Consider the following 71150-nt stretch of genomic DNA (forward strand, 5'->3'; position numbering starts at 1 on the left):
GCCTCCTGCACGCCAGGCAAGGTGCTCAAGCTCCAAGTGACGTCCTCCTCCCAAAGTATTTTATGATGAATAATCAGCTTTTTAACTAATTAACCAGTATTAAGTAGAACATTAAAACTGAATACATTTGCTTAATATCAACATCTCCGGGGAGGGGGACATTTTGTTTTGTTTTTCTGTCTTTTATCAGAGCTAAATACACACACAAAAAGAAGCAAGGGTGCCCAACTCACAGTTCCTCCATTTAAAACGTGTTCTCACTGATTAAAACTTTATGGATTAATCAACTAATTTTTTCCTTGATTACTCAATTTCCCAGTTCTTCCATCAATCACTTCTTCCTGCTAAAAGATTTTATTTAGGCTCAAATCCTGACGGGTGCCTTTGAATTTTCCACATGGTGCCTTCAGTGCAGGGAGGCAGAAAGCCCACCGGTGAAGCAAAGGGGCTGACTACATGTTACATTTCCTGTCTCCCACGTCCCCCAAAGCCCTGCAGCAACTACAAAGAAGGGCTTCCTTAAGAAAAAAGGGGCTGCTTAAGAGAGAAAATAGCCCATGAACAATTAATTACAGGAGACTTGAAACATTTTTAAGAAAAACCTATAAAATGCTATTGCAGTACAAAATAGAAGCAGAGGGGGAGGGACGGTGGCTCAGTGGTAGAGCATCTGCTTGGGAAGCAGAAGGTCCCAGGTTCAATCCCCGGCATCTCCAACTAAAAAGGGTCCAGGCAAATAGGTGTGAAAAACCTCAGCTTGAGTCCCTGGAGAGCCGCTGCCAGTCTGAGAAGACAATACTGACTTTGATGGACCAAGGGTCTGATTCAGTATAAGGCAGCTTCATATGTTCATATGTTCAGAGCAAGTGAAAGACTGTATGATTAAATGAATGAAAACAATTGGAGAGAATTATGAGCCAGTTGGAAAACTTATGGACTAAAGAAAATAAATTTACTGAATCTCAAATAATATATGAGAATCTGTATTAAATGTTTTTCAGATTGTACATTACACACAAATAGACTTCTAAAACTAATAAGGGTTATAACGGGAAGTGTTAGAAATGTCAGATCTCAGATGCAACATTTTATCATATGTGGTGGACATGTAAGAAAGCAAGACAATATTGTATAAAGATTAATGAAGAAATGCAAAAGATATTTAAATTCAAGTTCACATTTGGTCTTAAAAACATGTTATTAAACATTTTACCAAGTAATATTACACATATACACAATTAACTATTCAAATATATGGTAACAGCAGCAAGGTTGATATTTCTGACTAAACAGAAGGCAGAACAATATGCAAAACTGATGGAATGGAAGAATAAATTAACTGAGTATGCAACAATGGCAGAACCAACATCATATTTACATAATAAACGGATTTCAGAATTCCAAGAAAAAATGGAATGTATTTTTCAATTATATAGCCAAAAATTAGGACCAAATTGTTATAAAGCAGAGAATGATTAAGAGACAGAGGCAAGAGATACGTTTGTAATAATGAAATGTTAGAAATGAAGCGAGAAGAAACGATAGACTAAAAAGCAATTTTTTTTTATATATCTATCTATATAAAACATATACAAACCAGTAAGCTCTGCTTGACAATTGTAATAAATAAGTGTAGCACTGTAGTCTGCGTAAGAATTAGATGTAACAGACAATCACAGATGTTCATGTTTACACTGATGTCTAAGTTATATGTATAACTGCCTGTTATATGTATAATTGTAGTAGTGCATTCTGTATTTTTTGTGTTTGTAAAATTATAAAATTTATTTAAAAAAAAAGAAAGAAAAAGAATCCAAGTAGGTTCAAAATGGCACCAATCTCCCTCTCCCAAAGAGTTTTCTCTCACAAAAACCTGCACTGGGTGGGAGTTATTTTGCCAGTTTTCGCATGAGAAAACTGCTCAGAGGGGAGGCATGAGACCACCTCCCATGGCACTACTCTGAGTCCATCTGGGTCTCCTTTTTAAAAAAGAAGCTGTTTCCAGCAGTTCCCTGTGTGGAAAACAAGTGTAAACAAGAGAAGAAACTTTACCTGTAGTTTACCTGTTCATGTGCAGTCTTCAACGCAAGGGCAGGTTTGAGTTCAGGAGTGCTCTTTACAAAGTGCTTCCCCTGGGGATGGCATGAAGCTCGATTTCTGCACTTCCAGCAGCAGCTGGAAACTACCTTTAAAAACCCCATGTGACACTTCAACCCTTCCTGTTTTGTATCAATACAAGAAATGCCTGTCTGTCAGGGACTCTCCAGGGCTTGAACCCACAGCCTGGGGCTACCCGGAACAGGGTGTACTAAAACCTCTAAACGGCACTGAAGGCAACATTGCTTGCCAGCTCTAGCCTGGAAAATTCCTGGAGATTTGGAGGCAGTGCCTGTGGAAGGGAGACAGGGTAGCCAGGGCAACTGGGTGTGTGTGATGGGGAACTCACTGTCAGCAAAGCAAGGCCTAGCCCAGTGTCACGCCAACATCACTTCCAGCACATGTCAGAAATGACATCACTGTGTCAACAGCAACATGGGATGCTCTCATATTTGGGCAAAAGCTCTAGGGTAGAAACTGTTTTTCACCACAGAGTTATTGCCCAAAACCAGAGTGCCCCATGTTGCCATCACTCCCACTGTGCACTGGAAGTGGTGTTGCTGCACGGCCACACCAGGCAAGGCCAAGGGAGGGGGGTCCCCCTCCTCTGGCAGCAGGGGAGACATTTGTGGGCAGATTTCACCCAGAATCTATGGTATACCTCTGAAGTTGCTGCTCCAGGGAGACTGATCTCGTACTCTGGAGACCAGCTGTGATTGCAGGAGGATTCAATTTGACACCCACCTGGAGGGTGGCAACTGTGGAAACAGAGATGTGTGCTTGGCAGGCAGTGGGAAGCCTCTGGATTGACCAGGCTTAGCAAAGAGAGGGGCGGGCTGGCCTGGAAGTCTTGTTCTGGTACAAAAAAAAAAAGGACAGAAGTTCCTGCACTTTCAGCGCTCCAACCGAATGAATGAGAACAAGCACATTGATCACATCAAACTGGCTCAGCAGAAGACACAAGAGCGCCCTCTTGCAGTGATGATGAATCAGACCCTTGGTCTTTCAAGGTCCATACTGCCTTCTCAGACTAACTGTTTTCCTGGGACTCAGGCAAAGGAAAGTCTTTCAATCACCTACTTTTCACTGGAGATGCTGGGAACTGAACTGTGCTCCGCACAGATTTGCACTGTCAGGTCCTACAGAAAGGTAAGCCACTCATGCGCAGCAGGCAGATAAGGTCTCATTCAGTTTTAAGTATGCACAAACGATCTGCATGCAAGTTGGGAATGTGAGTATGAGGATGTTAGGCAGATGCCTTTTTTTTTCTTCATCAGGTGCAAAAGTCAGCATCCTACGAATCTCATTTTGGGACATCAAGTTTCAAAGCTTATCAGTTTGAAAAGAAGACCAGAAATGTAAGGCTGAAGCAAATGAAATCTCAGAAGCCAGAAGGGCAGGAGCAGACTTAAAGCAGCCAGAATAGACTCAGAACTATCAGGATAAGTAATACGAAATAACCAGGCAGATTTAGGTCTTATTTAGTTAACTCAGATTACAACATTCAATTTATTTGCCATAGAATTTAGGTTACACGGCTACCTTTTTAAAAAGCTTTTTGTTATTTAAACATAGAATACAAACAGTCCTGGAAATAATTCAGGTCAAGCTGTAATCACAACTTACCCACATCTTTCTTCCTTTTTAGTGATGCGAAGCACTGCAAAAAATATAAATAGGCAATTTAAACAGTTTACAAAATTAAGCATAAATCTTTAACACCAACAACCATTTTATGTTCCATTTTACATTTTTGGAGCCATTAATACACTTATACTTCTATAGGTTGGTTCTATACTCCTTGTACATAGTAACAACACACAAACAGGAAATAATCTTTTTTCAAGAATCACAGCACACAGCATCTTGTAAATACCAGCTCCAGAAAGATGTGCGTGAAAGGCATTGAAATAATCAAGAACGGTCCCCACCCCTTCTCACATAGCTAGTATACAAAGTTGCCTTCTAATACTTGGTGCGCCGGCAAAGCCAAACATGAAGCTGCCTTATACTGAATCTCTCTCTCTCCCCCATCCCCTTTTACTGAATCTCAGCCCTGGTCCATCCACGTCAGTCTTGTCTGCTCCGAGAGGCAGCAGCTCTCCAGGGTCTCAGGCAGAAAAGACACCCATCCCCTATTACTTGGTCCTTTCAACTGGAGATGCCAGGAACTGAACCAAGAACCTTCTGCACACAAAGCACGGGCTCTTCCACTGACCACATGGATTGAAAACTCCATGCCTTAGAGGTCCACCAAAGGAGACAATGGCTGGGCAGAGCAGTGAGCCTCAGGCAGACTGGGCAGTAGGGTTGCCAAGTCCAATTCATGAAATATCTGGGGACTTTGGGGGTGGAGCCAGGAGACATTAGGGGTGGAGCCAAGATCAAAGCTGTGACAAGCATAATTGAACTCCAAAGGGAGTTCTGGCCATCACATTTAAAGGGACTGCACACCTTTTAGATGCCTTCCTTCCATAGGAAATAATGAAGGATAGGGGCACCTTCTTTTGGGGCTCATAGAATTGGACCACCTGGTCCAATCTTTTTGAAACTTGGGGGTATTTTGGGGAGAGGCACTAAATGCTATACTGAAAATTTGGTGCCTCTACCCCAAAAAACAGCCCCCCCAGATACCCGTGGATCATGATTTTCTATGGGAATAAATCTCCATAGGGAATAACAGAGTTCCCAGCAGACATTTCCCTCCCCCCCCCCCCCCGCTTTCTGATGACCCTAAAGCGGGGGGAGGGCCTCCAAACCGGGGGATCCCCTGACCCCACCTGGGGATTGGCAACCCTACTGGGCAGTTTTGAAATGTTTAAAGAGATGTGGGAAGAAGTCCAGGTCTTGCTGCAGACATGTGCCCAGCCCAGGCCAGACAACTGAAACCCTGCTGGCTATTAATTCAATATAAGGAAGTCTGTGTACTACAATAAAAAGCAAACACTGATGTCCCTATTACGTTGTATTAAATGGAGTGTAACTTGCCACTTTGTGGCTTGATAACTAACAAAATTTGACCCGCTTCATTTGACCCACTTTGACTCTCACAAGCACTTTGCCCCATTCAGCAATAGGTGGATAGTTAGGGATATAAAATTTCTAGAAATTCTGAAGGGGGGGCATTCTGCCGGGGGGGGGGGGAGACCTATCGGAGGAAACTGAAATATATTCAATGCTCATGTTATCAAGCCTAAACTTATGTTAGTGCTTTATGAACATAAAATTAACCACTCATGGCAGCTCCATGGAGAGTCTCTGGATAAAAATAAAAGGAGTAAGAAATAACAGTGATATTATGGTGGGGGTCTGCTATAGACTGCCAAGCCAGACAGAAGACTTGGATGAGATACTCCTACAACAGACTGCAAAATTCTCAAAGAGAAGGGACACAGTGATCATGGGAGATTTCAACTCTGCTAAAAATGAAAAAACAAATACATTTTTGACTTGTCTTGCTGACAACTTCCTTTTCCAGAAAGTGGAGAGGGAAACAAGGGGATCTGCTATCTTGGACTTAATTCTCACAAAAAATGAAGAACTGGTTGATGAGATGGAAATAGTGGCCACCCTGGGCAGTATTGACCATGTAATTTTGGAATTTACAGTCTTAGGGAAGGGGAATGCTGCCATTCCAGCAGCTCTAAGTGGAGGAGTGGGGAATCAAACCCGGTTCCCCAGATAAGAGTCTGCACACTTAACCACTACCCCAAACATTTGCAAGTTCTTTTAGTTCCCTTGGATGCAGTTCATCTGGCCCTGAGGACTTAGTTTCATTGAAAGAAACTAGGTGTTTATATACTACTCCTATGCCGATCCTAGGTTGGAACTCCATACCCTCATTATATGTTCTGTTTTTGCCCTGTTGAGCACCGCTTCCTTCTGGAGATGGAGGCTGGGAATAGCCTTCACCTTTCAAGAGTTCCCTTTTGAACTGCTATGTGCTATGGGTGGAGCCCACACTTTTCTGCTCTGCTTAATTATGTCAGTAATTCATAGTTTCACTTCTGGCACCGCCTCCACAAGAAAAAGGTCTGCACTTGTAACGTATCATGCCTTTATAGCTGAAGTCTATTTGAGTGTTACTTGGCAAAACCTCACACTAGGTCTGCTTAAGGAACAATAACACTTAGATTCCATATGATACTAACCTTATTATGTCAACTTGTTTTCAGTTACTAACACTCACAAGGTTTCTTGATGGAATACTTAGCAGTTTGTGTGATGTGGAATGCAGAGGTGCAGGTAGAAAGAGGCCGCAGGGAGACAAGTCTAATCTAGTCTCCCTGAGCAACACTGAGAGGCCCCAGCGGAAAAGCAGACTTGGCCTTGATTACTGGGGCCTGAGAAAGAACTGTATATTATTCCAAGAGATTTTCAAAAGACTTTTGACAGGCATAGGAAAGTGAATAGCCATTGTCCCTTTCTCTATAACAACTTTCAATTGTACTTCAGTCTGGCAAGACCTGGACTAGTGGACCTTTGCCATGTAATGTTTGCTTTAAGTATCATCATTAAAACATCTTTTGATCCCACTCAAGAAAACCTTACACTTTTTACCTCAGAGCCACCCCCATGCACTGAGGGCTCTCCCATTCCACCCTATACAAGGAAGCCATCCTGTTCTCTGGGACCAACTAAGACTTTGGTGGCAGAAAAAATAAGGAAGACAGAACACAGATCACCCCAGAACACTACAGATAAGAGCCTTTACAGAGGTGCATAAAGGAGTCATGCAATGAACTACAGCACATTTGAAGACTTTTAGTGTGCAGTGTGAAGCACTACAGGGGAGGAGGGCGGCTAGGGCCCACTCTTAACTCATACAGAGGCCCAAGAAGCCTGGCCAGCACTCAGGTTCACCCAGGCAATATGCCCGGGGGGGGGGGGGGGGGAGTCCTGTGTCAGGAGCTCTGACTGCTTTTTAACTCCCCTGGTGTGCACAGGAGTCTGATCCAGCACAAGGCGAGGAGAGGGCAGCCTCTGCTCCTGGCCAATCCCTCCAACTCAAAATGGCCAGGGGAGCTGCCTCTTACCCAAGCACGTCTGCCTGAGCACCATGCAGGTTAGTCAGCCTTTGTGCAGAAACAAGCTTTGGGCCAGGAGTTCCTGACCTTGTGAGCCTGTGACCACCTTTGGAATTCCAACACAACACGATGATGAGGGCAGCTACAAAATGGCTACCACAGGAGACAGAGCAGTCACACTGTGGCTCCCATAATTTCTCGTTCAGTCACGCGGTGGAGATCCTTGTGCTGTGGTGGCAGCTGCTGCAAAAGCAACTTTAAAAAAAAATCTTGCACAGCCCATCAAATCTCCAGCAGCCAATCAGAAACCCTGCTGGGCAAAAGCTCCATCTGACCCCACCCACTTTCTTAAAAGCACATGGCAGGTGCCAGGAAAGGTGTTGGCAGGTGCCATGGTGCCCACAGGCACCGCATTAGGTACCTCTGCTCTGCCTGAGCAACACACCCGACTAGCTCAACAGCTAGATCGGCTCTGCTGGTTTTTTCTTGCTGGCTTTCCATTTTACTCCTCCAAAAAACCAAACAAACCAATAAACAAAACCAGAGCTGACTCTCACAAAGCAAATCAGAAGAGGGACCTGCAGTTCAGCAAAGTCTCTGAATCATGGTTCCAGAGCCCTTCAAGGAACACTTTAAGTTACTCGGTAACATTCTCTCTCTCTGCTACCCCCCCCCCCCCCCAATCTCCTTTCGTTCTCCAGACAGCCGTCTCTCTGCCGATACAGAAGGCCCCAGGGCAGGGCTGTCTTCTCAGATCCCAGGGAGCTGGGCTGAGGCCTCTGCCACAAAGAGCGGCCTTTGTCCAGCATTCGCTACCTAAATGTTGCCACGGCAGGGAAAACAGAAAGCCAACACATTTAACTCTCCTGCAGGGGCTAGAAGAGAGCTGAATGGGAGGAGAAGGAAAAAACTGCAGAGGTGTACGAGATGCCAGAAGAAAGCTTGGAAGGTGCAGGGGGGGGGGGGGGATGCCCACGGAGAATTCCTGCCATGCCACACAGCTGCAATGCTAGGCACACTTGCTCATGCTGACAGCAAAGGGATGTATGCACGCACTGACCCAGGCTGAAATCTTCCACTAAGCTAAGAGATCTGTGCCTGAATGCAATGTAGGAGGCTGCCCCCAAGTCTCCAGAGGCCTTGGAGGAGAAGTTTAGGAATGTCATCTTCTCAAGAATTTCGCTTTCCCACAGGCCATGAGGGACCCGCCTTCCTGTCCTGCACTCACGGGCTTAAGAACACAACACAGGAAGAGACGCTGAACCACTAACTGCTCATTTAAAACTGGAACAGCAGAACTGTCTTCATGAGCAAGAGAGACTCCAGAACTCAGGCCAGATTTGGGGGCATGAGCCAAGAGAAACATCTAGCAAACTTCAAAATCTTCAACCTCAAAAGGACCTCAGAAGAGCCCTGCTGGGTCAGACCAGTGAGGGTCCATCTAGTCCAGCCTCCTGTCTCACACAGTGGCCAGCCAGTTCCTCTGGAGGGCCAACAACAGGGCAGAGAGGCCGAGGCCTTCCCCTGAGTAGAACCTCAGAAGAGCCCGGCTGGATCAGACCAGGGAGGGTCCATCTAGTCCAGCCTCCTGCCTCACACAGCAGCCAACCAGTTCCTTTGGAGGGCCAACAACAGGGCAGAGAGGCTGAGTCCATCTAATCCAGAATCCTGTCTCACACAATGGCCAGCCAGTTCCTCTGGAGGGCCAAAAACAGGCAGAGAGGCCAAGGCCTTCCCCTGAGAAGAACCTGGGTCAGACCAGAGAGGGTCCATCTAGTCCAGTCTCCTGTCTCACGCTGGAGCCAACCAGTTCCTGTGGACAGTCAACAACAGGGCAGAGAGGCCTTCCCCTGAGAAGAACCTCAGAAGAGCCCCGCTGGGTCAGACCAGGGAGGGTCCATCTAGTCCAGCCTCCTGTCTCACACAGCAGCCAACCAGTTCCTTTGGAGGGCCAACAACAGGGCAGAGAGGCTGAGTCCATCTAATCCAGAATCCTGTCTCACACAATGGCCAGCCAGTTCCTCTGGAGGGCCAAAAACAGGCAGAGAAGCCAAGGCCTTCCCCTGAGAAGAACCTGGGTCAGACCAGAGAGGGTCCATCTAGTCCAGTCTCCTGTCTCACGCTGGAGCCAACCAGTTCCTGTGGACAGTCAACAACAGGGCAGAGAGGCCTTCCCCTGAGAAGAGCCCTGCTGGGTCAGACCAGGGAGGGTCCATCTAGTCCAGCCTCCTGTCTCACACAGTGGCCAGCCAGTTCCTCTGGAGGGCCAACAACAGGCAGAGAGGCCAAGGCCTTCCCCTGATGTTGCCTCCCGGCTCTGGGATTGAGGTTGTGCCTCTCACACGGAGGTTCCCCTCAGTTACCATGGCCAGTAGCCAATCATATCTATCAATTGATGTCTATTCTCCATGAATCTGTCTAATCCCCTTTTAAGGCTGTTTATTCCTGTGACTCCTGCTACATCTGCTGGTAGCAAATTCCACATTTGAATCAGTCTCTGTGTAAAGTAGTATTTCCTTTTGTCTGTCCTAAACCTACTGCTGCTCAGCTTCATTAGATGCAGCAGTGCTGAGTTCTAATATTTTAGGAGAGCAAGACAAAGTTCTCTTTGTCAGTTCTCTGCATCCCATGCTTAATTTCAAAAACCTCTATTCTGCCCACTTTAGTTGTCTCTTTTCTAAACTGCAAAGCCCTGGAGTCTTCAGCCTTTCCGCACAGGGAAGGGGCTCCAACTCCCAACTCCTGGTCGCCCCCCTCTGTGCTTTTTCCTCTAGACGTTCTGCATAAATCCAGCCACAAAAGGTGGAGGGGAGGGGGTGTGACTGTGGAATTTCTCCAGGTCCAACTCAAGAGTATAGGAGTGCAAGAGTATTAGCAGCTGCCCCAATGCTGACAATCTGTGGGGCCCCAAGATGGCCCAGGTCTCCTCTCCCCACCAGCACCTATTGGATTCGGGGGGGGGGGAGGGGGTCACGTAGGGAGGAACACCACGCTGTGCATCCCAAGGAGCACACAAGGTTGTGGGGCCTGATGAAGCCTCACCCCACCTGATCTGAAGCACCCGCAGCCACGGGGCAGGCCTTTGCCCCCACTGGCGGGGTTCTCTTGGAGCGGGCATGGTGGAAAAGACCAGGGGAGCCAGGCAGGGAGGAACAGGGGTCAGGCCTCGGCTGCTGGGGATGCTCAGAGGGACCAGGCTGCCCTGGGAGATGCCCAAGGCTCTCACTAACAGGTGCCCAAGCTCTGGGGCAGACTGGCAGCTGCTGAAGAGAGACAGCAAATGGCCTCCTTCCTAAGGAAGCGGGCAGGGGCTCAGGTCTCGCTCGGCATGCAGAAGGGCCCAGGTTCAATCCCGGGCAGCTGCCTGAGGAGAGGCCAAGAGGGACCCAAGAAGTGACTCCGAAGGGCCCAGCTAGAGACAGGGCCGAACTGCTGCCGGGCGGGGGAGCGCCACAAAGCAGAAGGGATTCCCAGGCCCGGCCGAGAAAGCAGAAGGCGGAAATCCCAACGCGGAGCCCCCAAGCAGGCAGCCCGCGGCGTCTCCGCTCCAGCTCGCCGCACCTCGAGGCTCACCGCGGGCAGCAGCTGGTCCCCCCCCCCCTGCCCTGCCCTGCCCTGCCCGGGCTCACCTTCTCGGCCCGCCTGCAGCAAGCCCCCAAGCACGCCCGCCAGCCCATGGCGCCTGCCCCACTGGCCGGCCGCAGCGGCGCCTCCCGCCCTCCCTCCTCCCCGGCCAGCGCCAGCGATTCAAAGGGCGCGCCGGCAGCGGGCCGGCCGGGAGGAGGCGGGCAGAGCCTAGCCCAGCGCAGCGCCCGCCCCGGTGGCGGCCGGCTGCCTGCAGCTGGGCCCTGCCCCTCTCCTGGGAGTGGCCCCGCGGCGGCCCTGCGGGGAGAGGCCCCGCCTGCCTGAGCCCCTGCCCCGCCCCGCCACCCCCCGTGCCCCCCCTTCTCTGCTAGGGGGGAGGGGGACTAGAAAACGCCCCCGGCGAGCCCTGCTGTGGGCACCCCCCACGCCCTGCAGGCAAAGCAAGCGAGTGCCTTTTTTTTTTTAGCAGGATCGCACAGGAACAGTGGCGGCTGGCTTAGGGGCAGGGGGTGTGGCCTAATAGGCAAATGAGTTCCTGGTGGGCTTTTCCTACAAAAATGTCCTATGTGAAACAATGGTGATGTCAGGAGGTGTGGCCTAATAGGCAAATAAGCTCCTGCTGGTTTTTTTTTTCAATTCTTAAAAGCCCTGTCAGAAGAAGGAGGTGGGGCTCCTTTGTGCCCCTCCCCCGTGACAACTGCTGGGAACGCAGGGAGGCTTCCTGAGCACCTGTGGATTTCAGGTGACCCTCCTTTGCAGCCCTGTTCCCATTTGGGTGGGAGGGCACCAAGGAAGTCGGGGGGGGGGGGCAGGGAAACCAGCTCTCAGTGTCCTTTGCCTGTAGACCCACCACAGTCAGCACATTTCATCTCTTCCAATTTTCCAGGCCTTCCCATTCGAGCCACTCCCAGAGTCAGGGGGTGATTCTGGACACCTCCCTCTCCATGGAGGCCCAGATCACAGCGGCTGCTGGGTCTGCCTTTTTCCATCTACGGCAGATCAGGCACCTATCCCCCCAAGACCTGGCTGCAGTGATCCATGCAATGGTGACTTCCAGGCTGGACTACTGAAACTCGCTCTACACTGGCCTACCCCTGAAACTGATCCAGAAACTGCAGCGGGTGCAGAATGTGGCAGCTCACCTGCTGACTGCGTCACCTGTACAGGTGAGCATACGGCCGGCACTCCGTGACCTGCACTGGCTGCCTATGGAGTACCGGATCTGTTTCAAGGTGTTAGTTTTGACTTTTAAGGCCTTGCGCAGCCTGGGTCAACATACCTATGGGACCATCTCCTCCCATAGATGCCCCGGAGGTCGCTTTGCTCGGCCTCCCAAGATCTTCTGATAGTCCCCGGCCCAAGAGATGCCCGTCTGGCCTCTCCCAGGGCCTGGACTTTCTCGGTCCTGGCCCCGACCTCGTGGGATCAGCTCCCTATGAGATCCGGGCCCTCCCTGGCCTGCTGGCCTTTCGTAGGGCCTGCAAAGCGGAGCTGCTCCGCCAGGTCTTTGGATGAGGCAGCGGGCATCTATCCTTCCATCGGTTGGCCTCCCCCCCACTGCTCTGCTGCACTACTGTACTGTGATGCTGTATTGCGGTACTGTTTTGTGCTATGCCACCTTGCTGTCAGGTCATCTTGCTGCACTTTGATGACTGTTGTAATTGCTTTTATTGTGACTTCATTTCTATTTGCTGTACTCCGCTCTGAGCCCCCAATGGGGGAATGGGCAGAATATGAACAAACATTTATTTATTTATTTATTTAGGATTTATATCCCGCCCTTCCCACAAACATATAATAATAATAATTTTAATTATATTTTTGTCAGCATCGGGAATAATCTTTACCCTGTTCTAGGCAGTGTCCCTCCAGGAGCTGATGAAGCATAAAGCACAGTCCCAAATACATCACCCTGAAGGCACAAACCAGGGCGGATGGGGGGGGGGCTTTCTTTTGCCAGAGAGGGCACAGTGGGGAAGGCAGACTCTCTGCCACCACCAGTCAGTGTGGAGGAGGAGGAGGAGATTGGGTTTGCCAGAGTCTCAGAGCAGCTTCCCATCTCCTTCCCTTCACCTCCCCACAACAGACCCCCTGTGAGGCAGCTGGGGCTGAGAGAGCTCTCAGAGAACTGTGACTGACTCAAGGTCACCTAGCTGGCAGTGTGTGGAGAAGGGTTCTCCAGTGCACTTAACCACTACAGCAAACTGGCGGGCCCCTGCCTGGGCATGCTGCATACAGGAAAGGAGAAGGCAGGAAGCTTTCTGTCCCAGGGAGCAAAAGGAACGCATAAAGGGCCCTCGTTTTGAAAGAATTTCTGCAGGGAGAAAGAGACTTGGCCTGCAGTTTCAGCCACAGAGCAAAAATGAGCCAAACCACCGAGTGTGCTCTTGGCTCCTCTTTGGCCATTTCTCAGCATTCCTCCGACTCGGCCAGACCCACAAGACGGGGGGAGGCATCATCCCAGCAGGTTTCAGTAGGGAGATGGTGCCCCAAAAAATGGCGTCCTGCCTCTCTCCCTTAGAAAGCTGTTCATTGGTCCTTCTTGCCTGCTGTGCCCATGGCAATGCCTCCGCAAGACTCTGAGGCAGAGGGTGGTCCTCCCCAGCATCCTTGGCACGTGCAGCATGGCCTCCCCCCCCCCCCTCGATGCTTGTGGGTTTAAAAGAAAGAAATGCCTTGTGGGAGGGGAGGAGGAAAGCTCTTTGGAATCTGTAAAGGCTACCTGCCCTTCCACATGGTATTGCTTTTATTATACCAGTAATATTTCAAGAACTGTACTTGTCATAAGAATTTATAATCAACATTCTCTTATCTGCAAAGCAGTCCATAGAATCCAGGCATCCAAACACCTGAAAGCAAACCAGATATTTTGCAACAACTGAAGTCTCTGAACTACCTTCCAGGGCATTCCCACATAACCCAGTCTGGGTCAGCGTGGACAGGTCCGTGGAGCCAAGCAAGAGGGAGAGCCCTCAGAGCATATGCGTGGCTCACCCACCCCCATCTTCATCTGCCCACCCCTCACTCCCAGCCGGAATATGTATGCTGCATGTGCAGCACCATGAGCAAGTCCCAGGATAGAGCCCGGGGGCCAATTGCCATGTTTGCTGTCTCAAGGACTCCTTAGGAAGTCGCGTCACCTCTCAGCCACAGAATGGAAAGCCAACTGGAGGCACTACCAGGGAGCAAACAGGACACTAAATACTTGGATCCTCTTTAGAAAAGAGTGTGCTAAGAAGCATCATGCTGGTCTCTCACTGGATGTGAAAATGGGGCAAAGTGAAGCTTTTGTCAGAGACGCCAGAAAGGGCCTAATGAAGACTAAAGATCTCCACAAGGGACAGGTTGACAGCAGTTAAGTGGGGAGATGGGGGGTGGAGTGAGATTTCAAGTTCTTCTCCTCCAGCTCATGATTCCGTGCAGCTTCCCAGCTGGTCAAAGACATGCCTCACCCTGCAGCTTATTCTCTGGGTAAATTACTTGAGATGGCAGAATGTCTCTTCACTTTATTTTGAGGCTTTTATCCGTACGAGTCCCCCCCGCCCCCCATGTCACTATGCCCATTGGCATGCTGAGTGCCCTGTTCCCACGGAGCTGAATAAGTTACTGGTCAACAGAAGCTCCTTTAACATATGCTCCCCAGGCAGCTGATGTCCGATATTGTCCGTGGGCGAGCCAGCCACAGCAAGGGCCTTGTCTCTCACAGAAGGGAGGTTCTCTCTGCTGCCCTATCACGAGTTTGTCTTTTTTGTGCTCACAATAGCTTTTCTCTCAACTCTGTATTTATAACAAGAAATATCTACTGTCCAATGGTCCATTGGGGAGGATTTTACAGCCAGTGACTTTGTTAAAAGTAAGGGGTAGGACTGTGGGAGATGCTTCCCTTTTTCTGCTGCTCAAAGCTCTTGACTTCAAGGAGCTTCCCCCCCCCCCCCCCCCCATCGTCCCAGCATTTAGACTGCAACCAAGGCTCGTATTTCCATCTACTTCATGTCAAGATCAAGTGCTTGGGCATTTCCCCCAGCTATGCCATTCCCTGATCCATTCACTCAGATGATGTTTCAGTTTTGGTTGGACGTGGAAGACAGTTTGTACTTCATGTCTGTCATTAGGAAAGGTCTTTTAACTTGGGAACATTGCCTCTTCTTTCTGGCCTAGTCTTTAGTTCTAGGAGCTGATATGTATTTGTAGCATGCCTGGCCCCTCACTTTTATGCACATGCAATTTGTACATGCAGCAAATTGTCCTTGATTTGCAGGCACCTGGTTGTTTTCTTTCCTTTGGGAAGGGCCTTGGCCCCGCCTCCCCTTGGCTCCATTGTTGAAAAGCAGCAAGGGCCAGACAGGTCACACAGAGTGTTATGCCATTAAAGGTTTGGGATGGTAGGTCACACAGAGGTAGGGTTGCCAGGTCCTACCTGCCTGCCAGCAGAGGAATCCTAGCACTGCTCCAGGAGTCTTCTGGTGCATGGCAAAGTGCGCATGGCGCAATTGTCAAGCATGGTAGAATTCCATTGATAGATTGTTTTAGGGTCCTCCATAAAGCTGGCCTGTGAAATGTCATGGAGGACCAAGGTCTGTTAACTCTGTTATTCTTTCCCCCTCCCCCTTCTTACTTTATTGCTTGCAAAGTAGTAGTAGAGAGAAACGAAACTAACTTGAGAAAGAGTAATCAGTATCTTCCCATACATTCCTCTTAGGGAGTGTGACACATCAAGAGATTCATGCAGGTGAAAGCCTTGATTGACTCGGGGTGCACGAGGGACATAATCACCCCTAAACTGGTGGATGCGTTGGGGCTTCCCATGACGGCTTTGCCGCATGCCACCCAGTTTGAGCAAATGGATAGGTCAGTAATGAGGGGGGAGCCATGCGTGTTAGAGACTCAATTAGTACTGGTGGGCATTAAAAACCACTGGAACCAGGAGGCTCTTGTAATAGCCCCCTCCTCCTCTTACGATGTAGTTTTGGGAGTAGGATGGCTGGGCAAGCACAAGCCAGATATTCGCTGGGGAGACCAGACGATAGAATTCAATGATACGAGGTGACAAGCCCATCATTGGAATAAAGAGTGGGCCCCAATCTGCCGCCCCGAAATGAGAAGGTCTGCTTGACAATGGAGGAAGTCCAGATGATCCCTAAGGCTTATTGAGACTTAAGGGGGGTGTTCAGTGAACAGGGAGCCGATGAACTTCCACCCTATAGGGACACGGACTGTGCCATTGAACTGATCCCGGGGCAAACCCTGCCTAAGGCCAAGCTGTACTCAATGGGGTGGGCTGAAAAAGTGGAACCGAGGAAGTTCCTAGATAAGAACCTGAAGAGAGGCTTTATACGACCCGCCACGGCCCCCCATGCAGCCCCCGTCCTCTTTAGGAAAAAGAAGGATGGCTCGCTTAGACTTTGTACTGATTTTCGCGGGATCAATGGGATTTCCACTTCCAATGCATATCCGATACCCCTCATCAAGGACTTACACAGTACTGCGTCAGAGGGGAAGATCTTTACTAAGCTGGACTTGAGAGATGCGTACCTTAGGTGCGTATCAAAGAGGGGGATGAGTGGAAAATGGTGTTCAATACACCAATGGGACAATTTGAGTACCTAGTGATGCCTTTTGGGTTACAAGGAGCGCTGGGAGTGTTTATGAACTTTATCAATGAAGTGCTGAGAGAATATTTGTTTAAGGGGGTGGTGGTGTACCTGGATGACATAATTATCTATTCCCAAGACCTCCAATCACATGTGAAGCTAGTGAGGGAGGTCCTCAGCACACTGCTAAAGCATAAGTTGTATGCTAAGTTGTCTAAATGTGAGTTCCACAAAACCAAACTCGACTATTTGAGTTTCAGGGTATCCGGGCAGGGATTGGCTATGGACCCGAGTAAGGTTCAAGTGGTATTAGATTGGGCTCCCCCAAGGACACATAGACAGCTAAAATCGTTCCTCGGGTTCGCCAATTTTTACCGTACCTTAATACCGGGGTTCGCTCAAATAATGTTGCCCTTTACTGAGTTACTGAAAACAAAGGGGAAGGGTCCAGACTCCAAAAAAATGGGAGCAAAGCTAAATTGGACGCCGAAATGTCAAGAAGTGTTCAATAAGCTCAAAAGGCTGTTCACAAGCGAGCCAGTCTTAAGCCACCCCAATGAATTAAAGCCTTTCATTGTGCAATGTGACGCTTCCGACGTCGCTGTCGGAGCCATCCTCATGCAAAGGGACGAGGAGGGGAGGCTGAAGCCGTGTGCTTATATTTCTAAGAAATTTTCCCAGGAGCAGAGAAATTGGTCGGTGTGGGATAAAGAGGCTTTTGCCGTGACCTATGCTTTAAAAACATGGAGGTCCTGGCTGGAAGGCGCCAAACTGCCCTTTGAAATTTGGACCAATCACAAAAATTTGGAGGCGCTCACCGGCTGCCGTAAATTCACTGAAAAACAAATTAGATGGGCAGGGTTTTTCTCTAAATTCAATTTTGTGTTGAAGCACATCTCGGGGACAAAAAATTTCTTGGCAGACTCCCTTTCGTGCCTCCCGCAGCACAATAGCCAGAAAGAGGAGGTAGTGGACTCCCTGATCTCCCCCTCTCAAGTAGCTGCCATGGCAACCACACGGTCCAAAGCAAGGCAGAATCTGCAGACGGAGAAGTGGGGGGGGGGGGACGACTAGCCGCCGAGACTGAAAAGGAAGGGGAAGACTGCCCAGGTGATGTACAAAAGGGAGAGGATGGGTTCTGGTATAAAGATGGCAAACTCTATGTCCCTAAGAGCCTCTGCTCAGAGGTCCTACAATTTTGCCATTCCAACAAATTAGCCAGGCATTTTGGGTATGTGAAGACACTGCATCTAATTAACAGGCAGTTCTGGTGGCCATCTATGAAAAAGGACGTTTCTGAGTTCGTGGCTTCCTGCCCCATTTGCTTAATGGCTAAGAGAAGAGGGGAAAAGCCCTCTGGGTTGTTGAAGTCTCTAGAAACAGCCATACGCCCTTGGTCTGTAGTGTCAATGGATTTTATGGTCAAACTACCAGTCTCGCAAGGGAAGACCGTAATAGTAGTAGTGGACACCTTTTCCAAACAGGCGCATTTCATTACTTGTGCACAATTGCCATCCACTAAGAGGCTAGCTTATCTGTTTTTCCACCATATTGTGAAACTCCACTCATTCCCTCATTAGTGACAGAGGCCCACAGTTCGTTGCCAACTTCTGGCGGGAGTTTTGCAAACTGATGGGTATAGAATGGGTTGAGCTCAGCATACCATCCACAGACGGATGGACAAACGGAACGGGCGAATGTACTTTTAGAACAGTATTTACGGTGTTATGTGAACCACCAACAATCTAATTGGGTGGACCTCTTGCCATTTGCCGAATATGGTTACAACAACAGTGTGCATAGCTCAACCAAAGCTTCCACGTTTCAGATTGTGAATGGATACGAAGGCAAGCCTGTCCCCTTGTTGCCGGGGGGAGAGGGAGCCCGGGACCCCACCTCTTTCGAGCAATGGTCGGGTAAATTGGAGGGCAGCTGGAAGGGGCTCCAAGAGAATCTACAACTGGCCAAGGAAGCTTATAAAAAACAATATGATAAATCCCATGTGCCCATGTGGGATTTCAAAGTGGGTGATTCCGCTGAATCAGCCAAGAAGCTGGCTTATAGGTTTCTGGGTCCATTCAAAATCAAAAGGGTAATCAATAAAGTGACAGTAGAATTGGAGTTACCCAAGATGTTTAGTAAAATACACCCTGTCTTTCATTGCAGTCTCTTGCGAAGAGACCCGGCTGGTACTCCTTGGCACCCTCGACCACCAGCTCCACAACCTATCCAGATTGGGAATCAGAGTCATCATGAAGTAGAAATTTTAGATGCTAAAGTGAAACGTGGAGTGTTGTATTATCTGATTAAGTGGAAGCATTTCCCTACTAGCCAATATGAATGGGTAGCAGAACAAGCACCAGGAGGTGTGCTGTAGTGAGGAACAAGCCAAGGGCCAGACCCACGGAGGCCTCCTCTGTGTGTCCCGGCTGGCCATTGCTGTTCTCTCGACAATGGAAACAAGGGGAGGCTGGGCAAGGGCTTCCCCAGAGGCAGCAAACAAAAGACCCCCAGCAGCAGTTCCACACAAGAGGGCCTTGCAAATCAGCAGGTGGACTTCTGTAGACCTCCCCGAGTGTGTGCTGTAGATACAGCCTCGATGCTGTTCATCACAGGGGTGGCCAAACTTGCTTAGCATGAGAGCCACATAGAATAAATGTCATGCCTGAGAGTCGCAAGAAAGAAGGAAGGAGAGCTGGAAAGAAAGCAACTTTAACTTTAAATGCATTCTCCAAGCTACTGGTTTTAAAGAGAGCAATGCCTTCTCCAGGCCAGCCACTGGGGCAGTGGGGGCTTCCAGAGTCACACAAGATGTATGAAAGAGCCACGTGTGGTTCCCAAGCTGCAGTCTGGCCACCCCTGTGCCAGATGACAGCCTGAAGCCAGGGCCCCTCGTGCAGCAGCGCCCGTGGGAACCAGGCAGCCCAGAAACACCTGGACTGACAATTCCAAAGTGGTTTTAGGAAGTGGGGCCTTTTGCCCAGCGAGGCTTCAGATCGGCCAATGGAGATTTGGGCCGCTGTGCAGATTTTTAAAAAAATGTTGCTTTGGCAGCAGCTGCCACCTCAGCACAAATATTTTCAATGTGTGGTTAAGAGCCATTTTGAGACTGGCTGTCCCTTCTGTGGCAGCCATTTTGCAGCTGTGCCCAACACACTGGGTCAGAATTTCAAAAGTGCCTACAGGATCCGAAAGGTTGCAGGCCCCGACCTAAAATACCGTAACTCATAAGTAACGCTTGTCTTTACAGCTCACTTTGTTTCTTTATTCAGCTGCAGTCTTTCCAAGACCTGTTCAGAACTGCACAGCCCTGATGGAGCCCTCTCACATTCAGAAGAACTGCATTGCTTTCAGCAGGGTTTTTGGGAGCAGGAACACAGCTCTGGCTGGCTTGGCATCACACACAAATGAGTCCCTGCTGGGCTTTTTCTACAAAAAGCCCTGGTTTCAGCATCTTCCGGAGGCCTTTCTCTCTGCCTAGAACAGGAGTCCCCAATCTTCTTGCCTGTGGGTGGCCATATTAGTGCCGAATACCCAAAGAAGGCCACATCTTAAATCTAAAAAGTAACAAAATTATTAACCCACCTGTTTAGATTAAAAGTAAACATTCAAAGGTCAATAAAGAAATGCTAACAAATTCAATCTATTTTGGAATAATATTTTAACTGTAATCCTTTTATCTAGCTACACATGCTTCCCTAGTCAGTGTGATTTTGGGGCAGTGATTTTTCTATTTATACCCCACCCTGTCCCACAAGCGATATGTCCAAGTCAAGGTTCGTGACAGACACCTGGAAAATGTCTTGTAAATGTTCATCTGTAAGTCTTGACCTGCCCTTGGATTTCAGTTTTCATCTTGGCAAAGGTTTGTCCGCAGACGTCTGTGGTACCACACTGATCACGCCTGCAGCAAATGTCTTTAGGTCGATGAATGTCTCAAACAGACCAAAAGAGACCATTTTCTTTACAAATGACTCTGAGATGATCACTGGCTTGCAAGTCAGCTAGCTCCATCTGGGAAAAAGTTGCTTGCCTCTTCTGGTGCTACTTCAAATGGAATCTGAGACATTCTTATTTCCTTTCCATGCTTCTGAGGATCAGTGAATCTTTTTTGGACTTCCACCTGCAATAGGATCAGTGCTTCAACATGTCTTCCAACACTGAATTGTAAATTCCCATCCTTCTAAAATTATAGTCCATTGCACCATGAGAAGTTTGAAAAGTTACCTTCCCTCTTGCGGCAGCCGTTCTGCAACAGTGCTCACCACTCTCTCTCCAAACTCCCCAGTTGCCTGCAGGCTCAATGCAGACTGGGAACCTCATGTCAACAGTGTCAGACAAAGACTCAGGAGACCCAAGTTAAAGCACTGCTGTGCTGTGGAGCTCACTGGGCCACCTTGTGCTGGCGACTACCCCCCCCCCCCCACACACACACACCTCAGCCACCTGATAGGGCTGTGATGAGGATTTAGCAGAGGAGGGAGGAAACCACGTCTGGTGCTCCTGAGGGGCAGGATAAAAACATGAGACATCAACAGACCAACCACCCAATTCTTTTCTGGCCTAGAATCTGAACTCAGGTTCCAGGCACTCAGCTGTAAGAGCACAGTTCAGATGCTCAGTAAGTCTGAGACCCGTTTGTACCAGCACTGGACATCACCATCACTTCAGTGCCTGGCAGCTTCTAGAGTCCCGGTGGCTGGATCCAGTAAGGGCAAGAGCACCGTGGGGCTTCAGGCAACCAAACAGAAGGGTCTCTCAGGTGCTCATTGCATCTTTTTTTCCACAGACTGCAGCAGACACAACACCTAGGGGCCTTCAGGAAACAGCAGCAAACTTTTGATTATTTCAGCTTTATCCCCCTTGATGGCAACACAGCTGGCAAGAGCTTCAAGAAACAGATTAAACAGAAAAGAAAAAACACATTTCCATCATATCCTGGGATAATTTAAGGGGGGAATTACAATTCTTTACTTGATTCTGGGTTACAATAGCTTATGGTGCAACAGACTACATAAGGAAGCCAAAAGACTCTGGACTTTAACTCTTAGCAGAGCAAAGGGTTTTTGGTCATGCAAAGTATTTAAGGACCTTCATTTGACTCCACAACCACCTCAGAAGGGAGAACGGAAGACTACTGGGCCATCAGGTGCTCCCCCAAATGTACCCCAGAACCCAAATGGCAGGCCTCACACTTATTTGTATCAACATTATTTCCCTTCAACATGATCGAAAGAGGAGTCCTAGCAAGGATTATCTCCAAAAGATCTCCCCAAACTGTTTACAAGGCTTTTTTGCAAAGGGCACTGAGCCCTCCGGCACAGCCTGGAACAGAAAATACACCCAGAACATTTCTGTCTGTGTTAGACAGAATAAGTAGTTCATTTGAGAACAAAAGTGCAAATGAGGATTTGCCATCTTTTAAGATTACACACACAAAATGGGCAGTCTAATTTTTCAGGCTCCTGTGGGTGAGTCTTGCTTCGGTGACTCCTGGTGACCAATAAATATTCCTTTAAAGCAACTCAGAGTAAAAGAGATGATGACATCACAGGCTCAGGTTCTCCAGAGTGGCTTCAAGTGCAGACCACATTTAAATGCCGCCCCCCCCCCCCCAAAGCCCTCCTGTGACTTGTAGAAAGAAATGGAATGGTTGTTATGACCTCTGCTCAACAGAACAGATCCCTTCCCTTTGGAGCTGCAAGCAAGACTGGAGGCAAAGTCTGCTGCCCACTGAATCCCACAAGGCTCAGATAACACAGTATAGCCTTGCTGGGTTGGACTGCAGAGGCCTCCACTGCAGCAGTTCAAGATTATCTAGGAACTCGGGGTACAAGATCCTGGCTACCCCCTCCCACGCTGTCTCAACCAATGCATGAATTCTCCCACACAGGTATCCCTATTTTCAAACTTGGCACAAACTGAAAATCAGTCTTCCTTTTGTCCCATTATGCAGTCAGTGTACCTTGCAGTGTGCAGTATTTAAACACAAAACCCCAAGACATACATAACCTACAACAGGCCCTCATCAAAAAGAGCGCAAGTCAATTCACTGTGCATTTGGACCTGCATGTTTCTTGAAGAATAAGCGTCTTCCTTCCTCATCTATGTCACACTCTGATACTTTGCTGGCACCAGCAAGTTACAAGCAGAACCCATTTGGGAGAGAAGTGCAACTTCCCAAACATTAGCCAGAGAGATGAATAAAAGCGTGATTAATTAATGTTTAAATAATTTATATATCCTTCCTTGGTTGATAAAAACCATACATCTGCAGTTTCTTCCAGCAGTTACAGAGGTCATCTTCCACTTAACAGAGCCCAAAAGACACAGACCTGAACAAATGCATTTATGTCAGAAAGACCAGCTCATTGGTGTGAAGCCCCCACTCAGTTGCATCTTCGGTCCAAGAAGCCAACAGCTTTGATAAAGACGGAGACTCTATTCCCCCCAAAGCTCTTGGGGTTTCCAGTGTGAGATTCCTATGCCCTTGAGCAAGGCCTCCTGACAGACAGGGGTCTCCCCCAGCAAAGCCTCCAGCTGGCTGCAGATCTGCACCCGATATAAACATTCCAACACCTTCCCTTCCCCAAGACAAAATGCTACGTTAATGTGATCGAGGCACTTGGCAAATGTTCCCATGCGCTTGCAGGAGTTGAAACATTAAATGCATGAAGTCCAGGCTGTGTTCTTGACTTTCTGAAGCAAACTCTCCCGGTGTGGCTGAGCATCAAGTAAAACCAAACATTTTTGGCGAAGAACTAAAAAATGGGTGAAATAACAAGCGATGTCTTCTAACCAACTCCAGACAATTTTCTCTGCTTTGCATGAAAATTCTTTGCTTTGCATTGAAATGTTCTTACTTAAAAAGTTGTAAGACAGTGTTTTACGGAATGCAAAAATTCAAAGGTGATCTGAAATTCCAGGAAGCCGATAAACTTGGCATTGAAGGTCATCCTTGATCAACATTCTTCATTGGCCCAATGAAACTGTTCCCAAGCTGCAGCACACTTCAAGTAGGGTAGGCCTGCCCCCTGGTGGGCATTTGCTATAGCAGGAGGACAAAACAAATGTCGTGTAGAGAGATGTCAGCATCACTCAAGAATCTGCTTCATGGAAGAACAAGGAATATGCGAGTGATCATTCACTGGCCTCCTGGGCTTTATGCCGTAACTTGTCTGCTATTCCACAACACCTATTATATATATCACTTAGGACCACCTGAGGACAGACCCAACCACCAAGTGCAGCAGTCACAAAACCACTTTCCTAGTTCTGCAGTCTTTGCTCCTGAGCCCTCCCTAGGGTGCAAAGGTGAGGATCATCCAGCTGATGACGAAATAGAACAGGAAGATGGGGTACACGACAAGGGCCTTCCGATTTGGGGGCTGGCTGTCGGCCAAGAAGGCTGTGGAGGCTGGAAGGAAAGAAACAAGACAGAACACAAGCTCTCAGAAGATGCAGCAGTAGAACTGATTCCCCACACAAAAGTGGAATCAAAACAAAGGCCTCTGTGGCATTCAGGTGACTATTGCCCCCAAATGATGACCCTGCTCCTGGGAAACACAGTAACCCCCCACCCCCAAAGACAGCAGAGAAACGTTGACTGCAAGAGCTCATCCATTATCATACATAAAAGGTAAAGGTAGTCCCCTGTGCAAGCACCAGTCGTTTCCAACTCTGGGGTGACGTTGCTTTCACAACGTTTTCATGGCAGACTTTTTACAGGGTGGTTTGCCATTGCCTTCCCCAGTCAGCTACACTTTCCCCCCAGAAAGCTGGGGACTGCAATAATCTACCCAAATCTACAAGGCAAAGTCGGTGTCTTAAAGGTGTTGCTGGGCTCAAAAATTTGTTCTACAATAATCTGCTTTTAATGTAAAGATATTTAAATAAATAAAAGCAGAGGGCATGTACAAATCTAAAAATATTAAACTAAAATCAAGAAAATGTATCTTCTTGTAAAGGGAAAAAAACCTTCTTCCTAGTGCTTTGGTCACAATTATACATAAGGACCGTTCCCACTCAGCAAAAGGAAAGGGATTGTTCAGTTTGTAACAGGAAGTCTCTGACACTTCCGAGGGAAAAGCCCACAAAATGCTCTTCCTCCGAAGGCAGCACCACCAGCAGCCCCCTCCTCTATGCCAATGGTGGGGTCACCGAGAGGAGGGGCGAACTGGATCTAATGAACCAAGAGAAATCTTTCCACGCAGAGGCCACCATGCTGAGGTGTCAGGAACGTCACTTCCAAGTGGGAAAAGGGCACCAACTGCTGGCCAACCGTGTTGCAACAGGCAAAGCAATGAGATCAGAAATCCAGCCTCATCCTCCCCTGGATAATGAGAGGAGAGACTCCCAGCACAAGACCTCGTAAGCACAACCTCCGGTGCAGCCTGGCTTGCTTCTCAGCAGCACCCACCACCTGAAGCTCTGCGGAGGCTGGGAGAGCGAGGCTGCACAAGTGGAATGCAGGGTGGTCTAGACTACCCCCCCCCACCGCAGCATTACCTAACGTTGACCAGCCAAACATCGCCATCACCACTAGAAGGCGCACAATGAAGCCAATGGTTCCGGAACTTGCTAGAAGCACCAGTCTGCACACCAGCAGAGCCACTGTCAATGGCAGGATGCAGTAGCCCAGGACACAAAGGCTCTGAAAGAAAGATCTGCCAGGGACAAAGAGGGTTAGAGCAGCCTGGGCTGCGGGCAGAGGCAGGGGCTGGTCTCTGGTAGGCGGGGGGGGGGGGGGGACACATTCTCTGAGCAGCAAAACTAGTCAGCCTAAATATAAGCCCATCTAACATTACCCATTTCGCAGTTAAGATGTCCATATGCAGCATTTCCTGCAAATATTACAGCTCACGTGCAAAATCCAGGAGGAATGAAAAATTTTCTCCTTCCCTTCTGCAAATGAACCCGCAGGCCGTTTACATTTTACGGGCGCCTGACCGGCCCTTTTCTCAAGTTGGAGGCATCGCAGAGCCACATTCCCCAGCCTGCATGTATTCAGCTTCAAGGGCGATCTGCAATGAGGACACCCAGAGGGGTGGGGACTTACCCGGAGCAGGAGGGACACAATGGGGCAGTGCTACTTCCAGCGTGTACCAAAAGTACCAGGATGTCCCAGCAATGGTCTTGCATTTGAGCAAAACCTCTATGGTAACAATGGCTTCTACCACGCAGCTTTTGCCCAAATACCAAAGTGTTGTCTGGATGTTGCCAACATCATTTTCAGTGCATGCTGGGAATGATGTCGTCACATGGCCAGTGCAGTAGCCTGAGCCTCCGTCCTGCTTCGGTAAGCCCACCCAGTGGGGAGGCAGATCCTTTGGGGCAGGGGGTGGGGCCACCCTATTTGCCAGGCACATCTTTCTCAAGTGCTGCCTTCCACCCCAAGCCATCTGAAATGCTAAGACTGCAGGAAGGAGTTTTTACTTTGCATTGCTTTTTCCATTTCAATCATCTGTTCTTCATATCTTCCTCCCACCCAAAGATTTATGGCCCAGCACAGGATTTGAGCCCCGTCTCCCTGGTCCCACTGGGACAGCAGCCTAAATACTACACCACGCTGGGTTTCTCTGCCCCACACACATTTTTTCACTGTCTGCAAAACATACACTGTAGAGCACAAAAATAAAAATCAAAACACATGAATAAAACAAATTCTACAGCGTGATTACAGTTTCTGTATACTCATCTAGTTGCCCCTGGGTGTTTCAAACCGAGTGAGGCAAAAGTATTTCAAATCACTGAATAGTCTCTTCTCTCTACAAAGAACATATTTCCACAAAGAAAGTTCACTAGGGCGGTGGTTCTTAACCCTGTATGGCAGGGGTGTCATGTGGCCCAGGGGCCAAATCAGGCCACTGAAGGGCTCCTATCAGGCCCCCGAGCAACTGGCTGTCACTTGCTTCCTTCTGCCTCTCTCTTGCTTCCTTCTGCATCACAGCTTGCTTTGCCAGGCTTGTTCAATTCCACAGGAGCTACAGAGCAAAACCTCTATTTTCTCCATTGGCTGAGGCTCCTCCTTTGGAGAGAAAGGAGGGGAGGCAGAACTTGTTTTTCCAGTCTCTCTCAATCGCACAGCAGAGCTACTGAGCCAAGCCTCTCTTCCTCCCCCCTCCTGGTCCCCTGGGAAAGGAAGGAAGGAAGGAAAGAAAAAAAGAAAGAAAGAGCCAGAGCTTCCTTTGCTCAGTTCCCTGGATCCCATGGCAGAGATACAAAGAAAACACCTTTAAGACCAACAAGTGCTAATGTTTTAAGTTTTTTTAAATAAATAAATAAATAAATAAATAAATATAAATATATATATATATATTAGTTGTGTTTGTCTGTGTCCTTTATAAAGTTTATGTTTCTGCTAAAAGGTAAAGTTGAAGGAAGTCCCCTATGCAAGCACCAGTTCGTTTCCGACTCTGGGGTGACGTTGCATCACATTTTCACGGCAGACTTTTTATGGGGTGGTTTGCCATTGCCTCCCCAGTCCTCTACACCTCCTCCCCCCCCCCCCCAGCAAGCTGGGTACTCATTTTACCGACCTCGGAAGGATGGAAGGCTGAGTCAACCTGAAGCCAGCTATCTGAACCAGCTTTCGCTGGGATCGAACTCAGGTCGTGAGCAGAGGGCTCCGACTGCAGTACTGCAGCTTTACCACTCTGTGCCATGGGGCTTATATTTCTGCTATCTAATCTCCTTTACCTTCCCTGCCAACAGACACCCTGTGAGGTAGGTGGGGCTGAGAGAGCTCTTACAGCAGCTGCCCTTTCATGGACAACTCCTACAAAAGCTTTAGAAGGGTACTCCAAAATGGCCATTCTCTGTGACTTAATTGCCGGGGGAAGGGAGTGGGTTTACACAACAGAGTTGCCTGCTGTTGCTCTCACCCATTTCCCCTGGAGGTCTGATGGGAGAGAGTGAGACTCAGAACTCTTTTTCAAAGGCTTTGGCTGCCCACCAGCCTGAATGAAGGCACCTCCCCCCTCCTGGCTTTGACAGTGGGAAGTGCTGCCTGAGAGAGCTTTGGCTGCATCCCGCCGGAAGGACTCCGTCCCTGGCTTCTCCCGAATCCCACCAGAAGCCTGGGCAGGGGGGAGGGGTGGCCCTGCAGAGGCTGCCTGCCTGAAGGGAGGGTGCCCTCCCCTCTCTGCAACTAGAGATGCCTCTGAAGGTTGTGGCTTGCAGCACTTGTGGCCAGCAAAACTGATTGGATGTCAAAGACCGCTGAACAAGTTCAGCTTCTAATTCAAGCCAAACAGCAGCAGCCTTCTCATTGAAATTGACTTTTCAGAGCTGAAGGTTCCTTTTTGTTTTATTTGCACAATTTGGATTTATTTGGGCTTCCCCCCCCCCCCCAGGAAGCAGCTACTAATTCAAATAAATTGTATGGAAAATGTTTTATGTATATGCTTTTATGTACATTTTTTTCCCCTGGGGAAGGGCTCCACAGCTTTCATCAAATTCTCAAAGGGGTCTGTGACCCAATGCACGGTTAAGAACCACAGCTCTAGGGTTCTTTCTACTAAAACAGAACTCACATGGTTCCTCCCAGCAGCTTGGAATTCAACGTTATGACAACGGCACCAAACCAAATGATCACGAAGACTTCTGCAAACTGAGGCCCTTTGTCTTCGGTGCTGTTCGCTGATCTTCCCTGAAGCATTCTAGGGCAGAGGAGAGAAGAGCAGGCACAGCAGTTCATTCATCCCACTTGTTCTCAGCAGTTCATCCTCCACGGAAGTAGATGGGGAAGCCCTGGTGAACACCAAACTGAAATGGGACTGCCCTGCATTAGGTCTACAAGAATCCTGAATGCCAGGACTAGAAAGCTTCGGCCTGCTGTCAAACAAGTTTCTGAATACGGAAATCCTGATGTGTTTGTTCTGTGATGATGAGTTAATACTGCTTTACTAAAGTCAATTGTTCCAGATGTTGTTCTACTCTCATATAAACCGTGACATTCATCTCAGAGCAAAACAGTTGCTGTTTCACAAACAAATCTACATTATGCACAAGGGAGATCAAAAAGCAGGATTTTTCTTTTACAAAAAAGTGTGCCATGAACACACACATCATGCAGAAACATTTGCTCCCTATGGAATTTGCAGTTTACGTTTACTCTCAGAAACCCCTCCCCCAACAGAACAAGTGAAAAAACAGGTACTTACAGCGCAAGCAATACACACAGAATTAAAGGTCCCCATAAATCCCCTGAAAAGAAATGAAAGAGCCTCACATGAAAACAACAATAGGCCTGTCTGTACAGAAGAAGCTTCCCAGCTCTATTTCACACACACACCCCGCCCTGAATGTCACAAACAATAAGTATATTACCAAAGTTCATAGTTCGAAGCATTTTAATCCCACTTTTAATCCCAATCAAAATTCACTTAAAAGTCCCCCCTCTTCATTCTTTATCTTGAAATGGTATTGCAGAATCTTTCTGATTTTCAGTTAATGTAATAAATCAAAGGCTTTGAATTTACTTCTGCAGTTTTCAAGATTTTTAAACGTTTGCAGTACATACAGTCTCTTAAGAGGGCGCTGCTCTTTTTAGGATACATGACGTGGACAAATTTCTTCCCAACCGCTTTCAGATCTCGCATCTGAAAAGATGAATAAGTTATTGGCATTACTCCACAGCAGAGGTTTAAGGTAAGACACTGATTGAATCAAAGGCTTGGATAGCAACATTCAAATTCTGGTTTAAGGTTCATTTTAGGGCTGAGTCTAATGGTCTTATTGCCTACTTGTTGAGGGACTCTTATACTTCAGCTTGGTCAGTGGACCTTTTGCCCAAACTTAATTAGGGTTGATTACTGATGACCTGTCTACTTCTGATGAATCATATATCTTCAGTTTTATTAAGAAAAAATTACTTGACTCAGAGAAATTTGAATTATGCCCAGCTAACCCTAATGTCTGCTCTCTGGCTGCTTTAGGTTTGGATATCTGTTGCAGTAAGATGCTCAGATTTTTAACTGATTTAGTGATCCCTACATATCGCAGGGCTTTTATGTTGGCCAGATTGAATGCATTTCCCTCCAAGGTCTTGTAGGGGAGATATCTCTAAATTCCTTTTCATGAAAGGCTCTGTTCCTGTGGTGCAAACTCCCCTGATACAATTTTTCATTTACTGAATAATTGCCATCTATATGAAAAACTCTGTCAGGAATTGTTTTGCAGATTCTCCCTGCCTACCGTCAATCAGAATGATTTGTCTTTCTGTCGATTTTTCCTGAATGACTCTAATTCAGAAATTACCTGTGCTGTTGCAAAATTTTTGGCCACAACTCTGGCTATGCTTGATTTTATGTCTAACCTAAGTTCAATTCTGACTTACGTTGTCTATCCAAAGCTTTTTCTGTATTTTATGCTACGTCATTAAAGGTTTGAAATGAAATAAGGTAAAAGAACACCTGGGATAAGAACTCCACCACCTTAACATTATGCATCATATAAAGTATGGTGTATCTTTCTGTTTGCCGCATCCTACAGCATCAACATGTGGAAAACTTATTTTAAAATTCGAATTGCCACTTGACACATAATGTTGAAGCATTAACATCTTTCCAGCCTTGCCCTAGGGACATCGCTAGCGCAGCAGCCTCCCCATGAAAACTGGATACCAAACCCCAAAACGCTTAGTTAAATACCTGGAAACACCTCTTCATTCAGAGATGCCACATCATCTAACTAATTCTCCCAAATGAGAATATGCAGCCACCAGAAGATGATGATGATGAAGACACTGGATTTATATCCTGCCCTCCACTCCAAAGAGTCTCAGAGCGGCTCACAATCTCCTTTCCCTTCCTCCCCCACAACAGACACCCTGTGAGGTAGATGAAGATATTGGATTTATATCCCGCCCTCCACTCCGAAGAGTCTCAGAGCGACTCACAATCTCCTTTACCTTCCTCCCCCACAACAGACACCCTGTGAGGTAGATGAAGATATTGGATTTATATCCCGCCCGCCACTCCAAAGAGTCTCAGAGCGGCTCACAATCTCCTTTCCCTTCCTTCCCCACAACAGACACCCTGTGAGGCAGGTGGGGCTGAGAGGGCTCTCCCAGCAGCTGCCCTTTCAAGAAAAGAGTCTCAGAGAGGCCTACAATCTCCTTTCCCTTCCTCCCCCACAACAGACACCCTGTGAGGTGGGTGGGGCTGGAGAGGGCTCTCACAGCAGCTGCCCTTTCAAGGACAACCTCTGCCAGAGCTATGGCTGACCCAAGGCCATTCCAGCAGGTGCAAGTGGAGGAGTGGGGAATCAAACCCGGTTCTCCCAGATAAGAGTCTGCACACTCAACCACTACACCAAACTGGCTCTCCAGTTTGCTGGGAGACTTCCACAGAGCTACCCTGTGTTGGACAACATCTAGCGTACTCACGATGGTGTCTTTAACTGGCTCATCGAGTGTGGAGTAGTCTTCGTCGGGGGAGCCAGATCCCACAGGGACAGTGATGTCTCCTTCCACTGGAATATCTTCAGGTACCGACACATCTGCAAGGCCTGCAAACTGAATGAATTCAACAAGATTTTAAAATGTGGTCAACAGCTTTTGTCACTTAGTGATACAGCCGAAGCAGCACCAGATGTTCTTTGGATGCTCAAGTTATCTGGACCTAAGACCTTTCAGTCCCAACATATGCCCTGCTCTTTCACACAGCCCTTTTTCTCCACAATCGCTAAAAGCACCAATGTAATCAGAGTGCACCCAACCAGAAACATGGAGGACAGCTGTTAACAGCTGCCTCATGGAGGGGATGCAAAATACATAAAAGTACTTTGCATGTTAGCCGCACTCTAAAAATGCTTGTGGGATGGAAGATGGCACAGCACAGCCCACTCTTGTGAGATCTCAGAAGCTCAGCAGGGTCAGGACTTGGACGGGAGACCACCAAAGCAGGCTCTGCAGGGGAAGGCCAGGGCAGACCAGCCCCACTGCTTCTCATCTGCGTCTTAAAGGGCCCCGCTACAGTTGCCACAGGTTGGCCATGGCTTGACAGCTCATGAAAATGTAGTTCAGGCAGGTGGTGACATCGATTGGAAGATCCACTCTGGTTTCAGAGGGGACTCAGAGCAACACACAAGGCTCAGGCTATGCCTGACATTAGCAGATGTAGATGACAGAGAATGGGGCTCCACTAATCCCAGGCACCAGGTCACCATGGTGCCTATAAATTTCATTGGGGCAGCTAAGTTTCAGCAGTTGTTTCCTTGTCGTGTCACTCAGCAATCCTCATTAGGGGGCACAAAGCCTAGTTATCATTTCACATCCTAATAATTGTTGTAAGCACATGCATAAAAATGCACACGTGCGAAGTTCTTGTAAAGGCTTGTTTGTATGTGAAGCAGACACCATTAAGTGGTAACAGATGAATTCATTTCTTAACCTGTTGTTTTCTACAAGGGATCCAGCATTCAATTAAGTGTAATATTTTAAAGCAATAATAAAAAGTTATGAGAAATTGCTTAAAGTTAGCTTTTCGCTGTAGTGACGGCAACCAGGATTTCACTGTATGCATTTATATACTATTTTGTCATAGCATTAATTATGAGAAAACACGAAGAGTTTGGGATTAGGTTTTCGGAAGTAGCAATTAGAAAATATCGCCCTTAAAACACAAAATCCTGAGAGCTGAAAAAGGGGTCCCAAAGCAAATTTGTCCAGGTGTGCCACAGAAAGGGGTACACGGGTGGGATTTTATTTATTAAAACATCCATCCCCCCCCCAAAAAAAATGGTTGAGGGCATGCAGCATTGTGTGAAAATGAAAAGACCGACTAATATTTCAAATGCTTGCTAAAACTCCAAACACAGAGGCTTAAATGAGGCCACCAGCAGGCAGTCTGGCAGCGGGCAGGGGCGGCAGACTCCAGCGCCAACCGCCCCCAGCCAAGCCAGGCCCGGGAGCTGCACCGGAGCAGGAGCGGGGCTGCGGGGGGGGGGGAGGGGCGCTGCACAGCCCAGCTGCACCTGCGTCTCGGGGGGGGGCCAAGGCAGAAAAGGCCCTGCGCCACCTCCCCGCCGTGCCCGGGGGCGCCTCCCCCTCCCTCCCGCCCTCGCCAGCCGGGAGCTGGCAACCCTGGTTGTGTGGGCGGGCCTCACCAGGGGCTTGGCGGCCCCGCCGGCCTCCCCCTCCGCCGCCGCCATCTGGGCACCGCCGCCGAGCCGCTGCGACGTGGAACCATAGAGGCCGGCCCAGAGCGGCTTCCGGTCCTTCTAGGCACCCTGCGAGAGCGCCGACAGAAACGGCTCCTGCGCAGAACAGCTCGGAGGGACTTGTGGCTGAGCCGAGGACACAGCAGCCGCACCGGCTCTCCCTCTGCAGGGGACAGCGCTGCAGGCAGCGGCCTGGTTGGTGCTGCACAGGTGGCAGCGATGGAAGCCCCTTCCGAGCACCTCTCTCGCCCAAACCCTCCGCGCAGCCCTCTGCAACACGCGCCTCGGAGGGCCCAGTCCTCCCATCTCTGCACAGCTGGCCCCTTCACTGCCCTCAGCCCAGAAGAGTGGCAAGGGGCCTCCAGGGTCGTCTAGTCCACCCCCTGCACAATGCAGGAAGCTCACAACCCCCTCCCCCTAAATTCACAGGATCCTCATTGCTGTCAGGTGGCCATCTAGCCTCTGTTGAAAAACCTCCAAGGAAGGAGAGCCCGCCACCTCCTGAGTTGGAAGGGACCTCCAGAGTCATCTAGCCCAACCCCCTGCACAATGCAGGAAACTCACAACTCCCTCCCCCTACATTCACAGGATCCTCATTGCTGTCAGGTGGCCATCTAGCCTCTGCTGAAAAACCTCCAAGGAAGGAGAGCCCGCCACCTCCCAAGGAGGAAGCCTCTTCCACTAAGGAACCGCTCTAACAGTCAGGAATCCTAGAGTTGGAAGTGACCTCCAGGGTCATCTAGCCCAACCCCCTGCACAATGCAGGAAGCTCACAACCCCCTCCCCCTAAATTCACAGGATCCTCATTGCTGTCAGGTGGCCATCTAGCCTCTGTTTAAAAACCTCCAAGGAAGGAGAGCCCGCCACCTCCCAAGGAGGAAGCCTCTTCCACTAAGGAACCGCTCTAACAGTCAGGAATCCTAGAGTTGGAAGTGACCTCCAGGGTCATCTAGCCCAACCCCCTGCACAATGCAGGAAGCTCACAACCCCCTCCCCCTAAATTCACAGGATCCTCATTGCTGTCAGGTGGCCATCTAGCCTCTGTTTAAAAACCTCCAAGGAAGGAGAGCCCGCCACCTCCCAAGGAGGAAGCCTCTTCCACTAAGGAACCGCTCTAACAGTCAGGAATCCTAGAGTTGGAAGTGACCTCCAGGGTCATCTAGCCCAACCCCCTGCACAATGCAGGAAGCTCACAACCCCCTCCCCCTAAATTCACAGGATCCTCATTGCTGTCAGGTGGCCATCTAGCCTCTGCTGAAAAACCTCCAAGGAAGGAGAGCCCGCCACCTCCCAAGGAGGAAGCCTCTTCCACTAAGGAACCGCTCTAACAGTCAGGAATCCTAGAGTTGGAAGTGACCTCCAGGGTCATCTAGCCCAACCCCCTGCACAATGCAGGAAGCTCACAACCCCCTCCCCCTAAATTCACAGGATCCTCATTGCTGTCAGGTGGCCATCTAGCCTCTGCTGAAAAACCTCCAAGGAAGGAGAGCCCGCCACCTCCTGATTTGGAAGGGACCTCCAGAGTCATCTAGCCCAACCCCCTGCACAATGCAGGAAGCTCACAACCCCCTCCCCCTACATTCACAGGATCCTCATTGCTGTCAGGTGGCCATCTAGCCTCTGCTGAAAAACCTCCAAGGAAGGAGAGCTCGCCACCTCCCAAGGAGGAAGCCTCTTCCACTAAGGAACCGCTCTAACAGTCAGGAATCCTAGAGTTGGAAGTGACCTCCAGGGTCATCTAGCCCAACCCCCTGCACAATGCAGGAAGCTCACAACCCCCTCCCCCTAAATTCACAGGATCCTCATTGCTGTCAGGTGGCCATCTAGCCTCTGTTTAAAAACCTCCAAGGAAGGAGAGCCCGCCACCTCCTGAGTTGGAAGGGACCTCCAGAGTCATCTAGCCCAACCCCCTGCACAATACAGGAAACTCACAACCCCTCCCCCTACATTCACAGGATCCTCATTGCTGTCAGATGGCCATCTAGCCTGTGCTGAAAAACCTCCAAGGAAGGAGAGCCCACCACCTCCCAAGGAGGAAGCCTCTTCCACTAAGGAACCGCTCTAACAGTCAGGAATCATAGAGTTGGAAGGGACCTCCAGGGTCATCTAGTCCAACCCCCTGCACAATGCAGGAAACTCACAAACACCTCCCCCTAAATTCACAAGATCCTCATTGCTGTCAGGTGGCCATCTAGCCTCTGCTGAAAAACCTCCAAGGAAGGGGAGCCCACCACCTCCTGAGTTGGAAGGGACCTCCAGAGTCATCTAGCCCAACCCCCTGCACAATGCAGGAAGCTCACAACCCCCTCCCCCTACATTCACAGGATCCTCATTGCTGTCAGGTGGCCATCTAGCCTCTGCTGAAAAACCTCCAAGGAAGGAGAGCCCACCACCTCCCAAGGAGGAAGCCTCTTCCACTAAGGAACCGCTCTAACAGTCAGGAATCCTAGAGTTGGAAGTGACCTCCAGGGTCATCTAGCCCAACCCCCTGCACAATGCAGGAAGCTCACAACCCCCTCCCCCTAAATTCACAGGATCCTCATTGCTGTCAGGTGGCCATCTAGCCTCTGCTGAAAAACCTCCAAGGAAGGAGAGCCCGCCACCTCCTGAGTTGGAAGGGACCTCCAGAGTCATCTAGCCCAACCCCCTGCACAATGCAGGAAGCTCACAACCCCCTCCCCCTAAATTCACAGGATCCTCATTGCTGTCAGGTGGCCATCTAGCCTCTGCTGAAAAACCTCCAAGGAAGGAGAGCCCGCCACCTCCTGAGTTGGAAGGGACCTCCAGAGTCATCTAGCCCAACCCCCTGCACAATGCAGGAAGCTCACAACCCCCTCCCCCTAAATTCACAGGATCCTCATTGCTGTCAGGTGGCCATCTAGCCTCTGCTGAAAAACCTCCAAGGAAGGAGAGCCCACCACCTCCCAAGGAGGAAGCCTCTTCCACTAAGGAACCGCTCTAACAGTCAGGAATCCTAGAGTTGGAAGTGACCTCCAGGGTCATCTAGCCCAACCCCCTGCACAATGCAGGAAGCTCACAACCCCCTCCCCCTAAATTCACAGGATCCTCATTGCTGTCAGGTGGCCATCTAGCCTCTGTTTAAAAACCTCCAAGGAAGGAGAGCCCGCCACCTCCTGAGTTGGAAGGGACCTCCAGAGTCATCTAGCCCAACCCCCTGCACAATGCAGGAAACTCACAACCCCTCCCCCTACATTCACAGGATCCTCATTGCTGTCAGATGGCCATCTAGCCTGTGCTGAAAAACCTCCAAGGAAGGAGAGCCCACCACCTCCCAAGGAGGAAGCCTCTTCCACTAAGGAACCGCTCTAACAGTCAGGAATCATAGAGTTGGAAGGGACCTCCAGGGTCATCTAGTCCAACCCCCTGCACAATGCAGGAAACTCACAAACACCTCCCCCTAAATTCACAGGATCCTCATTGCTGTCAGGTGGCCATCTAGCCTCTGTTTAAAAACCTCCAAGGAAGGAGAGCCCGCCACCTCCTGAGTTGGAAGGGACCTCCAGAGTCATCTAGCCCAACCCCCTGCACAATGCAGGAAGCTCACAACCCCCTCCCCCTAAATTCACAGGATCCTCATTGCTGTCAGATGGCCATCTAGCCTCTGTTTAAAAACCTCCAAGGAAGGAGAGCCCGCCACCTCCTGAGTTGCATGGGACCTCCAGAGTCATCTAGCCCAACCCCCTGCACAATGCAGGAAACTCACAACCCCCTCCCCCTACATTCACAGGATCCTCATTGCTGTCAGGTGGCCATCTAGCCTCTGCTGAAAAACCTCCAAGGAAGGAGAGCCCACCACCTCCCAAGGAGGAAGCCTCTTCCACTAAGGAACCGCTCTAACAGTCAGGAATCATAGAGTTGGAAGGGACCTCCAGGGTCATCTAGTCCAACCCCCTGCACAATGCAGGAAGCTCACAACCCCCTCCCCCTAAATTCACAGGATCCTCATTGCTGTCAGGTGGCCATCTAGCCTCTGTTTAAAAACCTCCAAGGAAGGAGAGCCCGCCACCTCCTGAGTTGGAAGGGACCTCCAGAGTCATCTAGCCCAACCCCCTGCACAATGCAGGAAGCTCACAACCCCCTCCCCCTAAATTCACAGGATCCTCATTGCTGTCAGATGGCCATCTAGCCTCTGTTTAGAAACCTCCAAGGAAGGAGAGCCCGCCACCTCCTGAGTTGGAAGGGACCTCCAGAGTCATCTAGCCCAACCCCCTGCACAATGCAGGAAACTCACAAACACCTCCCCCTACATTCACAGGATCCTCATTGCTGTCAGGTGGCCATCTAGCCTCTGCTGAAAAACCTCCAAGGAAGGAGAGCCCACCACCTCCCAAGGAGGAAGCCTCTTCCACTAAGGAACCGCTCTAACAGTCAGGAATCCTAGAGTTGGAAGGGACCTCCAGGGTCATCTAGCCCAACCCCCTGCACAATGCAGGAAGCTCACAACCCCCTCCCCCTAAATTCACAGGATCCTCATTGCTGTCAGGTGGCCATCTAGCCTCTGTTTAAAAACCTCCAAGGAAGGAGAGCCCGCCACCTCCTGAGTTGGAAAGGACCTCCAGAGTCATCTAGCCCAACCCCCTGCACAATGCAGGAAACTCACAACCCCCTCCCCCTACATTCACAGGATCCTCATTGCTGTCAGGTGGCCATCTAGCCTCTGCTGAAAAACCTCCAAGGAAGGAGAGCCCACCACCTCCCAAGGAGGAAGCCTCTTCCACTAAGGAACCGCTCTAACAGTCAGGAATCATAGAGTTGGAAGGGACCTCCAGGGTCATCTAGTCCAACCCCCTGCACAATGCAGGAAGCTCACAACCCCCTCCCCCTAAATTCACAGGATCCTCATTGCTGTCAGGTGGCCATCTAGCCTCTGTTTAAAAACCTCCAAGGAAGGAGAGCCCGCCACCTCCTGAGTTGGAAGGGACCTCCAGAGTCATCTAGCCCAACCCCCTGCACAATGCAGGAAGCTCACAACCCCCTCCCCCTAAATTCACAGGATCCTCATTGCTGTCAGATGGCCATCTAGCCTCTGTTTAAAAACCTCCAAGGAAGGAGAGCCCGCCACCTCCTGAGTTGGATGGGACCTCCAGAGTCATCTAGCCCAACCCCCTGCACAATGCAGGAAACTCACAACCCCCTCCCCCTACATTCACAGGATCCTCATTGCTGTCAGGTGGCCATCTAGCCTCTGCTGAAAAACCTCCAAGGAAGGAGAGCCCACCACCTCCCAAGGAGGAAGCCTCTTCCACTAAGGAACCGCTCTAACAGTCAGGAATCATAGAGTTGGAAGGGACCTCCAGGGTCATCTAGTCCAACCCCCTGCACAATGCAGGAAGCTCACAACCCCCTCCGCCTAAATTCACAGGATCCTCATTGCTGTCAGGTGGCCATCTAGCCTCTGTTTAAAAACCTCCAAGGAAGGAGAGCCCGCCACCTCCTGAGTTGGAAGGGACCTCCAGAGTCATCTAGCCCAACCCCCTGCACAATGCAGGAAGCTCACAACCCCCTCCCCCTAAATTCACAGGATCCTCATTGCTGTCAGATGGCCATCTAGCCTCTGTTTAGAAACCTCCAAGGAAGGAGAGCCCGCCACCTCCTGAGTTGGAAGGGACCTCCAGAGTCATCTAGCCCAACCCCCTGCACAATGCAGGAAACTCACAACCCCCTCCCCCTACATTCACAGGATCCTCATTGCTGTCAGGTGGCCATCTAGCCTCTGCTGAAAAACCTCCAAGGAAGGAGAGCCCACCACCTCCCAAGGAGGAAGCCTCTTCCACTAAGGAACCGCTCTAACAGTCAGGAATCCTAGAGTTGGAAGGGACCTCCAGGGTCATCTAGTCCAACCCCCTGCACAATGCAGGAAGCTCACAACCCCCTCCCCCTACATTCACAGGATCCTCATTGCTGTCAGGTGGCCATCTAGCCTCTGTTTAAAAACCTCCAAGGAAGGAGAGCCCGCCACCTCCTGAGTTGGAAGGGACCTCCAGAGTCATCTAGCCCAACCCCCTGCACAATGCAGGAAACTCACAACCCCCTCCCCCTACATTCACAGGATCCTCATTGCTGTCAGGTGGCCATCTAGCCTCTGCTGAAAAACCTCCAAGGAAAGAGAGCCCACCACCTCCCAAGGAGGAAGCCTCTTCCACTAAGGAAACGCTCTAACAGTCAGGAATCCTAGAGTTGGAAGGGACCTCCAGGGTCATCTAGTCCAACCCCCTGCACAATGCAGGAAGCTCACAACCCCCTCCCCCTAAATTCACAGGATCCTCATTGCGGTCAGGTGGCCATCTATCCTCTGTTTAAAAACCTCCAAGGAAGGAGAGCCCGCCACCTCCTGAGTTGGAAGGGACCTCCAGAGTCATCTAGCCCAACCCCCTGCACAATGCAGGAAACTCACAACCCCCTCCCCCTACATTCACAGGATCCTCATTGCTGTCAGGTGGCCATCTAGCCTCTGCTGAAAAACCTCCAAGGAAGGAGAGCCCACCACCTCCCAAGGAGGAAGCCTCTTCCACTAAGGAACCGCTCTAACAGTCAGGAATCCTAGAGTTGGAAGGGACCTCCAGAGTCATCTAGCCCAACCCCCTGCACAATGCAGGAAACTCACAACCCCCTCCCCCTACATTCACAGGATCCTCATTGCTGTCAGGTGGCCATCTAGCCTCTGTTGAAAAACCTCCAAGGAAGGAGAGCCCACCACCTCCCAAGGAGGAAGCCTCTTCCACTAAGGAACCGCTCTAACAGTCAGGAATCATAGAGTTGGAAGGAACCTCCAGGGTCATCTAGTCCACCCCCCTGCACAATGCAGGAAGCTCACAACCCCCTCCCCCTAAATTCACAGGATCCTCATTGCTGTCAGGTGGCCATCTAGCCTCTGTTTAAAAACCTCCAAGGAAGGAGAGCCCGCCACCTCCTGAGTTGGAAGGGACCTCCAGAGTCATCTAGCCCAACCCCCTGCACAATGCAGGAAGCTCACAACCCCCTCCCCCTAAATTCACAGGATCCTCATTGCTGTCAGGTGGCCATTTAGCCTCTGTTTAAAAACCTCCAAGGAAGGAGAGCCCGCCACCTCCTGAGTTGGAAGGGACCTCCAGAGTCATCTAGCCCAACCCCCTGCACAATGCAGGAAGCTCACAACCCCCTCCCCCTAAATTCACAGGATCCTCATTGCTGTCAGATGGCCATCTAGCCTCTGTTTAGAAACCTCCAAGGAAGGAGAGCCCGCCACCTCCTGAGTTGGAAGGGACCTCCAGAGTCATCTAGTCCAACCCCCTGCACAATGCAGGAAACTCACAACCCCCTCCCCCTACATTCACAGGATCCTCATTGCTGTCAGGTGGCCATCTAGCCTCTGTTGAAAAACCTCCAAGGAAGGAGAGCCCACCACCTCCCAAGGAGGAAGCCTCTTCCACTAAGGAACCGCTCTAACAGTCAGGAATCATAGAGTTGGAAGGAACCTCCAGGGTCATCTAGTCCAACCCCCTGCACAATGCAGGAAGCTCACAACCCCCTCCCCCTAAATTCACAGGATCCTCATTGCTGTCAGGTGGCCATCTAGCCTCTGTTTAAAAACCTCCAAGGAAGGAGAGCCCGCCACCTCCTGAGTTGGAAGGGACCTCCAGAGTCATCTAGCCCAACCCCCTGCACAATGCAGGAAGCTCACAACCCCCTCCCCCTAAATTCACAGGATCCTCATTGCTGTCAGATGGCCATCTAGCCTCTGTTTAAAAACCTCCAAGGAAGGAGAGCCCGCCACCTCCTGAGTTGGATGGGACCTCCAGAGTCATCTAGCCCAACCCCCTGTACAATGCAGGAAACTCACAACCCCCTCCCCCTACATTCACAGGATCCTCATTGCTGTCAGGTGGCCATCTAGCCTCTGCTGAAAAACCTCCAAGGAAGGAGAGCCCACCACCTCCCAAGGAGGAAGCCTCTTCCACTAAGGAACCGCTCTAACAGTCAGGAATCATAGAGTTGGAAGGGACCTCCAGGGTCATCTAGTCCAACCCCCTGCACAATGCAGGAAGCTCACAACCCCCTCCCCCTAAATTCACAGGATCTTCATTGCTGTCAGATGGCCATCTAGCCTCTGTTTCAAAACCTCCAAGGAAGGGGAGCCCACCACCTCCTGAGTTGGAAGGGACCTCCAGAGTCATCTAGCCCAACCCCCTGCACAATGCAGGAAACTCACAACCCCCTCCCCCTAAATTCACAGGATCCTCATTGCTGTCAGGTAGCCATCTAGCCTCTGTTGAAAAACCTCCAAGGAAGGAGAGCCCACCACCTCCCAAGGAGGAAGCCTCTTCCACTAAGGAACCGCTCTAACGGTCAGGAATCATAGAGTTGGAAGGGACCTCCAGGGTCATCTAGTCCAACCCCCTGCACAATGCAGGAAACTCACAACCCCCTCCCCCTACATTCACAGGATCCTCATTGCTGTCAGGTGGCCATCTAGCCTCTGCTGAAAAACGTCCAAGGAAGGAGAGCCCACCACCTCCCAAGGAGGAAGCCTCTTCCACTAAGGAACCGCTCTAACAGTCAGGAATCATAGAGTTGGAAGGGACCTCCAGGGTCATCTAGTCCAACCCCCTGCACAATGCAGGAAACCCAAGGAGGAAGCCTCTTCCACTAAGGAACCGCTCTAATGGTCAGGAATCATAGAGTTGGAAGGGACCTCCAGGGTCATCTAGTCCAACCCCCTGCACAATGCAGGAAACTCACAACCCCCTCCCCCTACATTCACAGGATCCTCATTGCTGTCAGGTGGCCATCTAGCCTGTGCTGAAAAACGTCCAAGGAAGGAGAGCCCACCACCTCCCAAGGAGGAAGCCTCTTCCACTAAGGAACCGCTCTAACAGTCAGGAATCATAGAGTTGGAAGGGACCTCCAGGGTCATCTAGTCCAACCCCCTGCACAATGCAGGAAACTCACAACCCCCTCCCCCTACATTCACAGGATCCTCATTGCTGTCAGGTGGCCATCTAGCCTGTGCTGAAAAACCTCCAAGGAAGGAGAGCCCACCACCTCCCAAGGAGGAAGCCTCTTCCACTAAGGAACCACTCTAACAGTCAGGAATCATAGAGTTGGAAGGGACCTCCAGGGTCATCTAGTCCAACCCCCTGTACAATGCAGGAAACTCACAACCCCCTCCCCCTACATTCACAGGATCCTCATTGCTGTCAGGTGGCCATCTTGCCTCTGTTTAAAAACCTCCAAGGAAGGAGAGCCCGCCACTTCCTGAGTTGGAAGGGACCTCCAGAGTCATCTAGCCCAACCCCCTGCACAATGCAGGAAACTCACAACCCCCTCCCCCTACATTCACAGGATCCTCATTGCTGTCAGATGGCCATCTAGCCTCTGCTGAAAAACCTCCAAGGAAGGAGAGCCCACCACCTCCCAAGGAGGAAGCCTCTTCCACTAAGGAACCGCTCTAACAGTCAGGAATCATAGAGTTGGAAGGGACCTCCAGGGTCATCTAGTCCAACCCCCTGCACAATGCAGGAAGCTCACAACCCCCTCCCCCTAAATTCACAGGATCCTCATTGCTGTCAGGTGGCCATCTAGCCTCTGTTTAAAAACCTCCAAGGAAGGAGAGCCCGCCACCTCCTGAGTTGGAAGGGACCTCCAGAGTCATCTAGCCCAACCCCCTGCACAATGCAGGAAACTCACAACCCCCTCCCCCTACATTCACAGGATCCTCATTGCTGTCAGGTGGCCATCTAGCCTCTGTTGAAAAACCTCCAAGGAAGGAGAGCCCACCACCTCCCAAGGAGGAAGCCTCTTCCACTAAGGAACCGCTCTAACAGTCAGGAATCATAGAGTTGGAAGGGACCTCCAGGGTCATCTAGTCCAACCCCCTGCACAATGCAGGAAGCTCACAACCCCCTCCCCCTAAATTCACAGGATCCTCATTGCTGTCAGATGGCCATCTAGCCTCTGTTTAAAAACCTCCAAGGAAGGAGAGCCCGCCACCTCCTGAGTTGGAAGGGACCTCCAGAGTCATCTAGCCCAACCCCCTGCACAATGCAGGAAACTCACAACCCCCTCCCCCTACATTCACAGGATCCTCATTGCTGTCAGGTGGCCATCTAGCCTCTGTTGAAAGACCTCCAAGGAAGGAGAGCCCACCACCTCCCAAGGAGGAAGCCTCTTCCACTAAGGAACCGCTCTAACAGTCAGGAATCATAGAGTTGGAAGGGACCTCCAGGGTCATCTAGTCCAACTCCTGCACAATGCAGGAAGCTCACAACCCCCTCCCCCTAAATTCACAGGATCTTCATTGCTGTAAGATGGCCATCTAGCCTCTGTTTAAAAACCTCCAAGGAAGGAGAGCCCGCCACCTCCTGAGTTGGAAGGGACCTCCAGAGTCATCTAGCCCAACCCCCTGCACAATGCAGGAAACTCACAACCCCCACCCCCTACATTCACAGGATCCTCATTGCTGTCAGGTGGCCATCTAGCCTGTGCTGAAAAACCTCCAAGGAAGGAGAGCCCACCACCTCCCAAGGAGGAAGCCTCTTCTACTAAGGAACCGCTCTAACAGTCAGGAATCCTAGAGTTGGAAGGGACCTCCAGGGTCATCTAGTCCAACCCCCTGCACAATGCAGGAAGCTCAACCCCCTCCCCCTACATTCACAGGATCCTCATTGCTGTCAGGTGGCCATCTAGCCTCTGTTGAAAAACCTCCAAGGAAGGAGAGCCCACCACCTCCCAAGGAGGAAGCCTCTTCCACTAAGGAACCGCTCTAACGGTCAGGAATCATAGAGTTGGAAGGGACCTCCAGGGTCATCTAGTCCAACCCCCTGCACAATGCAGGAAACTCACAACCCCCTCCCCCTACATTCACAGGATCCTCATTGCTGTCAGGTGGCCATCTAGCCTGTGCTGAAAAACCTCCAAGGAAGGAGAGCCCACCACCTCCCAAGGAGGAAGCCTCTTCCACTAAGGAACCGCTCTAACAGTCAGGAATCATAGAGTTGGAAGGGACCTCCAGGGTCATCTGGTCCAACTCCCTGCACAATGCAGGAAACTCACAACCCCCTCCCCCTACATTCACAGGATCCTCATTGCTGTCAGGTGGCCATCTAGCCTGTGCTTAAAAACCTCCAAGGAAGGAGAGCCCACCACCTCCCAAGGAGGAAGCCTCTTCCACTAAGGAACCGCTCTAACAGTCAGGAATCATAGAGTTGGAAGGGACCTCCAGGGTCTTCTAGTCCAACCCACTGCACAATGCAGGAAACTCACAACCCCCTCCCCCTACATTCACAGGATCCTCATTGCTGTCAGGTGGCCATCTAGCCTCTGTTTAAAAACCTCCAAGGAAGGAGAGCCCGCCACCTCCTGAGTTGGAAGGGACCTCCAGAGTCATCTAGCCCAACCCCCTGCACAATGCAGGAAACTCACAACCCCCTCCCCCTACATTCACAGGATCCTCATTGCTGTCAGGTGGCCATCTAGCCTCTGCTGAAAAACCTCCAAGGAAGGAGAGCCCACCACCTCCCAGGAGGAAGCCTCTTCCACTAAGGAACCGCTCTAACAGTCAGGAATCATAGAGTTGGAAGGGACCTCCAGGGTCATCTAGTCCAACCCCCTGCACAATGCAGGAAGCTCACAACCCCCTCCCCCTAAATTCACAGGATCCTCATTGCTGTCAGGTGGCCATCTAGCCTCTGTTTAAAAACCTGCAAGGAAGGAGAGCCCGCCACCTCCTGAGTTGGAAGGGACCTCCAGAGTCATCTAGCCCAACCCCCTGCACAATGCAGGAAGCTCACAACCCCCTCCCCCTAAATTCACAGGATCCTCATTGCTGTCAGGTGGCCATCTAGCCTCTGTTTAAAAACCTGCAAGGAAGGAGAGCCCGCCACCTCCTGAGTTGGAAGGGACCTCCAGAGTCATCTAGCCCAACCCCCTGCACAATGCAGGAAGCTCACAACCCCCTCCCCCTAAATTCACAGGATCCTCATTGCTGTCAGATGGCCATCTAGCCTCTGTTTAAAAACCTCCAAGGAAGGAGAGCCCGCCACCTCCTGAGTTGGAAGGCACCTCCAGAGTCATCTAGCCCAACCCCCTGCACAATGCAGGAAACTCACAACCCCCTCCCCCTACATTCACAGGATCCTCATTGCTGTCAGGTGGCCATCTAGCCTGTGCTGAAAAACCTCCAAGGAAGGAGAGCCCACCACCTCCCAAGGAGGAAGCCTCTTCTACTAAGGAACCGCTCTAACAGTCAGGAATCCTAGAGTTGGAAGGGACCTCCAGGGTCATCTAGTCCAACCCCCTGCACAATGCAGGAAGCTCACAACCCCCTCCCCCTACATTCACAGGATCCTCATTGCTGTCAGGTGGCCATCTAGCCTCTGTTGAAAAACCTCCAAGGAAGGAGAGCCCACCACCTCCCAAGGAGGAAGCCTCTTCCACTAAGGAACCGCTCTAACGGTCAGGAATCATAGAGTTGGAAGGGACCTCCAGGGTCATCTAGTCCAACCCCCTGCACAATGCAGGAAACTCACAACCCCCTCCCCCTACATTCACAGGATCCTCATTGCTGTCAGGTGGCCATCTAGCCTGTGCTGAAAAACCTCCAAGGAAGGAGAGCCCACCACCTCCCAAGGAGGAAGCCTCTTCCACTAAGGAACCGCTCTAACAGTCAGGAATCATAGAGTTGGAAGGGACCTCCAGGGTCATCTGGTCCAACTCCCTGCACAATGCAGGAAACTCACAACCCCCTCCCCCTACATTCACAGGATCCTCATTGCTGTCAGGTGGCCATCTAGCCTGTGCTTAAAAACCTCCAAGGAAGGAGAGCCCACCACCTCCCAAGGAGGAAGCCTCTTCCACTAAGGAACCGCTCTAACAGTCAGGAATCATAGAGTTGGAAGGGACCTCCAGGGTCATCTAGTCCAACCCCTGCACAATGCAGGAAACTCACAACCCCCTCCCCCTAAATTCACAGGATCCTCATTGCTGTCAGGTGGCCATCTAGCCTCTGTTTAAAAACCTCCAAGGAAGGAGAGCCCGCCACCTCCTGAGTTGGAAGGGACCTCCAGAGTCATCTAGCCCAACCCCCTGCACAATGCAGGAAACTCACAACCCCCTCCCCCTACATTCACAGGATCCTCATTGCTGTCAGGTGGCCATCTAGCCTCTGCTGAAAAACCTCCAAGGAAGGAGAGCCCACCACCTCCCAGGAGGAAGCCTCTTCCACTAAGGAACCGCTCTAACAGTCAGGAATCATAGAGTTGGAAGGGACCTCCAGGGTCATCTAGTCCAACCCCCTGCACAATGCAGGAAGCTCACAACCCCCTCCCCCTAAATTCACAGGATCCTCATTGCTGTCAGGTGGCCATCTAGCCTCTGTTTAAAAACCTGCAAGGAAGGAGAGCCCGCCACCTCCTGAGTTGGAAGGGACCTCCAGAGTCATCTAGCCCAACCCCCTGCACAATGCAGGAAGCTCACAACCCCCTCCCCCTAAATTCACAGGATCCTCATTGCTGTCAGATGGCCATCTAGCCTCTGTTTAAAAACCTCCAAGGAAGGAGAGCCCGCCACCACCTGAGTTGGAAGGCACCTCCAGAGTCATCTAGCCCAACCCCCTGCACAATGCAGGAAACTCACAACCCCCTCCCCCTACATTCACAGGATCCTCATTGCTGTCAGGTGGCCATCTAGCCTCTGCTGAAAAACCTCCAAGGAAAGAGAGCCCACCACCTCCCAAGGAGGAAGCCTCTTCCACTAAGGAACCGCTCTAACAGTCAGGAATCCTAGAGTTGGAAGGGACCTCCAGGTTCATCTAGTCCAACCCCCTGCAGAATGCAGGAAGCTCACAACCCCCTCCCCCTAAATTCACAGGATCCTCATTGCTGTCAGGTGGCCATCTAGCCTCTGTTTAAAAACCTCCAAGGAAGGAGAGCCCGCCACCTCCTGAGTTGGAAGGGACCTCCAGAGTCATCTAGCCCAACCCCCTGCACAATGCAGGAAGCTCACAACCCCCTCCCCCTAAATTCACAGGATCCTCATTGCTGTCAGATGGCCATCTAGCCTCTGTTTAAAAACCTCCAAGGAAGGAGAGCTCGCCACCTCCTGAGTTGGAAGGGACCTCCAGAGTCATCTAGCCCAACCCCCTGCACAATGCAGGAAACTCACAACCCCCTCCCCCTACATTCACAGGATCCTCATTGCTGTCAGGTGGCCATCTAGCCTCTGCTGAAAAACCTCCAAGGAAGGAGAGCCCACCACCTCCCAAGGAGGAAGCCTCTTCCACTAAGGAACCGCTCTAACAGTCAGGAATCCTAGAGTTGGAAGGCACCTCCAGAGTCATCTAGCCCAACCCCCTGCACAATGCAGGAAACTCACAACCCCCTCCCCCTACATTCACAGGATCCTCATTGCTGTCAGGTGGCCATCTAGCCTCTGTTGAAAAACCTCCAAGGAAGGAGAGCCCACCACCTCCCAAGGAGGAAGCCTCTTCCACTAAGGAACCGCTCTAACAGTCAGGAATCATAGAGTTGGAAGGGACCTCCAGGGTCATCTAGTCCAACCCCCTGCACAATGCAGGAAGCTCACAACCCCCTCCCCCTAAATTCACAGGATCCTCATTGCTGTCAGGTGGCCATCTAGCCTCTGTTTAAAAACCTCCAAGGAAGGAGAGCCCGCCACCTCCTGAGTTGGAAGGGACCTCCAGAGTCATCTAGCCCAACCCCCTGCACAATGCAGGAAACTCACAACCCCCTCCCCCTACATTCACAGGATCCTCATTGCTGTCAGATGGCCATCTAGCCTCTGTTTAAAAACCTCCAAGGAAGGAGAGCCCACCACCTCCCAAGGAGGAAGCCTCTTCCACTAAGGAACCGCTCTAACAGTCAGGAATCATAGAGTTGGAAGGGACATCCAGGGTCATCTAGTCCAACTCCTGCACAATGCAGGAAGCTCACAACCCCCTCCCCCTAAATTCACAGGATCTTCATTGCTGTCAGATGGCCATCTAGCCTCTGTTTAAAAACCTCCAAGGAAGGAGAGCCCGCCACCTCCTGAGTTGGAAGGGACCTCCAGAGTCATCTAGCCCAACCCCCTGCACAATGCAGGAAACTCACAACCCCCTCCCCCTACATTCACAGGATCCTCATTGCTGTCAGGTGGCCATCTAGCCTGTGCTGAAAAACCTCCAAGGAAGGAGAGCCCACCACCTCCCAAGGAGGAAGCCTCTTCCACTAAGGAACCGCTCTAACAGTCAGGAATCATAGAGTTGGAAGGGACCTCCAGGGTCATCTAGTCCAACCCCCTGCACAATGCAGGAAACTCACAACCCCCTCCCCCTACATTCATAGGATCCTCATTGCTGTCAGGTGGCCATCTAGCCTGTGCTGAAAAACGTCCAAGGAAGGAGAGCCCACCACCTCCCAAGGAGGAAGCCTCTTCCACTAAGGAACCGCTCTAACAGTCAGGAATCATAGAGTTGGATGGGACCTCCAGGGTCATCTAGTCCAACCCCCTGCACAATGCAGGAAACTCACAACCCCCTCCCCCTACATTCACAGGATCCTCATTGCTGTCAGGTGGCCATCTAGCCTCTGTTTAAAAACCTCCAAGGAAGGAGAGCCCACCACCTCCCCAGGAGGAAGCCTCTTCCACTGAGGAACCGCTCTAACGGTCAGGAAGTTCTTCTTAATAGAATCCTAGAGTTGGAAGGGACCTCCAGGATCATCTAGTCCAAACTCCTGCACAGTGCAGGAAACTCACAAACACCTCCCCCTAAATTCACAGGATCTTCATTGCTGTCAGATGGCCATCTAGCCTCTGTTTCAAAACCTCCAAGGAAGGGGAGCCCGCCACCTCCTGAGTTGGAAGGGACCTCCAGAGTCATCTAGCCCAACCCCCTGCACAATGCAGGAAACTCACAACCCCCTCCCCCTAAATTCACAGGATCCTCATTGCTGTCAGGTGGCCATCTAGCCTCTGTTGAAAAACCTCCAAGGAAGGAGAGCCCACCACCTCCCAAGGAGGAAGCCTCTTCCACTAAGGAACCACTCTAACGGTCAGGAATCATAGAGTTGGAAGGGACCTCCAGGGTCATCTAGTCCAACCCCCTGCACAATGCAGGAAACTCACAACCCCCTCCCCCTACATTCACAGGATCCTCATTGCTGTCAGGTGGCCATCTAGCCTGTGCTGAAAAACGTCCAAGGAAGGAGAGCCCACCACCTCCCAAGGAGGAAGCCTCTTCCACTAAGGAACCGCTCTAACAGTCAGGAATCATAGAGTTGGAAGGGACCTCCAGGGTCATCTAGTCCAACCCCCTGCACAATGCAGGAAACTCACAACCCCCTCCCCCTACATTCACAGGATCCTCATTGCTGTCAGGTGGCCATCTAGCCTGTGCTGAAAAACGTCCAAGGAAGGAGAGCCCACCACCTCCCAAGGAGGAAGCCTCTTCCACTAAGGAACTGCTCTAACAGTCAGGAATCATAGAGTTGGAAGGGACCTCCAGGGTCATCTAGTCCAACTCCCTGCACAATGCAGGAAACTCACAACCCCCTCCCCCTACATTCACAGGATCCTCATTGCTGTCAGGTGGCTATCTAGCCTGTGCTGAAAAACCTCCAAGGAAGGAGAGCCCACCACCTCCCAAGGAGGAAGCCTCTTCCACTAAGGAACCGCTCTAACAGTCAGGAATCATAGAGTTGGAAGGGACCTCCAGGGTCATCTAGTCCAACCCCCTGCACAATGCAGGAAACTCACAACCCCCTCCCCCTACATTCACAGGATCCTCATTGCTGTCAGGTGGCCATCTAGCCTCTGTTGAAAAACCTCCAAGGAAGGAGAGCCCACCACCTCCCCAGGAGGAAGCCTCTTCTACTGAGGAACCGCTCTAACGGTCAGGAAGTTCTTCTTAATAGAATCCTAGAGTTGGAAGGGACCTCCAGGATCATCTAGTCCAAACTCCTGCACAGTGCAGGAAACTCACAAACACCTCCCCCTAAATTCACAGGATCTTCATTGCTGTCAGATGGCCATCTAGCCTCTGTTTCAAAACCTCCAAGGAAGGGGAGCCCACCACCTCCTGAGTTGGAAGGGACCTCCAGAGTCATCTAGCCCAACCCCCTGCACAATGCAGGAAACTCACAACCCCCTCCCCCTAAATTCACAGGATCCTCATTGCTGTCAGGTGGCCATCTAGCCTCTGTTGAAAAACCTCCAAGGAAGGAGAGCCCACCACCTCCCAAGGAGGAAGCCTCTTCCACTAAGGAACCACTCTAACGGTCAGGAATCATAGAGTTGGAAGGGACCTCCAGGGTCATCTAGTCCAACCCCCTGCACAATGCAGGAAACTCACAACCCCCTCCCCCTACATTCACAGGATCCTCATTGCTGTCAGGTGGCCATCTAGCCTGTGCTGAAAAACGTCCAAGGAAGGAGAGCCCACCACCTCCCAAGGAGGAAGCCTCTTCCACTAAGGAACCGCTCTAACAGTCAGGAATCATAGAGTTGGAAGGGACCTCCAGGGTCATCTAGTCCAACCCCCTGCACAATGCAGGAAACTCACAACCCCCTCCCCCTACATTCACAGGATCCTCATTGCTGTCAGGTGGCCATCTAGCCTGTGCTGAAAAACGTCCAAGGAAGGAGAGCCCACCACCTCCCAAGGAGGAAGCCTCTTCCACTAAGGAACTGCTCTAACAGTCAGGAATCATAGAGTTGGAATGGACCTCCAGGGTCATCTAGTCCAACTCCCTGCACAATGCAGGAAACTCACAACCCCCTCCCCCTACATTCACAGGATCCTCATTGCTGTCAGGTGGCTATCTAGCCTGTGCTGAAAAACCTCCAAGGAAGGAGAGCCCACCACCTCCCAAGGAGGAAGCCTCTTCCACTAAGGAACCGCTCTAACAGTCAGGAATCATAGAGTTGGAAGGGACCTCCAGGGTCATCTAGTCCAACCCCCTGCACAATGCAGGAAACTCACAACCCCCTCCCCCTACATTCACAGGATCCTCATTGCTGTCAGGTGGCCATCTAGCCTCTGTTGAAAAACCTCCAAGGAAGGAGAGCCCACCACCTCCCCAGGAGGAAGCCTCTTTCACTGAGGAACCGCTCTAACGGTCAGGAAGTTCTTCTTAATAGAATCCTAGAGTTGGAAGGGACCTCCAGGATCATCTAGTCCAAACTCCTGCACAGTGCAGGAAACTCACAAACACCTCCCCCTAAATTCACAGGATCTTCATTGCTGTCAGATGGCCATCTAGCCTCTGTTTCAAAACCTCCAAGGAAGGGGAGCCCACCACCTCCTGAGTTGGAAGGGACCTCCAGAGTCATCTAGCCCAACCCCCTGCACAATGCAGGAAACTCACAACCCCCTCCCCCTAAATTCACAGGATCCTCATTGCTGTCAGGTGGCCATCTAGCCTCTGTTGAAAAACCTCCAAGGAAGGAGAGCCCACCACCTCCCAAGGAGGAAGCCTCTTCCACTAAGGAACCGCTCTAACGGTCAGGAATCATAGAGTTGGAAGGGACCTCCAGGGTCATCTAGTCCAACCCCCTGCACAATGCAGGAAACTCACAACCCCCTCCCCCTACATTCACAGGATCCTCATTGCTGTCAGGTGGCCATCTAGCCTGTGCTGAAAAACCTCCAAGGAAGGAGAGCCCACCACCTCCCAAGGAGGAAGCCTCTTCCACTAAGGAACCGCTCTAACAGTCAGGAATCATAGAGTTGGAAGGGACCTCCAGGGTCATCTAGTCCAACCCCCTGCACAATGCAGGAAACTCACAACCCCCTCCCCCTACATTCACAGGATCCTCATTGCTGTCAGGTGGCCATCTAGCCTGTGCTGAAAAACCTCCAAGGAAGGAGAGCCCACCACCTCCCAAGGAGGAAGCCTCTTCCACTAAGGAACTGCTCTAACAGTCAGGAATCATAGAGTTGGAAGGGACCTCCAGGGTCATCTAGTCCAACTCCCTGCACAATGCAGGAAACTCACAACCCCCTCCCCCTACATTCACAGGATCCTCATTGCTGTCAGGTGGCTATCTAGCCTGTGCTGAAAAACCTCCAAGGAAGGAGAGCCCACCACCTCCCAAGGAGGAAGCCTCTTCCACTAAGGAACCGCTCTAACAGTCAGGAATCATAGAGTTGGAAGGGACCTCCAGGGTCATCTAGTCCAACCCCCTGCACAATGCAGGAAACTCACAACCCCCTCCCCCTACATTCACAGGATCCTCATTGCTGTCAGGTGGCCATCTAGCCTCTGTTGAAAAACCTCCAAGGAAGGAGAGCCCACCACCTCCCCAGGAGGAAGCCTCTTCTACTGAGGAACCGCTCTAACGGTCAGGAAGTTCTTCTTAATAGAATCCTAGAGTTGGAAGGGACCTCCAGGATCATCTAGTCCAAACTCCTGCACAGTGCAGGAAACTCACAAACACCTCCCCCTAAATTCACAGGATCTTCATTGCTGTCAGATGGCCATCTAGCCTCTGTTTCAAAACCTCCAAGGAAGGGGAGCCCACCACCTCCTGAGTTGGAAGGGACCTCCAGAGTCATCTAGCCCAACCCCCTGCACAATGCAGGAGTCTCACAACCCCCTCCCCCTAAATTCACAGGATCCTCATTGCTGTCAGGTGGCCATCTAGCCTCTGTTGAAAAACCTCCAAGGAAGGAGAGCCCACCACCTCCCAAGGAGGAAGCCTCTTCCACTAAGGAACCACTCTAACGGTCAGGAATCATAGAGTTGGAAGGGACCTCCAGGGTCATCTAGTCCAACCCCCTGCACAATGCAGGAAACTCACAACCCCCTCCCCCTACATTCACAGGATCCTCATTGCTGTCAGGTGGCCATCTAGCCTGTGCTGAAAAACGTCCAAGGAAGGAGAGCCCACCACCTCCCAAGGAGGAAGCCTCTTCCACTAAGGAACCGCTCTAACAGTCAGGAATCATAGAGTTGGAAGGGACCTCCAGGGTCATCTAGTCCAACCCCCTGCACAATGCAGGAAACTCACAACCCCCTCCCCCTACATTCACAGGATCCTCATTGCTGTCAGGTGGCCATCTAGCCTGTGCTGAAAAACGTCCAAGGAAGGAGAGCCCACCACCTCCCAAGGAGGAAGCCTCTTCCACTAAGGAACTGCTCTAACAGTCAGGAATCATAGAGTTGGAATGGACCTCCAGGGTCATCTAGTCCAACTCCCTGCACAATGCAGGAAACTCACAACCCCCTCCCCCTACATTCACAGGATCCTCATTGCTGTCAGGTGGCTATCTAGCCTGTGCTGAAAAACCTCCAAGGAAGGAGAGCCCACCACCTCCCAAGGAGGAAGCCTCTTCCACTAAGGAACCGCTCTAACAGTCAGGAATCATAGAGTTGGAAGGGACCTCCAGGGTCATCTAGTCCAACCCCCTGCACAATGCAGGAAACTCACATCCCCCTCCCCCTACATTCACAGGATCCTCATTGCTGTCAGGTGGCCATCTAGCCTCTGTTGAAAAACCTCCAAGGAAGGAGAGCCCACCACCTCCCCAGGAGGAAGCCTCTTTCACTGAGGAACCGCTCTAACGGTCAGGAAGTTCTTCTTAATAGAATCCTAGAGTTGGAAGGGACCTCCAGGATCATCTAGTCCAAACTCCTGCACAGTGCAGGAAACTCACAAACACCTCCCCCTAAATTCACAGGATCTTCATTGCTGTCAGATGGCCATCTAGCCTCTGTTTCAAAACCTCCAAGGAAGGGGAGCCCACCACCTCCTGAGTTGGAAGGGACCTCCAGAATCATCTAGCCCAACCCCCTGCACAATGCAGGAAACTCACAACCCCCTCCCCCTAAATTCACAGGATCCTCATTGCTGTCAGGTGGCCATCTAGCCTCTGTTGAAAAACCTCCAAGGAAGGAGAGCCCACCACCTCCCAAGGAGGAAGCCTCTTCCACTAAGGAACCGCTCTAACGGTCAGGAATCATAGAGTTGGAAGGGACCTCCAGGGTCATCTAGTCCAACCCCCTGCACAATGCAGGAAACTCACAACCCCCTCCCCCTACATTCACAGGATCCTCATTGCTGTCAGGTGGCCATCTAGCCTGTGCTGAAAAACCTCCAAGGAAGGAGAGCCCACCACCTCCCAAGGAGGAAGCCTCTTCCACTAAGGAACCGCTCTAACAGTCAGGAATCATAGAGTTGGAAGGGACCTCCAGGGTCATCTAGTCCAACCCCCTGCACAATGCAGGAAACTCACAACCCCCTCCCCCTACATTCACAGGATCCTCATTGCTGTCAGGTGGCCATCTAGCCTGTGCTGAAAAACCTCCAAGGAAGGAGAGCCCACCACCTCCCAAGGAGGAAGCCTCTTCCACTAAGGAACCGCTCTAACAGTCAGGAATCATAGAGTTGGAAGGGACCTCCAGGGTCATCTAGTCCAACCCCCTGCACAATGCAGGAAACTCACAACCCCCTCCCCCTACATTCACAGGATCCTCATTGCTGTCAGGTGGCCATCTAGCCTCTGTTGAAAAACCTCCAAGGAAGGAGAGCCCACCACCTCCCCAGGAGGAAGCCTCTTCCACTGAGGAACCGCTCTAACGGTCAGGAAGTTCTTCTTAATAGAATCCTAGAGTTGGAAGGGACCTCCAGGATCATCTAGTCCAAACTCCTGCACAGTGCAGGAAACTCACAAACACCTCCCCCTAAATTCACAGGATCTTCATTGCTGTCAGATGGCCATCTAGCCTCTGTTTCAAAACCTCCAAGGAAGGGGAGCCCACCACCTCCTGAGTTGGAAGGGACCTCCAGAGTCATCTAGCCCAACCCCCTGCACAATGCAGGAAACTCACAACCCCCTCCCCCTACATTCACAGGATCCTCATTGCTGTCAGATGGCCATCTAGCCTCTGTTGAAAAACCTCCAAGGAAGGAGAGCCCACCACCTCCCAAGGAGGAAGCCTCTTCCACTAAGGAACCGCTCTAACAGTCAGGAATCATAGAGTTGGAAGGCACCTCCAGGGTCATCTAGTCCAACCCTCCTGCACAATGCAGGAAACTCACAAACACCTCCCCCTAAATTCACAGGATCTTCATTGCTGTCAGATGGCCATCTAGCCTCTGTTTCAAAACCTCCAAGGAAGGGGAGCCCACCACCTACTGAGTTGGAAGGGACCTCCAGAGTCATCTAGCCCAACCCCCTGCACAATGCAGGAAACTCACAAACACCTCCCCCTAAATTCACAGGATCCTCATTGCTGTCAGGTGGCCATCTAGCCTCTGTTGAAAAACCTCCAAGGAAGGAGAGCCCACCACCTCCCAAGGAGGAAGCCTCTTCCAATAAGGAACCGCTCTAACAGTCAGGAATCATAGAGTTGGAAGGGACCTCCAGGGTCATCTAGTCCAACCCCCTGCACAATGCAGGAAACTCACAACCCCCTCCCCCTACATTCACAGGATCCTCATTGCTGTCAGGTGGCCATCTAGCCTGTGCTGAAAAACGTCCAAGGAAGGAGAGCCCACCACCTCCCCAGGAGGAAGCCTCTTCCACTGAGGAACCGCTCTAACGGTCAGGAAGTTCTTCTTAATAGAATCCTAGAGTTGGAAGGGACCTCCAGGATCATCTAGTCCAAACTCCTGCACAGTGCAGGAAACTCACAAACACCTCCCCCTAAATTCACAGGATCCTCATTGCTGTCAGATGGCCATCTAGCCTCTGTTGAAAAACCTCCAAGGAAGTAGAATCATAGAGTTGGAAAGGACCTCCAGGATCATCTAGTCTAACCCCCTGCACAATGCAGGAAACTCACAAACACCTCCCCCTAAATTCGCAGGATCTTCATTGCTGTCAGATCGCCATCTAGCTGCTGCTGAAAAACCTCCAAGGAAGGAGAGCCCACCACCTCCCAAGGAGGAAGCCTGTTCCACTGAGGAATCACTCGAACGGTCAGGAAGTTCTTCCTCATGTTGAGCTGGAAACTCTGGATTTAATTTCAACCTCTTGGTTCTGGTCCTACCTTCTGGGGCCACAGAAAACAATTCTGCACCATCCTCTCTAGGACAGCCCTTCAAGGACTTCAATTGCTGAGGGAATTATCCACTGTTGCCTTGTGAACACTCTTTGTCTATCAAAAAATTCTCTCTTCCACTGCAGGCTCCTTGGTTTTATTGTACATACCTTTGAAACAGCACGGAACATTCACACAATATCATCTGCAAAATGTTACTGGAAAAAAACATTTGTTACTGTTTTAACAAAGTACAAAATGTTCAACAGCATCTGAAGAGTAGGGGTTCATCAAGGGATCTTTGAATATCCCTGCAGAAAATAAAACAAGACCCCAGTAATCAACAGTTAAAACACCTGTATTAAAATACATTGGCAGCAATGCAATTACAAAAATATCAATGTATATACATTATGTTTTGGGGAAAAAAAAACAATTTTCAAGGACAAAATACAAACTGCATGAGGTTCCAAAGGAAATCCCTGGCTACAAAACGCCAAAGTATTCTGGCCCTTCAATAAATACCAACAATATTTTCTGTTATAGAATTCAATGCATCCCTTTAAGCAATGGGAAAAAACCAGTAAGTGTTACAAGAAACACATCCTTTAGGAAACAAACAGCATATTTAAAAAGGTAATGGTAGTCCCCTGTGCGAGCACCGAGTCATCACCAACCCATGGCATGATGTCACATCACATTTTCTTGGCAGACTTTTTTTACAGGGTGGTTTGCTGTTGCCTTCCCCAGTCATCTATACAGCCCTTAAAATCCTGCTGAAATTAGGCCAAATACTCAGAGATTAATGCTCATTAATCACACACCCAAAGATAGCAAAACGTTTATTTAAGTTTTTTGAAACGTTTATGATATGGACCTCTGGAGAACATTCCTGATGTTTATAAGCTGTGAGTTTTTAAAAGAAATATTCTGAAAAAGTTATCAGTTTCTAACCATGCCATTCTCCCTTCTAAATCCACTGAAGTCAGGAGCTCTGCTTGGAATGGTGTGAAAATTCCTGACGAGAACACTGCGGAGTGCACCGACTTCCCCACCAGCATCTTGCACCTGCTCCGCCTGGAGAGTGGCACCTACATCTTGCAAGGACTGACCCTTGTACACCTGCCCCATGTGGATCCTGCAGGCTTCTTGAGAGCACAAGAAGTCGTAGATGTCAAAGGATGTCAGATCTTGCAGCAGCCACCTCCCTGGGGATATCACAAGCTTTGAGAATGGGGATGCTTCCGAATTCAACCTCATTGCAGCTTCCAAGCACAATGTTTTGTTCACAGTACATTAAAGTGAAAATTGTAAATGTATACAAGATCATTCCAACATCACATAGACATGAAAGAGGCTTATTTCCAGTAAAAATGAGGAGTGTTGGCTTTACCAGACCACTTTTTTATGCTTTGGCATCTCTGCAGACGCCTTTTGGTAGAGGCTATCATGGAAGTGTATCCAGTGCAACTGAGGGTCAAGGCAAGCCCATAAGACCTCCGAGGCAATGTCCGCAGACAACAGCAATTTTCCTTTAAGGCTGCGGTTCCCTACGTGCTGGCCTGCCAAGAAGCCCTGTGAGACTGAATGGTGCTTCTGCGTATGCCGGCCTGGGCTCAGGTGACACAAAGAATGGCCTCTGGAGACAGAGCGAGTGTTCCCCTTGATGCTGACAAAAGGACATCAGGAGTCATCACACAAGAGAAGCAAAAGGGGACATCTCCTGAAAGAAGTCTGCTGGCCTTGTGGTCGGGCCGCCGTCTCACACGTTCCCTGAACTCAAGAAAGATTGTCTGGAATAGCAAGCTGGATGGCTCCAGTTAACGAAGCAAGGCTGAGGCCATGGTGTCCTCCAAGATGGATGGAGTTCGGCACTTTCAGAAACTGCACATCTAACAAAAAGAAAAAGGCAAAGAACACTTTCTCCCCCCAAAGACGGGCTAACTGCCATTAGGAGAAAGTGGTCCAGAAGAGGGGAGTCCTACTCATCTAACAAATAAAGGACCAGGTACACAGCCACCCACCCTGAAGGCAGCGCTCATTTCTGCCCCCTTTGGCTTTCCCCAGAAAGGTGATCCCCTTTGGCCTCCAGAAGAGTCACTCATTCTGCCAAGACACCACTGCTGGAGGAGGCCATGATTTCACTTGCTCCCCTCTCCTCACTCAGTGCAACCCCCTGAGTTGTGTGGCCTTTCATCCGTGTGGCAGTGACTTTTCAAGGCTCCCAGGCAACTATTCCTGCATGGAATCCAGCCTGCTCTCATATTTGCCCTGGGGCATTTTGCACATCCAGATCTTTACACTCCCTGCCCCATAACTGAGTGCATGTAATTTGGGTTTTCAAAGTAAGAACAGTAACAACAAAGCCTTACAAACTAACCTTAGAAACTCTGTCAAGATCCACCAGGAATGGAAAATGTAATTAAGCAGAAAACATTTCCTCCTCTCTGGAAATCTACTTCAGCTTCACACGCCTTTTAAATGGCCACAGAGAAGTGCAAACTCTCCCCAGCAGTATCTAATTCTTTGCATTAATAATCACATTAAAATTTTAATCCTCCCTGCTTTTTCAGGCAAGTTTATATGAAGCAGCATCTGAAGCCAAACTAATGAAAGCAGCAGCTCTGAAGCAAATGGAAATTCCTATCATCTCATTCTCAGCTATTTTACTTAATGGAAAGCAAAACTTGCAGTTCACACGTGCAGCAGCAGCAGCTGCCAGCAGCCTCTCATGAAAGGAACCAGGCCGCCCCTTACTGGCTGGTAGAGCAACGATCAGCTGAGGATTCCCGAGAGCAGGAGGTGTGTGCTTGCTGCCCCTGTGCTGCTCACAATGGGAAGACTTTGAAACTGTAAACCAGAGGAGTCCAAGTGAGGGCTGAGAAGAAGGTCAGCAGGGAGATGGACAGGAGCAAAAGGTCGGAGGAAACACTGAAGATGTGCCCGGGTTCGGGTGGGGGGGAGACAAGAGCCTGGCGTGCCATTCCTACGCACCTGCGAACCTGTCACGTTTATTTTACAAATGTTCATCCCACTTTTCTATTAATAAGTCTTAAAATTATCTAACAAATATAAAATCAAATCTAACCACAGTCAGTAGATTCTAACACCATAAAAAGAGCAAACTCATAAGAGGAGCACAGTCGATGTTGCTCCAAGTCTACAGAGAGAGCAAAGGGGCGGCTGCAAGCAGATTCGGCCTGCTCCCCTTCCACACTCCATAGCTGATGAGCAGCAACTGTAACTCTCTAAGGAGAACTTTGTGTGCACAGCCCCAAAGCTTTGTCTCTGCTTTGGTGGATCAGAGCCCCAGAGGGGAATGAGAGTGCAGATGTGATGAAGGGCAGGCGTGAAGGGGACATACCAAAAATACAGACAGATCTTTCCCCTCCCACATACTTTGAAACTGATGGGGGGAATGAAGGAGCTGTGCCATACCTCCCCTGATAATTACAGAGTTGGAAACAGTAGGAAAAGATGCAAAGGAGTCCTGCAGTGTTTCACTGTGTGGGACCCCACGGTCCTATATCTTTCAGGACACCTTCACTATGAAAAGGAATCTTGTCACACAGCTGAAAAAAATAAGACTGGTCGTGGCATGTCTTAGACTCACGGGGCTGCCGCTAAGAATGCTTGCCCCATTCCAGGTTTCCCCCTTCCCCTGGCATTGTGACAATATGCTGTGTTTCCACTGCCTCAGTAGTAGCACCAATGTCGGGAAGCAATTGTGGAAAGCCAGACATGATATTGGAAAACAAAGCTGTACGGCATATTAGAGATGGCAATGGGGGAACTTGAGACCACCTGCCAAGAGGCCCCATTGGGCATGCTCCTTGGACCAGGCTCCTCACAGACTTGCAGGCATGAGACAGCCCAGCGCAACTGAGGGGAGGGAATCCTCTCCCACCTTCCCCTCCACCTCCTTCAGGCCAGTGTTGGCTGTGAGGTGCTGCGCTCCACACCAAAGCTCTCAGAAAGAAGCCAAGCCAAATGGTTTGACCTAACTGAGTTCCTGTCACTCTGTGCCAAAGCATACTTCCCCTCCCAGAATCCAGAGGACAATGCAAAGCCTGCTCTCTCCTGCCCTCCAGAAGGTCAAGGGGACTGGGGGAACAGCAAGGACCACCGGAAGCTTCCAGTAGCCAGCTGAAGTGAGGCACCCAGAGATATTTGGCTGGTGGGAGGGGAGGTGTCAGGCTCAGTGTGGCTCAGAAGCCAGGAAATGAAAAGTGTCAGGCAAGCGGCATCCTGCATTGCTAGTCCTGTGGGCTGTGGTCATTGAACCAAAGAACGAGAGAGAAAACAGCATTTCCACCCCCCTGTATAATGGGAGGGGGGCTCTTACAAGAACGACACCTCCAAAGTCTGAGCCTCTCCCTGGGCAGTCGTGTTGGGGGGCAACAACAAGGCACATGAACCCTCTTAGTGGCTGTCTGCCAGACACTGCGAAAAGATGACAGAGTGGAAACGATATTTGGGATATTCAACTCCACTCTGGCAACAAAGGTGTAGGGCTCCACATCCGCCTGAGGTGACCAGCACCTCAGAGGGCAGAGGCTCCCACGCCTGTTGGGGATTTCAGCCAGTGCCCCCCTCCAAGCTCTCCCTTCCCGGCACAAGTTCCAAGAGCCCTGTCCTCCCCTCCCCTCCCGGGCAGTGGGTCATCCTGTGTGTGTGGCTGGACCTGATTCTCACAGATGCTTTGGGGGAAAAGAGACCCGCTGAGACACCATTCTCCCACAGAACTAACCCAAAGGCTCAAATGCACTCACCCCCCCCCTTTCCCCAGTAAAGATCTTCTGAATACTAAGGACTGAAAAATTTAAAAAAACTCATACCTACTCAGAAAGATTACTCCTGAATGAAAATTCTCTTCGCCTCCTAAAAACCTCTCCTCTGTCAGGAAACAGGACAAGCTGCCATTTGGGTGGCACCCAGAAGAGCTTTTACCTGAAAGGGGGGGGGAGCCCCCCTCAAAGTTACAGCTCAGAAACACAAAAAAGTGACACCTCCCCTCCCACCAGCCAAATAGACCCCAGCGTGTAGAACAATACAAATATGAAGCCTGGAAATGTCAGACCCAAACAAGCGTGCCAGGCAAGTGTCGTTGTCTCAGGCAGCAGCCATACAGTTCCCAGGAGTCTCTTGAGGGCTTCTCACACATTTGCATTAAATCACAGCACAGTAAAGAATCAGGCTTAGATTCAAGTAGGAGCCGCCCACAAAAGGTGAGCCGCACAACGGAGTCGCAGGCTGTTGGCGACTAGAGAGCAGGAGGACCACCCAGCGGAGCTGGACCCCTAGTCCCGTGGGTCCAATGGCTGTGCTCCACATCTGCGATGGGTTGGCAGACTCCTGGCCACCAGCTTTGGAGGTGCCACAGGGAGGGTCTTCAGGCTCTTTGCAAAGATCCAAAAGGTGAGCCGCTGGAAGTAGATCATCACCCGCATTTCCTTGTTAAGCTGCCTCTGCTAGGATTTCTCTCCACATTCTGACATTTCTCTCTACACAAGTTGAAGCCGCTTGACACCTCGGGCTGCAGGATGACCCAGCACCCGGAATTCTGGACAGCTCTTGCCAGGCAGCAGCAACAAGACAGAGCTCAGGCCAAGGTTTCCATGCCCAGACATTCTGCTCAGCTGGCAGGATGGGGTCCCTGGGTCCCCCTCCAATGCCTGAAGTGCCAGCTGGGTCCAAACGGAGGGCAGGAGGTCCACCTCAGGCCAGAGGAAGGCAGTGATGATGAGGAAATAGTCCCCCTGGAGAGGTCGCAGGCAGCAGGACAACCGCCTCCGCTCTGGACAGCAGCTAGACACCAGCAGTGCTCCGTTCCTCACTCACCTGGGCGACATCCCTAGCCTCTGTCTCAAGGCTCCGAGCATCCTCGCCCTGGTAAGGAAAAGCCACAAGTGAGCAGCAGTAGGACAGTCACTGCAAGGCCACGGTGGGTGCCGCCCCCTGGACCTGAGAGAGATGGCAAGCACCTGCACGTCCCCACCCAACTGTGGCCACCCAAGAATGCGGCCTTGAACACCTTGCAGAAAAATGAAATTAATCACTGGGCAAGAGACTACCCTGTTTAGATACAATATGTTAAAACAGGAGGTCTAACAGAGTTTTCTCCTGCAGGCTAAGCCCCAGTTCGTTACACCGGAAATGACAGATTGCACACCCACAAACTGAACACGCATCCAACAGTCAGACGTGGCCTCCTTCCCTGCTTCAGGTGTATCCTGCCTGTTTTTAAGCCCCTGATGTGCATGTTTATCTAAGCACTCATTCATTCATTCCAACTTATTCAAAAAGAAAAGGCACCATCCATTCAGAATGAGTTGCAGAGGTGCTGGGAGGACTGCCGAGGAGCTGAGTGGGGAAGATGAGTCCTGACCCCCAGCCCAGCCAATCAGCACTGAACACGATCAACGTCTGCTGCAAACTTGCCCAAGTGGCCCCACCCCTCGGCAGAACAAGGGCCTGTCCCAAATGTTGTGAAGGGGCTTTAAGAGCAGCTGGGTTGCTGAAATAACGTTACATCGGCATGCAGCTGAAGTCTTCCAGCCACTAAAGGAAACCAACTTCCACCCAATCCCTTCTTCCTATTGCTGTGGTAGGCCTTCTGGCCCAGAGAAACAGAGTCCTGCACAACTTACCAACTGCTCACCACTTTCAGCTGTAGGATTTCGGAAGGACGAACAAGAGCTGTGGTGAGATCCCAAAGTGAGCCTGCCCTCTGCTGTCGGGTGGCCACAGCAGGCAGGAGCCAACTCAGCTCTGCCTCTCAGGATCCTGCAGGCCCCATCCCCAGGCAGCAGGTCTAGTTCCGTGCATTCCACAGGGCTGTGTGGCCAGTGATGCTGCATCTCCGTGGCACACGAGGGGAGAGGTGCTGGGTCGTCAGTGTCCCTGGCAGAGGCCTGCCTGAGCTCCATGAATGAAGTGCCTCCAGCCGAGCTGTCGCTGCACCCAGAGTGCCGGAGCAGGGGCCGAGTTTCCAGAGGCCTCCTGGCCTGTGGGACTTTGGGACTGGCTATGATCCCTTCGGAGAAGTCCCAGTCTGCTTGCCGAGATGGCAGGTGGAACCTGAGCCCTTCATCTGCCGAGAAGAACTGGACCCCTTCAGCAGGACCTACGGCCAGAAACAGGACAGCTGAGAAACAAGAAGTCTCCGAGAAGGAGCCTGTTTCTCCTCCGGCTGCTGGTCCCTTTCCTCCCTTTGGGGACTCCCAGCCATCAGTGAAATTGGACAACCCGTTCCCTCCACAGCAGCTGGTTATTCTGACCAACAAAACTGTGTCAAGGAACAGAGACCGTCACTGGGCAAGTGCAGCCCCCCCCCCCCTGCTCCAACTTCCTTCTGCCCAGAAAACCCGAATTCTGCCATTGGAATAAGCCCCTCCAAGCATTTAGAGGTCAAGGCAGCCATTTCTACAGAGGAGATTTTGTAACAACCACTTTCATAACTCTGGATAATACCAGTGTGGCCCACTCTCCCGTTATTTCTCTACTGCCAAGGAGAAGAAGCGGACAAAGCAGTCGGCTGTCCTGCAAGCGCAGGCCTCCGTTAACACCAGATGTCACACACACACACACACACGGGTATGGTCTGGCCAATGAGAAAAGCTTTAAGTCCCTTCAAAAGAGTTAAGGAAGTGCTGAATAAAAATCAGTGCAAAGTGCTTAATTTTGGCAAGACTGCACCCAGATACTTATGTGGCTGCACACACATGCATCCAAAACTTGGCTCCCACTATTGCATGTTTGTATTGAGTTTTTAATAATCATTTTATTTATGTTGTAAGCTGCCTTGAGTTTTACAAGAAAAAGAGGCAGCTAATAAATAGTTCAATAAGTAAACCGCAGGCATGCCAGGGCCTCTAGTGCACCAGCTCCCTCTGCACACGGGACAGCCTGAACAGACTCCAGGAATTCCTTGGCCCCCCCTCCCCCTCCGCCTCAGAGCCCACAGGCGCAACTGCTAGGTAGGGAGTCACCTTCTTCCAGTGATCCGTGGGGAGGGTTTAAACTCTTGATGCTCCAGCCGCAGGGATTGGGCAGTTGCTCCTGGCGGGAGGGTCCAGCTGGCCCCGCAGAAGCCTGAAACATCCCCCTCTGGCCAGAGACCTCCTGTCTCCGCAGGGCCACTTGCAAAGGATACAGAAGAAATTAAGACCACTCTGAACACAGGGGAAGGAAATGTTTGTTCAATAAAGTCCATAAAGTTTACTAGTCCACAGTTCTTTTTAAAAAGGTGAAGGTCATCCCCTGTGAGAGCCAGTTTGGTGTAGTGGTTAAGTGTGCGGACTCTTATCTGGGAGAACCGGGTTTGATTCCCCACTCCTCCACTTGCACCTGCTAGCATGGCCTTGGGTCAGCCGTAGCTCTGGCAGAGGTTGTCCTTGAAAGGGCAGCTGCTGTGAGAGCCCTCTCCAGCCCCACCCACCTCACAGGGTGTCTGTTGTGGGGGAGGAAGGTAAAGGAGATTGTGAGCCGCTCTGAGACTCTTCGGAGTGGAGGGCGGGATATAAATCCAATATCTTCTTCTTCTTCTTCTGTGCAAGCACCAGTCGTTTTCGACTCTGGGGTGACGTTGCATCACGTTTTCATGGCAGACTTTTTACCAGGGTGGTTTGCCATTGCCTTCCCCAGTCATCTACGCTTTCCCCCCCAGCAAGCTGGGTCCTCATTTGACCGACCTCGGAAGGATGGAAGGCTGAGTCAACCTGGAGCCAGCTACCTGAACCAGCTTCCGCCGGGGATCGAACTCAGGTCGTGAACAGAGGGCTCCGACTGCAGTACTGCAGCTTTACCACTCTGCACCATGGGGCTCTTCACAGTTCTTTTACAGCCCCACATATCCCAAACAGTAGTCATTTGTGCATAACGACAGCTTGAAGGAAAGGAAGAGGATCCATCTCTAGCACAGTTATTAACAATGAGCAAAACCTAAGATTTCTGGAACTGAGGGAAGCGCTTCATAATCTTGATGTCTTTACAACCACAACAACCACCTGGTGAAGTGGGTCCCTTTTATTCCAGTTTTGCTAATAGGAGGGAAGAAATCTGTGAGAAAGTCCTGCTTGCAACATCAGTGCATCCCATGTGGTGAGGAGACCTGGCCAGAGGCTCACGGACCTCCTTCTCCCTTGCTCACATCAGGACTGGGGAGTTGCAGGTTCCCCTGCAAGTGCGCTGAGCATGGAGCAGACATTTTTTAAAAGGCCCAAAGAGTCACCTTTGGGGTGGGGGGGAGCCTGTCATTAGACAAGAGAGCCCAGTCCATTCCAGTGAAGTCCAGGGGGGACTTACCGCGCTGGCACTGGCTCTTCCAGAAGCGCTGGCAGTACAGCAGGGAGAGGATGGACACCAGCCCAATGATGACCAGGGCACTGCTGGTGAGCACCGCCAGGGCTGTGTCGAGGGCAGGGCTGGCAGGATTCTCCACCTTTTCCGGACTTGCTCTCAAACGGCCTGCAAAGACGGACGACAGTCACAGGATCAGTGAGAGCAGGGAATGGATGCCTGCAAGCAGACACACTCAGAGGCACCAATCCCAAATATGCCTACTCAGAAGTAAGTCCCATTTTATTCAATGGAGCTCCCTCCCTTCCAGGATTGCAGTCTCACTTTGACCTCTTTCACAGCATCTGCTGGTGCAGATGGGACTCCCATGCTGGCTCATGTCCATCTCCCTTTGAGATAAAGCTGTACTCAGATAAAGTTTTCCATCTCTTAGCTAACCAAAACATCTTTCTGGCCAATAATTTGCTCCTTTCCCATCTCTCCCATCTGAGATCTTAGATAAACCCTTCTAACCTAAAATACTCTTCTGACAGCTAAATCCTCCAAAGCTTATAGGCAATAAGTGATTTTAAGTGCTTCAAACAGTGTATGAGTGATTTTGTTGTTTCCATAAAGGAGCCTATTTAGAATTTTTCCGCTTCGTTCATAAAAACAGTCATTCTGGCTGGGCAGAAAGTGTGTGATGCAACACACAATGGTGCAGATTTCCAGCTTCCAGATTTTTTTAAAAAGCAACACTGTCCTTGTGAAGATTAGGGGAATATACCCTGGGAATTCTCATTCTGAAGCAACAAGGTGTGTTCCCATGTAGGAAAAGATCCCCTCTCCTTTACACAGCATTAGTCAGAAGATGAAGAAAGCCACGGCCATCATCCCACCAGTTACCTCTGGCTATGGGTGCGCCTCATAATAAAGGTCAGATGAGATCTCAAGCTTTTTTGTGCTAATAAGGAGGGGAAAGTATGTTTTCTAAACCAAGCTAGTATTCTGCAGAAGCAAAAAACCTGCTCCTGGATGAGGAACTAGGATTATGGAAATCTCTTGTCTTCATGAAAATAACAACACTCATTTTTCCAAGTTCTTATGCCTGGTCTCAAAAGCTCAGTGGGAGGCCCAAGCTGGGCTTCTAGTGGTTCAGACTCTCCAGAACTCCTCCCCATGACTGGTGGAAACAGAATAAAATTGGCTAAAGGCAGCAATACTTTATCCAGGTTCCAACTTCCAGCTTTTCTGGGTGCAAAATTCTGCATTCTTTCTAAAGCACTCTCCACATTATTTTGCAATCCAATATAGTTACTGTGGAAGAGCAGCCAAGGTCCTGGCCCCCAGTAGCTCGCCCAAGAGCCATCAACACCTACACTGTGGTTCCAAAGGGGGGGTCTGCTTCGTGCAGGGGACGCACTCCAGATCCTGCAGTCCTCCAATCTGGGTTTTGCTGTAGAAGCTGCCAAGGGAAAGGAAGCAGATGCTGAAGGGGTCTGATAAATGAGATCGGACAGTTGTGGGGCTCCAACAAGATCCTCCTTGTGCAAAGGGCAGGGATGAAGGTTTGACATATGAAAGAGGAACTGCTGAGAAAGAAGGGGAGGAGAGGGAGGGAATTGGTTGTCCCCACCCCCACCACCAATCATCCATTGCAGCTTGTTTCTTCCCTCGAGCACCAGTTTGGTGTAGTGGTGAACTCTTATCTGGGAGAACTGGGTTTGATTCCCCACTCCTCCACTTGCAGCTGCTGGAACGGCATTGGGTCAGCCACAGCTCTGGCAGAGGTGTCCTTGAAAGGACAGCTGCTGTGAGAGTCCTCTCAGCCCCACCCACCTCACAGGGTATCTGTTGTGGGGCAGGAAGGTAGAGGAGATTGTGAGCCGCTCTGAGACTCTGAGATTCAGAGTGGAGGTGGGGTATAAATGTGATATCATCATCATCATTCAGCAGCTTGGATCCAGCCATGAAGACAGCCATGTCTTTGCTGCCTGCAACATGCACAGGTGAGGGAGCTGGGTTGGGGCCGCTCTGAGGGACACGGAACTGAGTAGATCCAGGTGGGCAGCCATGTTTGTCTGAAGCAGTAGAACAAAGTAGGAGTCCAGTAGCACCTTTAAGACCAACTAAGTTTTATTGAGAATGGAAGCTTTCGTGTGCATGCAGACTTCTTCAGACAGTGGAATGGGATGCAGTGAGCAGAGCTACTTAATAGCTGGTGGGCAGCGGTTAAGAATGCAAAGTGATACAAAGTTAGGATCCAAGGGCAAAATAGTGAAATAAAGGAACCGAAGGAACATTTGGTCTGGATAGCATTTGTGTAGGAAACCAATACAAGGTAATAAAAGCTGCCTGTTAATTGCTCTATTGCTACAAGCCTGGGTTAAACAAAGGACATGTTTTCCTAGTGATGTTCACTGTACCCCGTCCCCTTGTCTGATGGAGTCTGCCTGCACACGGAAGCTTCCACTCTGAATAAAACTGTGCTGGCCTTGAAGGTGCTCCTGGACTCCTGCTTTGTTCTACTGAACAGAGCCCTCCTCAGTGAAGCAGCTGTGCCCTGGAATGCTACTGGCCCTTCCATCTCATACTTTCACCCCACCAATCTGATTGAACAGGCTTTTGGGGACACCCAGGAGTCTAGAAGGGAGTAAGCCACATTAAACAGACCTGCTTACTGCTGCTTTCTCACAGGGCCATCCCAAACAAAGTTCCACCCTTCCTTGAAGTTCACCAAAGTCAATGGGCTTAAAAGGCTGTAGCTCAAATTGGGATTGTACTGCCAGCGTTCAATTGCTGAGAAGCAGCATGTAGAGACTGTGGGCCAGTGCTTGCAAAACTGTCCCTGCCTCCCCCCCCCCCCTCCAGTGATCCCTTTCCTCATCATCTTTCATGCCACAGAACCATCACCCAGCCCTTGACTCACTATGCCAAACCATCACCTAACTGGTTAATTGCAGCCTTGCTCCTCTGCCTGCTCCCCTGGAAGTCAGCAGGTGTCTGCAAGAGAGCCCAGGGCTCCTGCCACCTCCCCCCCCTCCAGGCCTCTTACCCAGGGAAGCAGTCTCCACACGCTGCATTCAAGGTGGCTGTGCACGGGGACTGCTGGAGCCGGTTGAGGAGGCTGCAAGAGAGGCAGGGCTTGCAGCCGTGGTGGCCCCAGCTGTCCTTGAACCTCCTGGGGCGGCAGCGCGTACATTGCGATTCACCACCTTCCCCGTAGCCACACTCCTGCAAAAGGACACAGCGGAGCTATCAAGCCAGTCTACTCACCCCCAGATGGCTGCAGGATGATGCAAAAGGCGGCCGGCACAAAAGAGCCATCGCAGGTGGAAAATGGCATGTGGAGATCCTCCACCATCTCTGCACAGATGCTTGCTGAAGGGGGCCTTTTGCCACGCAGCCTCCCCAGAGGCAGCTCCTGCAGAGCCCCAGCTGGCCTGCCCCCCAGCCAGGCAGGACAAGGCCAGAACCAGCTTCATGTCAGAAGGAGAGAGGTATGGGGGACACGGGAGGGGCAACCTCCTCCTTTCTCCGTTTCTCAGTTCTGTGGCTGAAGGTTTTGTTTGGCTGCAGGGGCAACTGGGAAGAATTAGAAATGCAAGCCCAATGTCAGAGTCGCGGAGTAGCTGGCCAGAGTCCTGCACCCACTCTTGCTTCTCAAAGCGAGCCATGCCAATAGCTGCCCAGCCTTGGGAAGGGGGTCCCAGAAAAGGCCTCCTCACCACTTTGGGGCTCAGCACTGCCAAGAGATGCTCTCGGAGAAGTGGCTCTGGGACAAAGGGATGCACGTGTGTTCCAAGCAGCACTCAAAACTGTGCTCCAGCTGAAATGAATGGGACTGAATTCCAAAGCAGGCCAGAACAGGGATGGAGGAGAGGCTGGACAGCAGCCGCTGGCATGAGAGCTACACGGATACCCCAGATCTGCAGGCAGCATCTCTCCAGATATTAGTTGCTGGGGAAAATGAGGCGGGTTTACTGGCAGCTGTCTTGGATGGGCCTTGGGTGTGGTTCAGCAGGACTTTTCCAATGATCCTACAAAAAGGACCCTAAAGCATCCAATTCTCCCTCTTCAGAGGCCACGTTGCGTCCCCAAGGATACCAGTCACAGCAGTGGCTGAGGCCTGGGGAGCTGCAGCAAATCAAAGCAGTGCTCAGCTTCACCTGACTTGGTTCAAAGCTGCTCATTCATAGCCCCAGACATCAGTGATAAGACTGGACTCATCAGGAAGGAGCTGCGTTTCTCCCCAGCACCTCCTCACCTGTGGCACCTCTCCACTCCCAGCAGAGCAGGAGGCTTTCCAACACCTTCAGCTTTTCCATCTAATTTCTGAAACAGACACCTGCAAACAGGGAAGGAGCTCTGGCTGAATGGGAGAGCTGAGGCTTTGTGAAAGGGCCCCGTTCATCTAGTCCAGGTTTATCGACTTGGGGGACAGCCCAGTGCAGTGGAGCCATCACCTGGCCAGGATCTGGTCCCAGGAGACCTTGTTTGCAAATACTTGGCTTACTTTGGAAAGCTCCAGTCCAGGTCCACATTCCCTGCAGGGGGCGCACTTCCCATGCTCATCCAGGTACTCGCTCGCTCGGCACTCCACAGGGTTCGCAAGGAGGCGTGGTCCCTGCGGAAGACACGGAGAGAAAGGGGCCTGCCACTTGGACCTGTCTCTTAGCCCCAGGAAGAAGAGTGGGGCTGCAATAGAGTAGAATTCCCAGCCTCCCACTGGGGACGGAGGCTCCCACAATTTTGGGACCTCCAACACAGCACAGGATTGGCTGGCAGGGAAGCCCCACCCTCAAAGATTTCCATCAACACCCAATTGTGCCCTGCGCGATGACATCACCCAGAAACGATGCAATTGTGTCAGGCACATTGCACAGGGACGCACTAGCATTTTGGCTGAAACCTCTATGACACCAAAGAGTTTTTACCAAAATGCTAGAACATCCCCACACAATGTGCCCGGTGCAATCACATCATCATGCCGCACATGCAAAGCATGCACAATGAAAGTCCTCCTGCTGGCAGCCAGGTAAAGCCTGGCAACCCTACAACAGAGCCAGAGAGAGAGAGAGAGAGAGACCATGCCCAATCACCCTTCCTTTCTATTGCTCAGATGCTTCTCCTCCCTCCCTCCCTGTTTCTCCACTTGGGCACCATCAGAGCAGGACATGCCCCCCATATCTCTCTCCATCCTACTCAGAGGAGATTAGAAACCTATCTGCATTCTGTCTAGAATGGAGTTCTTAATGATAAAGAACTTACATTAGTTTGTAAAGATAAAAGAGGCTCCGCGTGTAACTTTGTTTCAATACAGCATGCACTAACCAGATTAGTTGTGCTGCATTATAAACCGAGAGCTCTGCCAACCAAATAATCCAGCATGTAGAAGGGGCCCGTAGGCATCTGTCCCACTGGTATAGAAGCTGGTGCACATTACCTCCCTGGCTTGCATCGACTGATGGGAGCAGTTACATGAATTCTGGAACATTTTTGACTCAGCAGGAGTTAGCAACTGATAGCAGCAAAAGACTCCAATTAATATGTATATTGCATTAGGGTTAGGAATGGGAGGGGAGTGGCGCTTGGGAAAGTCGTCTGCTAAACTCTGACACTGGTGACCCTCTAAGACAAGGCTCTCCAATGTGGAGCCCTCTGGGCACCCTGATGCCCACTTTCCTGGCGCCTATCAAGTGTTTTTAGAAAGTGTTTGGGACCAGGTGAGGCACCTTCCCAGCACAGCTTCTGATTGGCCACTGCAGATTTGACTGCCTGTGCAGATAACTGACTGGCTATGGCAATTGCCAGTACACTGTTTTAGTTTTATTCTCTCTTTCCAGTGCATTTTTTAAAAAAACACTCCTCTTATCCCCTGACCTTGAGGGGCCTCCTCTTTCTGTGTGTGGGGAGGGGGCTGGCTCTATCTGCAACCGGCTCTGCCTTCTGGAGCGGCCATCTTGTGGCTGCATCCACCCCAGTGGTAGAATTCCCAGGTGCCTGCAGTCTCTCAAAGGCTGGGGCATCGGCAGGGCAGAACATCTCTGTAGGCGTGAGAGCGAGAGACTCGTGTTTAGAAAAAAGCATAAAGCCAAGAATCTCCTGGTTCAGCTCCAGATAGCGTGTTTTAAATCAGGTCATCTTCTGTGCACTGCTGCGTTTGTCACCCACATTCACAAGCTGGAAGGCTTTATGGATGATCCAGACATACCCACAGGAGACTCATACCTTGGTGGCAACCAGCAGCAGCACCAGTGCGACTCCTGTCATGTTAATTCATTCCTCATTTAGTGGTTTCTTCCTGGGGAACCCAGAAGTCGGTGGCCAGCAGCTTCCTTGTGAACGCGGCTCCTGGGAATCCACAGGCAAAAGCGGCAAAGAGAGAGAGGCATTCATGCGCGTGTTTTCAGCAAAAAACATAT

The 71150-nt window shown here is 50.7% G+C and overlaps 1 protein-coding gene across 1 annotated transcript; it reads right to left on the reverse strand.

The window, feature by feature from the left end:
- Window positions 1-22519: 22519 nt before the first annotated feature.
- Window positions 22520-32455, reverse strand: YIPF6 (Yip1 domain family member 6). Its single transcript, XM_060250199.1, has 7 exons — window positions 32411-32455; window positions 30690-30818; window positions 28824-28902; window positions 28465-28507; window positions 27835-27960; window positions 24809-24966; window positions 22520-23717 (listed from the first exon to the last, which is right to left on the reverse strand). Exons 1-7 carry the CDS (start codon window positions 32453-32455, stop codon window positions 23602-23604), a joined length of 696 nt encoding a protein of 231 aa, XP_060106182.1. The 3' UTR covers window positions 22520-23601.
- Between the last annotated feature and the right edge of the window lie 38695 nt (window positions 32456-71150).

This window comes from Heteronotia binoei, chromosome 11 (assembly GCF_032191835.1).
Source record: "Heteronotia binoei isolate CCM8104 ecotype False Entrance Well chromosome 11, APGP_CSIRO_Hbin_v1, whole genome shotgun sequence".
Lineage (NCBI taxonomy): Eukaryota > Metazoa > Chordata > Lepidosauria > Squamata > Gekkonidae > Heteronotia > Heteronotia binoei.

Bases quoted from the DNA above. Each gene is read 5' to 3' on its own strand.
- YIPF6 (XM_060250199.1), bottom strand. From the start codon at position 32,455: ATGGCGGCGGCGGAGGGGGAGGCCGGCGGGGCCGCCAAGCCCCTG. The intron at 30,819-32,410 runs GTGAGGCCCGCC...GAATTCATTCAG, and splicing joins GCGGGGCCGCCAAGCCCCTG to TTTGCAGGCCTTGCAGATGT. The intron at 24,967-27,834 runs GTGAGTTCTGTT...TGTCCCTGGCAG, and splicing joins AAGCTGCTGGGAGGAACCAT to ATCTTTCTTTCAGAGCCTTT.